At 33.8% G+C, this 72089-nt stretch overlaps 2 protein-coding genes and 1 long non-coding RNA gene across 4 annotated transcripts; 2 read left to right on the top strand and 1 right to left on the bottom strand.

Annotated features, from left to right (window-relative positions):
- The first annotated feature begins 20152 nt into the window (after positions 1–20152).
- LOC115711613 (pentatricopeptide repeat-containing protein At5g02830, chloroplastic) lies at positions 20153–28191 on the top strand. Of its 2 annotated transcripts, none has more exons than XM_030639985.2 (12): positions 20153–20771; positions 22546–22633; positions 22772–22976; positions 23189–23296; positions 23576–23740; positions 23870–24442; positions 24694–24759; positions 24850–24930; positions 25049–25146; positions 25472–25679; positions 25928–25988; positions 26085–28191. In XM_030639985.2, exons 1-12 carry the CDS (start codon positions 20222–20224, stop codon positions 26408–26410), a joined length of 2529 nt encoding a protein of 842 aa, XP_030495845.2. In that variant the 5' UTR covers positions 20153–20221; the 3' UTR covers positions 26411–28191. The 2 variants fall into 2 exon arrangements, 1 of the variants encoding a protein (XP_030495845.2); XR_009686846.1 differs by having other exon boundaries at positions 20170–20771; positions 25472–25740; positions 26085–26211.
- Positions 25719–28140, bottom strand: LOC115711614 (DNA topoisomerase 6 subunit A). The gene is made up of 2 exons (XM_030639987.2): positions 26798–28140; positions 25719–26330 (listed from the first exon to the last, which is right to left on the bottom strand). The coding sequence occupies exon 1, from the start codon at positions 28138–28140 to the stop codon at positions 26863–26865; it is 1278 nt and encodes a 425-aa protein (XP_030495847.1). The 3' UTR covers positions 25719–26330; positions 26798–26862.
- Positions 28192–60521: 32330 nt separating the features above from the next.
- LOC133035715 (uncharacterized) lies at positions 60522–64287 on the top strand. The gene is made up of 5 exons (XR_009686845.1): positions 60522–62632; positions 63118–63369; positions 63479–63677; positions 63935–64126; positions 64211–64287. It is a non-coding gene; the product is annotated as an uncharacterized LOC133035715 (long non-coding RNA).
- The last annotated feature ends 7802 nt before the right edge of the window (positions 64288–72089 follow it).

The following is a 72089-nucleotide window of genomic DNA, read 5'->3' as shown; positions in this document are numbered from 1 at the left end:
GACAATGCATCCAAAGCTGTGAAAGAAAAGTATGAGCATTGGCAGAAAGCAAATGACAAAGCTCTATACTTTATGCTTTCCAGCATGGTTGACACCCTGAAAACTCAGTTTTCTAAAACCGAGAAGGCTGCTGAAGTTATGACAAAGTTAAATGAGCTATTCGGTAAGGCATCACTTTAGTCGCGCTTTGACGCGACTAAGAAGTACATTAATGCACGGATGGAACCTCATCAAAACGTGCGTGACCATGTTCTCTTCATGGCAAGTTATTTCCAAGAAGCCCAGGATCATGGTGCTGAAATGGACAGCGCTACTCAAGTAAGCCTTATCTTGAATAGCCTGACTCCAGCATTTCTACCATACACATCAAATTATGTCATGAATAAGAAGGAAATAGACTTTCATGAGTTAGTCAATGACCTTCAAACTTATGAAAATTTGATTGGAGGTGTTGGGTTTTATGCCCTAAATAAAACTCTGTTTCAATGTAATCCAGATTATTCTATATCAATAAAGTAACAGAAGTAATTTTTCATTCACTTGTGTATGTTTTGGTTCACTTAATCAATTGCTTGTCTATTTGATTTATAAATTCATCCAAACCCCTTTCACATACTTGAACATGTTTATTGTGTTGTCAACACAGTGGAAAATAAACATGACTATGTGAATAAAATATTCCTAGATTTATCAGAACACTGGGTTTCACTGATATGACAATCTACAACAGAGTTTACTTACATTTGGAGAAATGTTATGTTCTTTCCAGAACATAGGTTAAAGTAAAGCTCAGGTTGGATGCATGGAGTATGCATTGGAATGGACCGATATTGAACTTTGAATTAGATTTTGAAACTTACCGTAAACATCTATTCAATTCAATATCAGAAGTTGATCCTAGATCACATGATCTAAATCTTGATATGGTTAGGCTTAATTTCAAGAGTGTTATTCGTGTTCTTTGATTTGTTAGTTAAGCCTAAAACTGTAGTCTGGGCAATACATACATTTTGGGAACACGGTAGTGCGATTGAGTGGGAGCGCTAACATAAATATGGAATCTATAGCTTCTATCTGGCGAATAGTAAGCAAAGGGTGATTTCCTTCGAGCTTAACCAAACAAGATAAATGATTGAGTACTCATTTCACTTAGTTGAAATATCATTTATACAGGGTTAAGTGTTTTAAGGATAAAATACATTGTAGGGTGTTACGGTAATCTAAGTCCCTTTACAGTGTAGATCATCCATATAGAGGATCATTGATCACATTAGGATTATAACAATGGATAAATAATAATGTGTCTATATGGTGGAACATATAGAGCATTCTATATACTGAGAGTGCAATTCTGAGTTCTATGTGTGGATTCAACGAAAAATTAATAAGTCAGTGAATTTAAGTGGTAAATTCAAGATCTGCTTATTGGAAGCTCGGATATATAGACCCATGGTCCCCTCACTAGTTGAGATGATATTACTTGTAGGACTCATTTAATTGATTTTAATTAATCAATTAAGAATTCTCAAGATAAACTTATCAGTTTGAGAATTTAGCACTCATTAAGGGCAAAACAGTAAATAGAGATTTTGAAGGGCATATTTATTAATTAGGAAACTTTAATTAGTTTCATTATTAATAAAATAAATGATAATATATTATTTGATAATTATTTTTAATTATTAAGTAATTAGATTTATCATTAATATGGTTGAACAATGGAAATGGCAATATTTCACAAAAAGGGAAACTATCAAGTGTAGGAAAAGGAAAGTTGGAAAAGAGGCAAGCCTTGTTCCACATTGCCTAGGCCGGCCCCCTTTACCTTCCTTTTCCCTTGATTTTCTCAGTTCAAAATGTCAATCATAGCCCTTGGTGGTCTTCTATAAATAGAAGGCAAAGGCTTCAGAGTTTCATACAACTGAAAAGCTTTTCACAGCATTATTCTGAAAGAATTTTCTCTCAGAAAATTCTCTCTGAGCCGCCACCCTCTCTCTCTCTATACCCTCACTGTTTCGAAATATATGAGTGCTAGAGTAGTGCCCACACACATCAAGTAATACCTCAATCATAGTGAGGAAGGCTGTGTAGAATTCAGAAACAACAAAGAAGGACTTTCGGGCTCAGATCTTGATTATACTCGCTACGTAAAGGAATCAAGGGTTAGAGATCTGAGTGGGAGGAGACATATATATTCCGCTGCAATCACTGTAAGATTTCTGATACTCTTATGTGTTTAATTTCATATCGTTTTAGAAGTTCATATTTAGGTTGTTAAATCAACATACTTGTGAGTAGATCTAAGATCCTGGTAAAATAACTTCCAACAGGAGGACCCAAGAAGAAAGGGAGTAAACCTCACAATCCTGGGAATGGTAATGGGACGATGAAACCTGAAGCAAATGTTGCCTTTGCTTCAAAACCCAAATCGAAGAAGAAGTGGAAGAACACCAAAAAGTGTGCAAAAGTCATGAAACACAAAAAGGCTGCAGCTTCTGGTGATGCTACACTTAAAGGAAAATGTTTCTACTGCAATGAGAAAAGTCATTGGAAACCCCAATGTCCTAAACTTCTTGCAAAGAAACAAGGTATTTCTATTTATAAACTTTAAGAGTTTTAGTGAATTATTATCCAACTGGATTTTTGATTCTGGATTAACTTTGTTTATTTGTTTTTCTTCTTCTTATAGGCCAAGCTACTTGAACTCAAATGAGTTGGATCGGAAAGCTGGACCAAGGGTGAAATCGTCCAGATGAAGATGAAGCTCTGCTATTTATTTTTGAAATAATTGTTTTAGTTTAAAGACAATTTGGATTTCGAATTTTAGTTAGGGATATTTATCCCTGTTTTTCTCATATTGTTACAATATTTTTTTTAATAAAATTTATTTAATTTTCGAATTCAAACCATTGCAATTTATGAGATTGAGCTTCATTTACTTTCTCTTCATCAACAATTACCACATTATATTTATATGTTTGTATGTGTAAGTGTTTTTATTATTGATGCAAATTCTATAATATTTACAACTCTTCATTGAGTTATATTAAATAAACACTAGAAATTATTTCTATGTTTATTAATAATTGTTCATTCGAGTACAATTACTAAGAATTTGTTTAATAAAAGGATCTTTTGATCTGATAGGGGTGGAGAAAAGTTAAGAAAACTATGCAGTTCAACGATCTTTTATATCTAATGAACTCTGGATAGTATTCAACTCCACATAAACTCTATCACACTTAGAGAATCATGATCTTTACAACCTTTAGGGGTGGATCATAATCTCTATATACTTAGGGGTGGAGTTTATCCACAATACCCTATATGTATATACTTAGGGGTGGAGTCTATTCCACAATTCCCTACGCAACACATATTTTCTTTAAACATGGAAGTAATATAATGATTCAGCTATTATCAATATAAATCCTTGATCTTGATTGTATGTTCCATTTCTTTTTACTACCGTAACTAAAAGTTTGATACCTATAAAAGTTCTTTGATAAAGTTTCACACTACCTTAATTGAGTGGGAGAATTTTAAAATTCTATACCCATTTTCATCAGGTTGATACTTGTGATAGGTACTTAAGAACACTACTGAAAAGCAAATCTAACCATACACACGGATAGGTATAACTTATCAGAATTATGAGAATAAGATAAAGAACTCTAGTTCAGTCCATTCGAATGACTTCAACCTAGAATTCTTAATCCTCATAAAATTTTATGGTATCTTAATTTTGATTACTTAATCTCTGGCATATATTTTTCACTTCAAATACTAGTCTGCTATGTTGATGACTTAGTCTTAACTTAAAGTTTCAGACTAATACAAAAGTCACAACTAGGTAACTCTCCAAATAATCAGAGGTTAAAAGTATTATTTAACCAGACATCTACTATTGAGTGGGAGCTATCTGAGATGTAATCAAATAGGGAACATTAGAAGATATTCAAGAAAGATTTATGAAAGTGATCTATATGTTAGATATTAAGGAACTGTGTATCAGTTGTCCTTGTATCTCACCATTACATTTCGAAATTCTTGAGATGGTGCTTACTTTGGGGGTGGAGGAGTTATTCTATAATAATTCAAGCTCTACCAGAGAAGAATTATAACTTTGTAAATTCGAAAATACCAAAAAAGTTATATTACTGAAGAAAAGTCTACACTGTATTATCTCAGTTTCATATTTTAAAATATGAGAGATGCGTCTTCTGTTAATTCAGATGTACTTTTAAAACAGTAAAGATTTCAGTATCCCTTGACGAGTAAAGCATATAGTAAAGGATGTTTCATAAGTGTATTCATGAACTAGTTTCCAGAAGTTTGGGTGGATTCAAATATACTACACTTGATCTGAAGATCAAGACATTAGATTGACCTATTTGCATACTTTGTTTTATATTAGTGCAAGTGAGAGTTTGTTGGGTTTTATGCCCTAAATAAAACTCTTTACAATCTGATTAGTAATCAATACAAGAAATTTGAAGTGATTTATGTTTGCATGAATTTTACATGCTAATGGTTTAATATGTTTATTACATTCACACACACAAAATCAGTTAAATCCAGATCATATGTTTATTCACAATTACAGTATCGTCAACACAGTAGAATGTGATTGTGATCATATGAATCAAAAGACTAAGTCCTTGTTTCATCAGTGTTTTGGATTTACACTAATGTGATAATGAGCGATGATGTGTACTTACACTTGGAGTAAGTGTTATGTTCTTTCCAGAACATTATTAAAGTATACTAGTTTCGAATGTATGGAGTATACATTGGACTTGACCGATATTGCAACTAAGTTAAGATCTTACAAACTTACCGTTATATATCTTTCCAAGTCAATATCAGTAGTTGATCTTAAGATTAAAAGAATCTAAATCCTGATATGCTTAGGCTCAACTCAGGAGTACTGTTCATGTTCTTTGATTTATTAGTTAAGCCTACTTTTGGGTCAGGGTGATACGTATATTTTGGGAACATGATAGTATGATTGAGTGGGAATGCTGAACATAAATATGGAATCTATAGCTTCTACTGGTGTATAGAAGTCAAGTGATGATTCCCTTCGAGCTTAGCAAATAGAAGTAAATGGATGAGCTCTTGTTTAACTGACTAATTATTAGATCACTAAACACCATTTACAGGTAGCTAAGTGTTTTAAGGGGCAAAATACATTGAGGGGTGAGAACGGTAAAATTATCCCATCTCGATGTAGATTATCTATATAGAGGATCTTTAAATCACAATAAGATTATAACAATGGTTAAATGAGATAGCATATCTATATCGTGGAACATATAATATGCTCTATATAAGTTTGAGAGTGCAATTCTAAGTTCTAAGAGTGGATTCAACGAAGAATTAATAAGTAGGAATTTACTTAGTAAATTTGGTTCACTTATTGGAAGCTCAGCATATAGATCCATGGTCCCCATTCTAGTTAAGAACATTCTGCTTGTAAGACTCATTAATTGATTCGTGATTGATCAATTATTTCTAAAGTTAGACTATGTCTAATTTATGAATTTTCACTAAGCAGGGGCAAAATTGTAAAGAAAAGAGATTCTAGGTTTATTGATTAATGGACTTTATATGTCTAGTTAATAATTAAATTAAATGACAATATTATTTAATAATCTATTTTAGTTATTAAATAATTAGTTTTGGCATTTAAAAGGTTAGAATTGGAAAATTGGCGTTTTTGAGAAAATAAAAATAAAATTTGTTAAAACTGCAAAATCAAGTGGGGCCCATCTTCACACCATGGTCGGCCACTAATTGTGGAAATTCAAATTGATATTTTTATTATTTTAATGCCAAATAATTCTTAACCTAAACCTAGTAGTTGCCTATAAATAGAAAGTGATGGCTCAGTCAAAATAACACTTTTCATTATTCTTCTGACAGAAATTTCTCTCTTCAGAAAAACTAAGCCTTCCCTATTTTCTACTATTGGCTAAAACCTCTCTCTCTCTCTCTTTTTCTCTTCTATATTTCGAACCTAGTGATAGAGTGAGTGCCCACACACAGCAAGTAGTAACTCAATCATAGATTGGAAGACTGTGAAGGATCAAACTCAAAGAGAAGGACATTCGGGCTCAGATCTTGATAACACTCTGCGACAGAAAGGATACAAGGGTTAGAGATCTGAGTGAAAGGAGACATTAATTTCGCTGCATCAATGTAAGGTTTTCTTAACTTTATATGTGTTTATTTTATCGTTTTAGAAAGTTCATATTTAGGGTGTTAAACAACATACTTGTGAGTAGATCTAAGATCTTGGTAAAATAATTTCCAACAGCTAATATCCATGAGTTGCAGATGGCCTTCCAGGAAGAATCTGGTCGGGCCTTCAACATGCCGTCTAAAGAAGGGAGGATTGACTTACCTTGCAAGAATGTTTCACAAGTAATTGTTGGAAGTTATTTTACCAGGATCTTAGATCTACTCACAAGTATGTTGATTTAACAACCTAAATATGAACTTCTAAAACGATATGAAATTAAACACATAAGAGTATCAGAAATCTTACAGTGATTGCAGCGGAATATATATGTCTCCTCCCACTCAGATCTCTAACCCTTGATTCCTTTCTGTAGCAAAGTATAATCAAGATCTGAGCCCGAAAGTCCTTCTTTGTTGTCTCTGAAATCTACACAGCCTTCCTCACTATGATTGAGGTATTACTTGATGTGTGTGGGCACTACTCTAGCACTCATATATTTCGAAACAGTGATGGTATAGAGAGAGAGAGGGTGGCGGCTCAGAGAGAATTTTACGAGAGAAAATTCTTTCAGAATAATGCTGTGAAAAGCTTATACAGAGATCTGTTAAATTCTGAAGCCTTCGCCTTCTATTTATAGAAGACCACCAAGGGCTATGATTGACATTTTGAACTGAGAAAATCAAGGGAAAAGGAAGGTAAAGGGGGCCGGCCTAAGCAATGTGGAAACAAGGCTTGCCTCTTTTCCAACTTTCCTTTTCCTACACTTGATAGTTTCCCTTTTTGTGAAATGTTGCCAATTCCACTGTTCAACCATATTAATGATAAATCTAATTACTTAATAATTAAAAATAATTATCAAATAATATATTATCATTTATTTTATTAATAATGAAACTAATTAAAGTTTCCTAATTAATAAATATGCCCTTCAAAATCTCTATTTACTGTTTTGCCCTTAATGAGTGCCAAATTCTCAAACTGACAAGTTTATCTTGAGAATTTTTTAATTGATTAATTAAAATCAATTAAATGAGTCCTACAAGTAATATCATCTCAACTAGTGAGGGGACCATGGGTCTATATATCCGAGCTTCCAATAAGCAGATCTTGAATTTACCACTTAAATTCACTGACTTATTAATTCTTCGTTGAATCCACACATAGAACTCAGAATCGCACTCTCAGTATATAGAATGCTCTATATGTTCCACCATATAGACACATTATTAGTTATCCATTGTTATAATCCTAATGTGATCAATGATCCTCTATATGGATGATCTACACTGTAAAGGGACTTAGATTACCGTAACACCCTACAATGTATTTTATCCTTAAAACACTTAACCCTGTATAAATGATATTTCAACTAAGTGAAATGAGTACTCAATCATTTATCTCGTTTGGTTAAGCTCGAAGGAGATCACCCTTTGCTTACTATTCACCAGATAGAAGCTATAGATTCCATATTTATGTTAGCGCTCCCACTCAATCGCACTACCGTGTTCCCAAAATGTATGTATTGCCCAAACTACAGTTTTAGGCTTAACTAACAAATCAAAGAACACGAATAACACTCTTGAAATTAAGCTTAACCATATCAGGATTTAGATCATGTGATCTAGGATCAACTTCTGATATTGAATTGAATAGATGTTTACGGTAAGTTTCAAAATCTAATTCAAAGTTCAATATCGGTCCATTCCAATGCATACTCCATGCATCCAACCTGAGCTTTACTTTAACCTATGTTCTGGAAAGAACATAACATTTCTCCAAATGTAAGTAAACTCTGTTGTAGATTGTCATATCAGTGAAACCCAGTGTTCTGATAAATCTAGGAATACTTTATTCACATAGTCATGTTTATTTTCCACTGTGTTGACAACACAATAAACATGTTCAAGTATGTGAAAGGGGTTTGGATGAATTTATAAATCAAATAGACAAGCAATTGATTAAGTGAACCAAAACATACACAAGTGAGTGAAAAATTACTTCTGTTACTTTATTGATATAGAATAATCTGGATTACATTGAAACAGAGTTTTATATAGGGCATAAAACCCAACAGTAATCCCACAAGAAAGATAAGTTCTAAAAAGGACCTGGTCGGGTAGTCAGTATGCCGACCAGGAGAAACGAAGTCAGGAAAGTTAGGCAAAGCTATACAAGTCTTAATTTCTTCTTCAACAACATCCACAAATATCTCTAATTGAATCCTACAAATGTGAATTCGACTGGTCTACTCAAGATTGTAGGAGCTTTAAAAGATCGTAACTGCACCCAAGAATATAAGAATATTTACTCTTTGATCACTCTTTTTACAGAGTTAATTGTAATACCCTTCCCCCTATAAATAGTGAATGAATTCACAAGGAGAAGGGACCTAAAATCATAATCTCGCACTAAGAGCACTTTGCTGAATATTCTTTGTAAACATCCTGAGAGTTGTAGCTAGAATTCATTTTATCTTTCTTAGTGATCTGCACAGCATTATCTCACAATCAATACAACTAAAAGGGGAGTATGTCATTCACCATATATAAGTGGGTTGAACCTATACAATCTTGTGTGTTCTTTCTATTTATTTATTATTCTTAACTCTTTATTGGTGATTACTCAACGTTTATTGGTCTTTAAGTTAGTTGGCTATTTTTTCAGCCAACAATTGTGATGTTGTAATCTTTTTCATCTCATATTATTTTTGTTTTTTTGCCAAATGATCTGAGAATCAGGCGCTGATTATTTGGCTCATTTTTCTAATTATAATCCTGGTCGTGTCTCCAATAAGTGAAATGTTCAAATTGGATTGCCGACTATTATTTTGAGTGACTGCTATTAATAAAATTTTATGATTTATTCAAAAAAAATTAATATAAAATCTCCTTACAAAAAAAAAGAAGTTTTATTTTCACCCAAAAACTTATAAATGTACTGTAATATCCTAACATTAAGAAAATAAATTAGCGAACCCTGACTAGTTCAATGTGTATTAATGTGGAATTATATTATTATATAATTTAATATGTGTAAATTATGCTGATTAATGACATGTTAAGACCCCATTGGTGAGACAAAGGCATTTTTCGTATTTTGACCCGAAAAGGGTAAAATTGTAATTTTAATATTATTGCATTCTTATTGGACTATATTATATAGTATACTTTTTGTGTCCTTTTACAAGTGTATTCTGACAAGTGGGCGCGGTATAGTCACAATCGGGTATTTTGGGCCAAACCAGGTTCGGGGCCGAAATACATTTTTGAGATTTTATTTTGATATTTTATAATTGATTAATTAATCTAAAATTTATTTGAGTTATGTGTGTGTGGTTAAATGAAAATTTTGCCCTTAATTGAGGTATATGTTGTGTAATGGCCCTAGAGGCATTTTGATCTTTTCAACAATTTGTTTTATTTTCAACAAATAGAATTTTCGGTAGAAATTGAAAAGGATTTTTTTGGTTTTATCCAGTCCATACCGACTCTCTCTCCCTCCCTATTTCTCATTTTCTTCCAAAATTTGATTCTTGAAATTTAACCTTGATTCAAGCTTAAATTGGTGGAGATTTCGGTGCTTGGGTTGTGAGGAGCTTGAGGTAGTATTTCCACCATTTTAATTTTGAATTTGTTGCTGAAGTTGATGATTGAAAAAGAATGTTTCTAAGTTGTGGGTGTTCTTGAATGCATGTTGTAGTGGATTGGAGTGAATTGATGGTTATTATGTTGTTCGAACTTGTAAGATTTTGAGCTATGCATCTCTACTTTTTTAGTGAGTTTTTAAGGTTGTATATTGAGTAAGAAATCTGATTGTTAACTCTGTTTATTGTTGTTTGTAAGTTGAAAAATATGATTTAGGTATTTAAGCTCTTGAATATGAAATTGTGATGAATTTGCTTAAGTGTTGAGCTTATTTTGAATATTGTTAAATCTGATTTTGGGATGCATATTTAGATGAGGATTAAGTTTGATTTATGTGTTCTAATGCTCTGATTTGATATCTATTAATCTTTGGGGTAAGAATTTGAGTGTATGCATGTTTTGGTTGGGATCCTTGTGCATGTTGGGCTAAAATTCGAAGCTGGAAATGGAATTTCTGGGTTTAAAACCCAGACGCTGCGGCCCCTCTCACTGGGTGCCGCGACCCACCCCTTGTAAATCCTGGGTTTTCAACCCAGGTGCTACGGCCCCATGTGGGGAGTGCCACGACCCGCCTTGTATTTCTGGGCAGATTCAAATGCAATATTCGAATATTCATAACTTTGTGATTTGAACTCCGATTTAGGTGTTTCGAGTATCATTGGAAAGCTCGTTCTGAGCTTTAAATGTTTATTTAGATTTGAATGCCAATTTTATAATTTGGTGGAAGTGGATTTAGGGAATAATCCTATTTGTGAATCTCAGAAATTGTGACTACGATTACCGACACTTGGTTAGGAGCACTCGGGGATTTGGAATCTACACGTACACGGGACATCAGTTAAGGAAGTAGTTAGCATGTATAAGCGCAGTGGCGCTCATGTTGAATATTATAATTGTGATTAATTAAAAATCGAGATTATGGTTATTACCCTAAAATGAGTGGTTATATGGTCTAGGGTTATTATCCTAGTGATTATTGATGTTTAAATGCCATGTCATGCTATATATGTTGAGATTAAGAATTATGCATTCAAGGCATAATTTGATTGGACTCGGTAACTAGAACCGAGATGAACCATTCTAAGGCCTTATTGTATTTAGACGTGTGAGCGTAACACGTGGGTCTATGCCACATAGACGTAAATGGATATGTGAGCATAACACGCATGTCTATATTAAATAGACAATAAGTAAATTGGCATTATTATATATGTGGTATGTTATTTGTAATTATTGATATCTTTACTGTCTTGCTGAGCTTGGCTCACGGGTACAGTATTGTGCAGGAAATGGTAAATCAGTCTGTGATCAGCTATGAGTACGAGAGCTTGGCAGTGCTTGTACATGTTCAGGCCACACTAGACCAAGTTAATTGGGGTCTACCAATGATTATATATTTTTTTTTTTTTGAAATTTTTTATTTGCCGCTTAGGTCGGCACATGAAGTAAACTTGTAATATTTTGTAAAAATATTTATGGGATCCCGAAACTTGTATCTTTTGGTTCATTGTAAAGTTTTAAAAAACTATTATTACAAGTTACATTTTCATTCCGTTGTTAATAAAGTTTATACTTACGCGTGCTTATCTTTCTAGTAATCCCGGATTAGTGGGATTAAGGTTTCATATCGGTTGTCGTAGCATGCCTAATTGTTAGGGCGTTACATGCACCCCATTTCTATAATTTTTACTTTATATAAGATATATCTTTAATTTATAATAATTTTTTTAAAAAAAAATTACTTCATTATCAAATTCTTACAAAAATATACCTTTTAAATAAAAAAAATTATATATTAAATATTATGACAAAAAAATTGTATGAAATTTTATTAAAAAATTATACGTAATTTTTTTTAATAAAATTAAAATAACTATTGAAATTACATAAAATAATATTAAAAAGAGAATTTTTGAAAAAAAAATCTTTTTAGTGGTTTTTTTAAAATTATTATAAGTTTATTTATTTTTAATATTAAGGTGCTCAACCGTCACAATATTTGAAACAAACTCGAGCGTCTGCCATATTTTGCTCTGTGGCAGTTTATAATCCTCTTATGGTTTTTAACTGTTTCCTTCAGTTGTCTTCTGGTTTTGCCAGTTTCATCTCTTTCATTTCTTCAATCCTCCTGTTGCAACTGCTCCCTTTATTCATAACCTCCATTGTTTTCAAATTATGAATAATTTTAATCTCTACAATGGATCTTATTAATGATAAAATGAAGGCTAAAATGACTCTCACTGAGGAAGAGGAATCAATTTTTGAGTTTGACAATGGAGAGGATGTTGATTACGAATATGCACTGGATTGTGTACTGTATACACAAATTCTTACCACTAAGAAGGTTTGGCTTACTACCTTGCAAAGGCAAATGGCAAAGCATTGGAATGGAAGATTTCCTATCAAAATCTCTAAAGATGAAGACATGTTCACACTCACATTGGATGCTAGGGTGATAAGCAACGTTCCTGCTACGAGAACCTCTCCATTTTTAAAATCACCACATTTTACTTTACACACCAATTGTTCGTTAGAATGTCACCCCTTCAAACCTTATATATTCACCTTTCTGGGTTCAAATATATTGATTTCCATTCATGAGTAAAATGGCCCAATTGGTTGAGGCACTTGGTAATATAATAGGTGAATTTATAGAAGTCTTTGAAGACTCTTTGTCTGAAGGTTGGGGTCCTTTCTTGTGTATTTGGGTTAAAATCGATGTTACCAAGCCTTTACTTAGGGGACAAATGATCACATTATCAAAAGCAAGGGATAAGTTTTGGGTTAAATTTTACTATAAAAGAGACTGCCTGAATATTGCACAGATTGTGGTAAACTTGGCCATCCTTTTAACAAATGTGTGGTTTTCCTTAAGAAATTTTATAATGGTGAGAAACCGGAACTTGAATATAGGCCTACCATCAAGGGATAAGCTCTCCCTACATCTGGTTACGACAGATACAGGACAAATTTTGCAAAAGGAAACGCTTGGCCTTTGCTCAGTCGTTTAGCAAAAACTTCTGTGATTTCGACAGTCCCATCTTTAAGCACCCGAAGTTAGCCTCAACCAAGGAAATTATTTCAAGGAGAGTCTTTTCACCAACATCAAGTTGTTGATCCATCCTTCATTGCATCTGGTTTACAAGAAAGACAAATGGTTTTGAGACAACACCAAGGAAGAAATTCAGTAACTAACATGGGTGATACTCCATCAAACCAAGGAGGTAAAGGTTTAAATGATCCAGTGACATTTGTAAACAATGGATCATGAACACCACAATTCTCAACAGTTAATTTTACTCCAACAACCTTTACAAGTCTTCCAATCTATGACAAGATCAATCATTCTCCAAAGATTAACAAACCACAGGCTGAACTTGTTGGTGAGAATGATAAGAACAATGAGGATGCTACTATTTTAGACTTAATAGGGATTTACATGCCTATCTCAAGACTTGTAACATGCTCTAACATAATTTCCACATATCCTTTTTATCCTCATTTGGTTATGATGCAACAAAAGAAAATTTGAATATGTCACACTCTACCATAATTAACTCTTCATCAATTATACCTCTACTCGAAAAGGATAGCAAGGGAAGGAAAATAAATCTCCAAATCGTAATTTCAAAAGAAAATCTGATGGAATTTCACTCAGAGATACACTTAAAAGATGCAGAGGTACTCAACAACCAGAGATCACTTCTACTTTATCAGTAGATGACGAGAAAAACTAGAATGTTTCTGCAACACCTATGGATTCTTCTAGTGACTTTGACAATGCAGTGGTGGATGGATTTCAGCCCTGTCCTCAGCCATGAAAATCATTAGCTGAAATGCGTGTGGACTGGAGAATCCAAGCACATTTCGTCATCTCTGTTTGCTCGTCAAAGAGCAATCCCCACGTGTTCTTTTCTTAATGGAAAATAAGTTAGATCCTAATGATATTTCCCTTTTTTGTCATGTTTTATATTTCAATAATGGACTTGAAGTCCCTAGAATAAGTTTGGGAGGTGTTTTGATGTTATTATGGAAAGATGATGTAGGTGTAACTCTTTTAAATCTTACCTACTATATAAATGCATATTTAACAGATTTTGTTGTGCTTTAGCAGATTGTTGTATTTTAACATAATCTTTTTTAGTTTTGAAATAGTTAGATTTAGCATATACCGTTAACTTCTCAACAGATTTTTTTAAAGTAAAACAATATATTCATTAAAAAAAAAAGAAAAAGAATTGAAATGATACATTCTAATACTATAAAACTAATGGCGGCTTTTTAAATCATTGCATTACTTTAAAATTATAAAATTATGTCTCATTTTTATTATAACATCTAAGAAATTAACAAATTTCAAATTCCAACTCTAAAGATAAAGATTTTCGATCAGTGAGTACATAGAGTACCAACATATACCTGTATATATAAGTATACCATGAATATTATGCATCTATTTGCTATCGAGTTATAATTTTTATTGTCAGAATTATAATTATGAAAAATTGCTTCAACACCAATGTTTCATATTGTTATGGAATTCATTCTATGGTGTTGGAGATTATACAAAAATTGATGGTAGAAGAACAGAGGGAAGAGATGATGTCGTCTTGTTCTTCCTTGGAGATCAACAAAGTCGACAACTTGAAGCAATGTATGTACTGCCTTTTTGGAAGTTTGACTGTTCGAGTAAGATTTTAACCACTCAAAAATATGAAAGAAGGAAAGAGACGATGTTGTCTTGTTCTTCCTCAGAGACCAACAAAATTGATGAATTGAAGCAATGTATGTACTGCCTTTGGAAGTTCGAGTAAGGTTTAACCACTAAAAAACACGAAAGAGAAATGATTTGGTTCATAACTTATATATATGACGATGACATTTATTCCTCATATATCTATATATAATATATATAGTAGATCCCATATATGTTGAGTCACTGACCCATATATTCCTTTAATTATTTTTTAAAGAAAATAAAATATCATTAAAAAGTATCTACCAAAATGTACAATTTTAAAGTTTTGGCAAAGCTACTATTGCAACCAAATCATATCATCATAGAGAGAAAAAAACCAATTTATTCAACATATTAGAGGGAATTATTATTATTTTGAGATAAGGGAGGAAATTATTATGTGAGACTATTAATTAGTTTGTGATTAATTTGTGGTGTTCAAAATTTTCACGCTAATGTAAATAGTTTGCTGATGATACTTTTTTTTTATTGAGGTGTTTATTGGATCAAATCAAATAGATTTAGACTCAATCTATCTATTCCAATTATTTATTGGATTTCAAATTTTGTCAACCGAATCAATGAATGTGTTGGATTTAATCTGTTCTAACTATTGGATGCATTAACCGATTGTCTATTGAATTATATTTTTAACTATTATTGAGGCTAATTTTCCCTAAGAGAAAAGATAAAATAACACAATTTAAAATTTATTTTTCATAATTAGTAATAAAATACACATCTAACATGTATAATAAATATTAGTCCAACACAATTTTCATGGTCACATAATCAACATATAACAATATAATTCAAAAATCCAATCCAACTTACATAATGCTATTATAATTCATATACGCCTTAGTATATGCACATATATATAAATGAAGATATCAATTTATTTATAAACACATATAACCTTAAGAATAAAATTAATAAAAATATTTTAAAAATATATATAATTATAATTAGAAGACAACTTGATGAGAATTGGATCGATTTGGTCAATTATCTATTGGACCAAACGTCTCATTCAACAATCGATCCGATTTAATTAGATTTTAAAAATTTACATGCAATGATCCAATTAAAATTGGATGTCCGATAGTTGGATCGAATGACTTTCTGAACAAACTCTTCCCAGTTTAGTAGCTTAATACGTGAAATTCGATTTAGATTCTAGAAATTATTCATGCCATAAAATTTGTGCTCAAATGTAATATTAACCATAAAAGTTAACAAAAATTTTAAATTTTTAATTAACATAAATAAAATACAAAAACAACTAATTGTATTAATAAGTGCTAAAAGAATAAATAAAAATATAATATTTATTATGGTGTTCATATTATATTTTATGTCTAATGTAATACAACTTTTACTGTGTGCACAATTTAGCCAACATTATACACTACATTGGAGTTTAACTATATAAACAAGTGATAAAAAATATTTACATACCACATTTATAAGAAATGCTCTTAAAACTAACAAGTTGTCATTGATAACATCTTATAACGTTGGTTGCTAATTAGTTATAATATAAACATGTTTGACTGTTACATTGCCTTTGGAAATGAACCAAGATAGCATTTTACTGCATTTTATGGAACCCCATCTGCTCAACAAAGAGTTCAAACCTGGACACTTTTGCAAAAACTTAAAGATGTGGCACCCTTGTCTCCTTGGCTTGTTATTGGAGACTTAAATGAAATTTTATCCAATTAAAACAAACTAGGGAGAGCCTTGCAAAATGAATCTCAGATGGAACTCTTGACAATTGCAATTTAAATGAGCAATCTTTTAAAAGGGATCCTTTCACTTGGATTAAGAGTCGACACGCGGTGGTTTCTATAAAAAAAAAAAAGAAAAGACTAGATTGGTGTTTTATTAATGATCTATGGGGTTTAACTTTTAATCATATCATTACTCACCATCTAGATTACTATAGTTTGGATCATAGAGTAATTGTTTTCAATGTGTGCTCTTTTAATGCCCAAAACCAACAGCTAAAAAGACAAACCAGATTTAGATTTGAAAAGATTTGGCTGCAACATGAGGAAGCAACCTCCATTATTCAACAACAATGGATTTCTCCACAAACAGGGGCTGCTATGGATTGTTTTTCGGACAATTTGAAAGCATGCTCTATATCCTTGCAATAGTGGCACAACTCTAAGTTCAAAAATTTTAGGAAAGAAATCACTAAGGTACAAAAGCGAGTTTCTACTCTCAATAACGAAAAAAAAAACAGAACCGATTCTGCTATGGTAGAATTAAAAAACTCTGAGAATATTCTTGACGAACTTTTGGCTCAAGAAGAAATGTATTGGCAACAAAAATCTAGAGTAGATTGGTTACAAAGTGGTGATCAAAATACTAAGTTCTTTCATGCTCATGCATCCTCTAGAAGAGCCAACAACAAGATTAAAATTATCAAGGACTGCAATGGTACAGTGATCACATCAAAAGAAGGTATGACTACCATTATTTCAGAGTATTTTGTTGAATTATTCACAACATCTTCAGTGGACAATGAGGCTTTGGAATCTATCACAACAACTATTCGTACGACGATTTCTACTGAATTAAATGAGTCACTTCTTCTTCCCTTTACGAAAAAGGAGGTTTTTGATGCCTTGAAATCCATGAGTCCAAATAGAATCCCAGGGAGTGATGGTATGTTAGCAATATTTTTATCAAAATTATTGGAATATTGTGGGTCTTGTCAATAAAGTGGTTTTAGGAGTGTTGAATGAAGGTCACAATATGGAGTTGATCAACACGTCAATAATCACTCTAATTCTGAAGATAAAATCTCATCAAAGCATGGGTGTTTTTTGTCCAATAAGTTTGTGCAATGTCATATAAAAACTCATATCAAAGATGGTGGTTATGAGATTTAAAGAAGCACTTCCTTTTGTAGTCTCTAAAACACAAAGTGATTTCCCCTCCAATATGCTTATCACAAACAACATCCTGGTTGCTTTTGAACCAATTCATCACATCCAACATAAGATAAGAGGAGCAAAAAAAATTTTTACAATCAAGTTGGATATGAGTAAAGATTTTGATCGTGTGGAATGGGCGTATTTATGGGCAGTAATGCAAATAATGGGTTTCAACTGTAAGTGATTGCCTTGATTCAAAACTACATGTCTTCTGCAAGTTTCTCTTTCTCGCTCAATGGTGAAGTAATGTGTCATGTTAAACCCACTAGAGACATAAGATAGGAGGATCCTTTATCTCCATATCTCTTTTTGATATGTTCTGAAGGGCTTTCAAGACTATTACAATATGAAGAAGCTATTGGGAACCTCCAAGGACTTCGGTTCACAAGAAGAGCACCTCAGTTTCTCACATTCTCTTTGCCGATGATAGCTTGTTGTTTTGTGAGACCAATAAAACTTTTATTTTGGCAATTAAAAGAATGTTGAATATCTATCACCGTGCTTCAGGATAAATACTCAACAATCAAAAATTAGTTATGTCTTTTTCACCCAACACTCCGATTGCAGCACAAATGTTTTTCAATCAAGCTTTGTAAATGTCGATTAATGAATACCATGAACAATATCTTGGTTTGCCTTCTTACTCTAGACGTGACAAAAAGGAGCTATTCAGTAATATAAAGGAGCAAGTTTGGAAATTAATGCATGCTTGGAATGATAAACTGTTCTCGGTGGGAGGAAAAGAAGTTTTACTAAAAGTAGTTGTTCAGTCCATTCCAACACATGCTATGAGTTATTTTTGTTTAACCAAAACTTTTTATCAACAACTTGAAAGCATGATGAAAAACTTTTAGTGGGGTTCTAATAAAGATGGAACCAAAATTCATCGGAAAAGATAGAATCTACTATGTAAATCTAAAGTGGAGGGAGGTATAGGATTCCGATCTTTTGTGTATTACAATCAAGCTTTCTTAGCCAAACAAGCATGGAGGATCCTTAAAATGTCAAATTCTTTAGTCGTCTATTGAAGTGTAGGTATTTTTTAAACAACTCTTTTCTGGAAGAAAAATTGGGACACTCGTGTTCCTTAACACGACAAAGTATACATTGGGGTAGAGAGTTGCTTTCTCAAGGACTTCGATATAAAATAGGTAATGGTTTTAGTATTCAGTGTGTTTAAGGATAAAGGGATACCAGGTTACACAGAATATAAACCACTAGCATTCAATGGGCCGCCTCACTCCCGATTGCTCATTTGATCACTACTGAAAGGCAGTAGAACTTGGAGCTGCTTCAAAAATTTTTTGGGCAGTTGGATATTGACAGAATAACTACTACCCCATTAAGTTTTTTCCCATCTAGTGATAGATTAATTTGGTACTAGACATCTACAGGCATATATACGGTGAAATTAAGTTTTCATTTGGCAACAAGTATAGATGAACAACAATGTTCTTCATCTTCATATTCACAAAAAAACTAGTGGAAAACATTTTGGAACCTGAATCTTCCAACGAAAATAAATTTTTTTGCTTAGAAAGCTCTGCACAACACCCTTCCAACTGTTGCTGCTCTTCAAAAGAGAAAGATCATTCATTCACTAACTTGCTCTTTATGTACAAACACATGGGAATCAATTGGGCATGCTTTTTTCTCATGTCCACACGCAAAATCAGTTTGAAAAAAATACAAAGAACACCATAGATTTTCAAAAAGCTCAGCATATGTATAGTGGTGACTATTTTATTCATCTTTCAACTTTGCATTTCCAAACTGAGTTTGAACTTATTGTTTGCATCATGTGGGCTATTTGGACAGAGAGAAATAAGGTAGTCCACGGAGGAAAGAGAACAGATAGTACACGGACTACTGCCTTCCCCATGAACTACATCGAAAAATTTTATTCCTCTCGAAAGCGTCAAAAGTAGGAGACTACTGTGATTGCATCAGGTCCGTTACAAAACTCGAGTTCTACTAGCAACCCAACTGAAGGGATACCATGGAAGCCTCCAAATGAAACGAGAATGAAACTTAATATTGATGCTGCTCTGAATTCGACTTTAAAAACTCTGGGTGTAGGTGCGATTGTTCGAGATCATCAAGGTCGTGTGATTGCTGCTCTCTCAAAGCTAGTACAAGATTATTTTCGTTTAGATAAAATGGAAGTTAAGGCCCTTTTTCATAGCCTTAATTAGGCGATGCAAGAGCAAATACATATTACTCATATGGAAACGAATGCACTTAGAGTCTCTAATGCTTTGAATTCTAGATCGACCAATTTATCGTGTTTCTCGAATTTAATTATGGATATTCGTTGTCTTTTATCCTTTATTCCCTAAGCTGTTGTTTCTTATATTAGGAGAAATGTTAACTAATCTGTTCATGATTTAGCTAAATATAATTTAGAGTTGGATCAAGACTTTTATTAGATAAGAGAAATTTTTTTTCTTATTTTCACTATTTACAAAATGTTAATTTATAATAATAATGATAATTTGTTAAAAAGAAAATATTATGGTGGTCTTATAATTTTGTGAGAAAAAAAAAAAGAAAAAAGAAAAAGACATAAATAAAACTAATATAAAACCTCAAAAAAGTTCCCTACGGCCCAAACCAAAAAAGAAAAAACGGTTGGCTTAGAATGAGAGTGATCGTCATCCTTGTCCCATCTTCTTCCTCCATTGTCACTCCTCCAAATCCTTCCCGCCATAACCACCATTATCCCCACCTTCTCAAAGCTTCCAAATCTCAAATCCCAAACCTTTCTCCCTCTAACTTACCTCCTCCACCTTGGTCGTCTTCTCGCTCTCCTCCCCTCTCCACCGCCCTCCGATGGGACCCCACCAAAACCCACCCACGAAGCTTGGCCGACTTCGCAAACAACCTCGCTCGAGATGGGAAGCTTGTAGACTTCGCAATGGTGGTCGAGACTGTTGCGGACTCAGGCGTTGAGGCCTCGCAGTTTAAGTCTGCGCTGAGAGCAGATTTTGTGGAGAAGGGCCTTTCGGGATTTCTTCGAGACGGGAAAGTTCAGAGCTTTGTAAATGTTTTGAACAAGTTGGATGAGTTTGGGTTTCCTCCTTTGGAGATCTTTGCTGGGTCGGCCATGGACTTGCTTAGGAAGGAGTGTCGAGGGATTTTGAAATGCCGTGAAGTGGATGAACTAGTTGAACTCGTTGAGGTTCTTGCAGGTAATTTTTTTATGTTCCATTTTGTAGTCTAAACATTTTTCATTTTCAATTACCCAAAAGAACAGTTTTTATTTCAAATCGGTAAAGGTATGGTGTAAGAGGTTTGAGGCTGTTTTGGGATGTACTTTAGTTATTGTTTGCTAGTGCTGGTTGGTTAGCGAAAATTCTGGTTTTTTTTTTTTTTTTTTTTTTTTTTTTTTTTTTTTTTTTTATGCTAAAGGCAACTCTCTTATTTTACTCCACTTCTTGGCCCGCTATTATGTTAATGCATGTATTATATGGATATTTTTTTTTTTTTTTTAAAAAAAGGATATATTATATGGATATTATTTAGCTATTTTATATATTAAAAATATTGTATGTTGGTAGTTGAAAACATATGTTAAATAATGAGATAAGAAAGTGTAATATAGAATTTAGCTATTTTATATTTTAAAAATATTGTATGTAAATAGTTGAAAACATACGTTAAGTAATGAGATAAGAAAGTGTAATATAGAATTTTCTTGCCTTACATTGGCGTCTAAATATGTCTTTATTTTTTCTATCTAAGAGCAAATTTTCTTTTAAAATACTCCGTATTTTGGATTGCCCATATTGGTAATGTTGGAAAACTTTATAACATTGTATAAAGGCATTCCATTCATCACCAATTATTTTCAATATGCAACCTCATACTTTTTACAATACACTCACCCTATTCTAGATTCTCAAACATATTTGTGTTTCGGGTTATTTGACAATGTACGTTTATAATTGTTAGCTGCATTAGTACTGGTAGTGGTTACTGGTCTAAAGGGTTCTGAAGTGTTAAGGAAGAAGTCTCTTTTAAGCCCATTATTTTGGCTTATAGAAAAAGGGAGTTATTTGTAACTATTGAAAACTTACAAATGCAAATATATATATATATATATATATATATATATATATATATATTGAAAGAAGGAGTGAAATAATCTTTATGGTCATTAAGGCGATCTACAAGTTACATACACTTGAGCGACCATATGGTTAGCGATCACAAATTTACAATGCGTTATCATTATTAGTTTAGCATATTTCTCTACATGGTGGTAAAATATTGATAAACTCTTGAGTCCAAGGAAGATTGTCAATAACTCAATTGTAGTCATGAGAAATGGTACATACATTCTGGACTTTCTTTTACACTCTTCTATTTGAATTTGGTATGTGGATTTCAATTATTACTTTTAACATTACATGTTAAGACATTCAAATTGAGTGACTTTTAACGTTATATGTTTAAACATTCAAATGGAGTGTTGTTATTAGCACTCAGCGTACTTAATAGTAACCGTAATTTTGTTCTATATGGATTAGAAGTTTAGTCTCTTTTAAACAGTTTATTTTGGCAGTAATGAAAACATAGGAATAGGAATAGAAATGAAAATAGGAATAAGAATAGAATGGAATAAAATTTAAAATGCATAAAAAAAAAAATAATAAAAAATTGTTCAACTTTTTTTCATCATCTATTGGAATGGTCTTTCTTTCCATTTCAAAATAAAATAGTCATTCCACTAAAATGGTGGAAAAGTCATTCCATTAGAATGACATTCTATTACTTTAATACGCAAACAAATAAAAAAATGAAATGAAGATTGTTTCCTTTTATTCCATTCTATTTCATTACCTCCAACCAAACGCCACCTAAGTTCAATCTTCAAATTCTAGTGGAGAGACTGATAATCCCCAACTTGTTGAAAACATAGCAGATTGCTTTTCAATGGTAACAGATGATTACCTGTTTCAGGTTTCGGTTTCTCAATCAAAGAATTAATGAAACCTTCCGATGTTATCAAGGTATGCGTTCAAAAGAGAAAGCCCAAGATGGCTATAAGGTATTACTGACTGTTCTTTAATGAGTAGGACATGTTATTTGGTGACCTGACCTGATCTAGACTTCAATTTTCTCTGGGGGATAATTCTTTATTTGTTTACTCTTCCCTTGTTGATGCTCTATTGACCCCATTTTACAGGTATGCTTGTACTTTACCACATGCACATATGGTATTTTGTGACACAATATATGAATTCGGAAAGAAAGGTGACTTGGAGTCTGCTTTGACCGCATTTGAATTTGCGAAGAAAAACTCGAATTCTATCAATATGTATCTCTACCGCACGATAATTGATATTTGCGGTCGCTGTCATGCCTACCAGAAATCTAGGCAGATTTATGAGGTATTTCTACCATATTGGCTTACTTAGTAAGTGTTTCAAATGATACTATGTTAGGTTTGACTGTACATTATTAAATTCCCACTTAGAAAGTATTATGTGAAATGTTTTTACCTCCATAGGAAAACCTATATTGATAACCAAGATGCAATGATCTTGATTGATAAACTGAGAGATGACTTTCAACTTTCTTTCTTTTTTGTTTTCAAATACAGGACTTGCTCAGTCAGAAAGTCACCCCAAATGTTTATGTCGTGAACAGCATTATGAATGTCAATGCTCATGATTTGAGCTACACATTCAATGTATACAGGAATCTGCAAGTAATTCTTTTCTCTCTCTCTCTCTCTCTCTCTCTCTCTCTCTCTCTCTCTCTCTCTCTCTCTCTCTCTCTCTCTCTCTCTCTTCTAATAGAGGACAGGACTGCTTAATCTGAACTGGTTTTGGAATTATCATACTGCTTTCTTGATCATGATGTTTACCAACTCATAAATATTTGTCTTATTGAACTTCTCTTGCAGCATCAAGAATATGCTTATATTTTTCTTCTAATTTATCCAGTCAATTATATTTTGCGTGTTCTCTATCTCTTACATGTCTAGAACCTTGGTGTTGAACCCGATATGGCATCATATAACATCCTTTTGAAGGCATGCTGTCTTGCTGGAAGAGTTGATTGGGCTCAGGACATCTACAAGGAAGTTCAACATTTAGAATCAACTGGATTGTTGAAGTTGGATGTTTTCACATACAGCACTATTGTAAAGGTATATATATAATATATATATATATATAAATTTATATAAACACATGTTTGCAAGTGATATCTGCTGGTGTAATGAAATCACAAGCTTCTATGTTTGTCATTATTAGTTAACAAAGCACCAACATCCCAGGTTCTTGCAGATGCAAAACTATGGCAAATGGCTTTAAAAGTGAAAGATGACATGCTATCAGCTGGTGTAACTCCTAATACTGTTACATGGTCATCGTTGATCAGTGCCTGTGCAAATGCCGGCCTTGTGGAGAAGGCAATCCAATTATTTGAAGAGATGCTTCTGGACGGCTGCGAACCCAATTCACAGTGCTGCAATATCCTTCTACATGCGTGTGTTGAGGCTTCACAGTATGACAGAGCATTTCGCCTTTTTGAATCTTGGAAGAGAAATAGAGTCCAGGAGATGCCTGAAGATGACAAAGAAAATAGAGCTAGCAATGCAAGTTCAGGAATTACTACCTCCAGGTCTCGATCATCTCATTTATACGGTTTAAACTTTGCTAAAGAGCTTTCATTTATGCCCACAGTTGCAACATACAATATTTTGATGAAGGCTTGTGGATCTGATTACTACCATGCGAAAGCATTGATGGATGAGATGAACACAATGGGTCTCTCTCCTAATCAAATAACTTGGTCTATATTGATTGATATATGTGGAAGCTCAGGCAATATAGAGGGTGCTTTGAAGGTAATATAAAGATTAAATTTTGTGCATCTCAACTCAAATATCCTCTTCTGCATGTTCTTTATTACTCTTTTCTAATTCCTATATGTTGGGACTGGTAGTTTGAAAATAGAGATAAAAAAAAATGGAAAAAAAAAAAAAGAAAAAGAAAAATCTTCATATCTAAGAGTTCACATATGCCTTACTATTTATCATGGTTGAGTTTCTTTGCCATAAAGTTCGTTATGATGATTTTACTTATATTTTCAATGCAGATTTTGAGAACCATGCGTGAAGCTGGAATTGAACCCGATGTAGTTGCATATACAACAGTTATAAAGGTTTTTAAGCCATCTATTATAATAGTTGCAGTGAATACTAGAGGTTAAATTTCCCCTTTTACTGATGTACTATATGCCTTTTTGGTGCAGGTTTGCGTGGAAAATAAATATATGAAACAAGCATTTTCGTTGTTCGCTGAAATGAAAAGATATCAGATACAGCCAAATCTGGTGGGAACCATTTTAAATGTTTTTTTTTCCTTTCTCAACACTATAATATTCCCGTATGAAGGTGACAAATCAATAAGCAGAAATTCTGAATTTAAACATCAGTCTGTTTGTCTTTTAGGTGACCTATAATACACTTCTCAGGGCTCGTAGCAGATATGGTTCTTCACTTGAAGTTAAGCAGTGCCTGGTGGTATATCAAGATATGCGGAGAGCAGGGTATGTTGTCACGTTGTGAATTTCTGCATAAAGATTATCTTTGTTTCACCTATTATCTTCAATTTTAAGTTTAAATAGTTCAAATGATTGGGCATGTGATTTGCTCCCACAAAATCTGAGGTTCAAGTGGACTGCCTGTCTAACACTTGTATGGGAACAGAGAATTATAGCAATTATTGCTATGTGGGTACTTACGAGGGACTCGGACCGCAAATATTGTGGGAGCAACCACAAGACCCTTCCTAGCTCTCCAATATTGTAGGATTAGGCATGAAGCATAGTTGAAACTTGAAAATTATCTTGAAGTTTAAGCTTTCTATCACAGGTATAGGTCCAATGATTTTTATCTCAAACAACTAATCGAGGAGTGGTGTGAAGGTGTTATACAATGCGACAATCAGAACCAGGAAGAGTTTAGTTCCTCCATGACTGACACAGAGAGACCTCAAAGTTTACTGCTTGAAAAAGTTGCTGAACATTTGCAAAAGAATATTGCTGAAAGCCTAACAATTGATCTTCAAGGGCTTACAAAAGTATGTGTGGTTTTGGTCAGTGAGCTTTGAAGTCATAGCTTAAAAAAAAAAATGTCAAAAGGTGTCTATGATTGACCTCCTCCGAAATTTATTATTTGTGTCTTCACTTGTGGCATACAAAAACCAACCGCAGTTACAACACCATCACAAGTACATAATATAATTTTGAAATCATAGTTGGCACATATCATGAAATGGAGCTGTTGATTATTAATGTCAAGGCTTATGAGAAATTTGTTGTATGGCAGGTTGAAGCTCGTATTGTTGTTCTTGCAGTTCTCCAAGTGGTCAAAGAGAAATACTCCAGGGGTATGAAACTATGAATGTAAATGTAATAATTGAACATGATGTTGCTACTACCTTGTATTTTCATAAAGCTGACGTAAAAAAGATGTTTGGTTACAGGACACATAATAAGCGATGACATGCTTATCACCTTAGGAATCGGTAAGGTCGATACGATTCCAGATGAACTAGAACTGGGGGTGAAAGATGCAATAACTAAACTTCTACAAGACGAATTGGGGCTTGAGGTTCTTTCAAAAGGTCTTGAAATCGCATCTAATACACAAATGTATTTAGAGAGTACCAACCACTCAACCTCAAATTCGGAGTACTTGGGAAGTAATGAATTACCCACTGAGAGAAGACCTGTGGTGATGCAGAGATTAATGGTCACAAGAAAATCACTGAGACAATGGCTATATAAAAGAAGCTCCCTAAGAAGATGATGTATTTTACGTTTAATGTATGAATATTTGTACTCACTATTAATTACTACATCAATTTATAATGTATCATATGGTAGTCCATTTGAACTATCTAATGTAAATGAAAGAATAAAAAAGCAATAAAATTGATACTCGATTCAATGTTAATCTTACACTGACTCAGTCTTTTAATAAACAAACAAACAATAAGCAATAGAAAAAAACTCTAGGATTTTGGTAGGTTATTCCTTAATTAAAACAAAGACACATGAAAAGTTCTACATTGTCATTGTTTAAGATTGTCATTGTTAAGACAACATGAAAGTACCCAACATGGAGGTGGCTCAAATGGTCAGGCACATACATAGATTGCTCCCACAGAGTCTAAGATTGAGTTCTGGTACTTACATAGCAATTGATATAATTTTGTGGGATCCACCAATTCAACACCACCACACAAGTGAAAGCTTCATTCATAGCCAATCTTGCTGCTGTAACTTCAATGGCAGGTAAACCTCAGACAAGTACTGGAAACCAAACGTGCTGAGAGCCTGAATTTCAGCCTTCTGCTTAGTCTTCACCATCAAAGTCAGCTCCTCAACCCAGCCGGGATTCTTCTTCACAAAATCCTCCTCCAACAAATCCTTCCCAGTCTTAATATCCTGCTCAGTCATCGGCAGCCTACATTGCTCCGGTATCTTATACTTGTCCAAATCGCTAGGCCTAATCCCCAACCACTTAATATCCGGTGTGGTCAAATTCGCACTGTCATAAGACATGTTCTTGGAGCCACACCCATAAACTGACAATATCTTCAAACCATATGGATCACTATCCACAAGAGCAAGCACAGGTAGCTTCAACTCCATCTTCATCTTCCTCAAGAAGAGCCTTGTCGCCACATCAGGTTGCCCTTTCGCAGTCACAATGATACATGGAAACCGATTATAAAACCTATCCTCAGCCAATCTAATGTAAGCAGCATCCTTCTCAACCAAGAGAATGAACAATGCATCACTCTGCATATCCCCAACTCTGTCTATATTCGGCGGAATCGCTTTCCCGCCCATACCCATTTTAGTACAGTCGATCATATCTCCATTGTCACTGAAAATGAGCCGACCCACCACCACACCTTTCTCCGCAGCGATCACGTTGAGACTAGACCGAGTACAGCCCAACATACAACTCACATCGTCGAGAACCGAGTCGGACTGAGTCTGGTCCGTAAACAGCTTTACATCGGTGTAGAACAAATCTCTCTTTGTGACATGGATGCTCTTGAGGCAGAGCTGGTGAATGAGCTGAAGAATCCGAGCAGTAATGGTGGCTTTCCGTACGGTGGAGATGCTGGCGTAGGGACGAAGCGAGGTTTTGTCTCTCAACACGATTCGATCGAGCTCCGGAACATAGAGCTGGTTCGCGGCGGACCGAGAGGGGACGTCGAAGGCGAAGCCGTTGCCGGAGAGGATGGAGTGGGCGATCTTTAGGGTTAGGGATTCGATGGTGGACTGGACGGAGGATAGAGAGAGGTCGGCGACTTCGCGGCAGGACTCGGAGAGAGCTAGGTCGGCGAGGGTTAGGGCTTTGGATGAGGAGGATGAGGCTTCTGTGGCTGCGCGGACTGAATCGGTGAGTTTCTGAAGGATTTGGAGGATGACTGGGTCGGGTTTGATTTGGTTCTTGAAGGGTTGGTGGCTTTCATCGTCAGAACTCGGGTCAGGCCGTCGGCGCTTCTTCTTGTCCGCCATTTCAGTATCAGTAGAGAGAGAGTGTGTGAGTAGGCGGGAAGAAAATGAAGCAAGAAAATTGGAGCCAAGGAAAGGTCTTTATTTTATGGTAACTGATGATTAGGAAAACACCATCTTTTCTCAGAGAATCAAAAAATACCATCTGTTTGCTGTAATTTAGTGAAATACCAAAACATTTTAATTCTATGTTTAAAAGATTCTAATGAAATTAATATTATATATTTTTTTTAGTTTAGCGTAATCACCTATTTACTAATAATAACCCTAAATTACATGAAATATGAAAAAAATTTAGAAAAATTATAGTAAATCTTAAATTATAAGATTATGTTAGTAAATATTCTCGTTTTAAAATTTGTAATAAAATGATCATTTTAAATTATTTATTATTTATATTATTTTTTATCACATAAAAAAATTAATAATTTTTTATATATATTTTTTTAGGGTTGGAAGCAAATTACTTAAAGATTATAGTATGTTTATATTAGTTTTGATAAAAAAAATTATTTGAAAGTTATGTTATTTTTTTTAATTTTTATGAGTTATTATGGATTGTTGGTATATAAATTTTGTTGTACAGTATATTTTTGTTTTGCTGTATAGTGTAATTAGGAAATAGCCCGCGCTTTGCTGCGGTTGTTTATAATTTTTTTGAATTATATAAGAGAAAAATATGTTTTTGATATTACTAAAATTGAAATTATATATCTAGAATTATAATTTAAAATTGGTATATTTTAAAATATATGATAAAAAATTATTTAATAATAATTGAACATCATACAATGCATATATGTTATGTATAATTGTACATATATACATAGTTCGCTAAAATTATTCATTAAATAATAATAAAAAATTTATATGTATCGTACACTCTTGCATATATTTTCTCGTAATACATTATTTTTATATCCTAATCATTCAAAGTGTTTGTCATCACCAAAATGTAATAATAATTAGAACATAATTATTCAACTCTTCAAGTTTGAAATTAAATAAATATGAAAGAGATTAGAGTTTTTTTTTTCTAAGAAAAATATATATATATTTTGAATAAAAATAATAAAATCTATTAATTAATAAATTCGTTCAAAATAATATAACACACTTCAGAGGAACAGTCCTCCAACTGAAGCACACGACCTGTAGAGAAACAAGAGTCTCTTGCCAAACAATGAGCCAACTTATTTACAGATTGTTTTACAAAACACAAATTGTGAAGGCATAAAGTACCGCTCTGAATCGCTTGGACACACACCAAGCTATATGTTTCCAACATGACTCTATCTCACGAATGAGTTGCAATCCAACTCAATGCTTCTTTAATGCCTATTATCTCAGCAATTTCGGGTTGAACACATCCAATCTTCCCCTTCTTGAATGCTTCTACCATAGCACCATGATGATTCTGAGCTACACAACCCATGCCAAAAGACAAGACTCGAACTAGAAAAAACTACAAGGAAAAGACTAAAAAATCATGTCAAAAGACAAGGCTAAAGAACCATGTCAAAAGATAAGACTAATGGAAAAACTAAATTAGTTTCAACACATAAACACGATCACAACATTAAAATTAATTAAGGAATGAACTCCTTATAATTCTAACCCCATAAAAATATTAATTGGAATTAAACTAATAATAGTAAATTAATAAATGAAAACAAAAATCTGAAACAGAGGGCGTCGTTGAGCCAACCGAACCACTCTCAGACCACTGTTCTTGAACCCCTCACTAAAGAAGACGTTGATGTGGGAATGAGAAAAACTTGGGCATCAATCAAGAAGATCAATACAATAGTCTTCTCCTTCGATAATATCTTGTCCTCAAGTTTATTGTCTATACAATTGCCTAAGGCTTGCCGAAAAACTCTGTGCATGAATTCTTGAATGGGAGAGATGGTGGACAGCCGATAAAATAAGAGAGAGGGAGGGAGGCGATTCAAATCTGTTAGGGCTCTTCAGTTGAAAGCCTTTGCTGTTCCATTTAATTATTATCTTTTGCCACTTATAATATCATACTCATAATTTTAATCAAAGGCAAACTCACCTTCCAGAGAATTATTCTCACCATGTATATTATTGGTAATGATGATGTCGTTTGTAGAAGACTAGAGTCTTCCTCATACAAATCCTTTTGGAGTTGCTGTAAATCACCAAATAAAATAATACTTCAGAGGCGAAAATAAAGGAGGAGAAGAGACGATATGAAAACTAGGTTTTGTGTGTGATAAATTTATATTAGAATTATTTAATTTAGGATAAATACTTATTTGGTACCTTGTATTTTATTAAAATACAAACTTAATACCTTATGTTTCTAATAATAATCACTTGGTACCCCTTATTTACAAATCATACACACTTGATACCCTCTCTTTAAATTTAGTGGATATAAATTTATAGTATGACTAAATTACCCCTTGTTTTAATATTTTTATTTAGATTTAAATTGTTTTAAAATATTATCTGATTTTATTAAAATCAAAAATCAAAAATAAAATTCTATACGATTCAACTTTTACAACAACAGCAATCTACATTTTTTCAACTACAAATACAACACTTTCCCACTAAACCTAGAGATTCTCAACACTTCTCTTTTTTCTTCTTCACAACTTAATAACAAAATATATAAGTAATAATAATAAAGAAAAGAAGCGTGACTTTTATCAAAGTTCACAAAACCAAGCATCAATGGCGAAAAATACCCAACAAAGTTTACAGCTAACAAATGATTCTAAGTGCTCGGCATATGCATTAGTTTCCAGGAGCAAAGTTTCTTAAAGTTACGTAATAATTTATATATATGCTGCAAACAGAATATACAAAAAAATAAAGAAGAATATGGAAGAAAGAACAGACCATTATTCACATCTAAAAAGGCAGTAGAGATAATAATAAAAGCTTTTCATTTTTTTTCTTCATTTTGAATAAAGATAAATATGAAATTTTAATCGTATTGAGTTTTATTTTAATAAAATATAGTATTTTAAAATAATTTAAATTCAAATAAAATATTAAAATGTGGGGGTAATCTAGTCATACTAAAAATTTATGTCTACTTAATTTTAAAGAAAGGGTACCAAGTCGGTAGGATTTCTAAATAAAAGGTACCAAGTAATAATTATTAGAAACATAAGTATTTACCCTTTAATTTAACCATAATATAAAAAAATAATGATAATAATTAAAAAAATTATCCTCCCACAAATTTAGTTAAATCGTTTTGTCATTTCACTTTTTGACACTAATAAAACCCCTAATATCAAATTTTAGACCATCCACTAATTTGTACAAATTACTTACATTGATTACATGAACTTCCTATTTTACCCTTTTTTTAAAAAAAAAATTGGTAAAAACTGAAAAAATCTCCCTCTCTCTTCCCTCTCGTGCACCTCTCTCTCTCTCTCTAGAAAAAACTGAAAAAACTTCCCTCTCTGTCGTCCATCTCTCTCGTCCCTCTCTCTCTTCCTTGTCGAATGGTTGTTTCTCGGTGGGCGGTGGTGGAAAATTGGAGCACACCCCAATCTCACTCAAGAATCTTACACCATTATAATGGGTAAGTTGCGTTTTAAATATTTTGTTAGACTTTATGTAGTTTGCTTTCGTTATATGTGTCGTATTTGTTGGAAGTGGTGGTTTTTGGTCTAAAATGGTAGAGATCTTGCAGATCTAGTTTTCTGTCGAAATCTGAGTTTCCTAGATATTCTCGACAGTTTATCGATAGCATATCGATGCTATGTCGATACCTTGCTAAAAAAGGCCAGGGATGACCATTATCGACATGTTGTCGACAGTTTGTCGATATCATGTCGATTAGAAAAGCAAAATAAAATTTAGAAGTTATTTCAGAATTTATCGACATGTTGTCGATAGTATGTCGACATTTAGTCGACCAACAGTGTCGACAATATATCGATGGAATGTCGATGTATTGTCGACTTTAAGATAAAAAATTGAAAAAAAAAACATAACAAACATAACCTAACAAACATAATATAACATTGAAAAAAGAAACATAACAAACATAGTATTAAAGAGTTCATTAAAAAAAAAAAACAAACATTAAAACTCTCCACAAAACAACCATAAAATAACAAATTAAAATTGTTTGGCTTGTGGGTGAGACTTGCAATACTTGCATAAAGATCCAGGCTTTACCGGTTTACCATTAAAGATGCCTAATTTGCAACGACGACACCTTTCGGGGAACCCTGGTGGTGGAGCCGGCCATACACCAGTTTTGCTAAATTGTGCTTCAAGTTGTATCAGCCTTAACTCGTTCCGATTTTGTTCTTTTTCAAAACGTCTATAGTCGTCTAGAACTTTTTGCATTTGAGGAGTAACTATGCCAACATCAGGCTCCTGCTTGAGCTCTTCAGGAGTTAGAATTGGGAATTCGCCCTTGTTCTTTCTAGTAGACATATTTAGAAGTTAGGAGAAGTATAAGAGAAATTTGCCTTTAATTTTTAAGTATAAGAGAAGTAGAAGAGAAGAGCACTTATAAATTAGAAAGGAATTTGCTTTTATATAGCAGTATACATGATGGGAATGTAAGAAAAATTAATGGCCATTAAATGTGTAACTGTACAAGTGCAACGCATGAAGTGTAATTATCGACAGAATATCGATACTATGTCGATAATTTGTCGATTACACACAAAACGAAAAAACCGGCAAGCATATTATCGATATGATGTCGACGTTATGTCGATGGCTTATCGATAGTACACGTGTCTGACATGCAAATTGGTGGTTGGGAATAGTTGTTGGGAATGTAGAAAAAATTAATTAACATTAAATGTGTAACTGTACTAGTGAAACGCATGCAATGTGTATTTATCGAGTGAATATCGATACAATGTCGATAGCTTGTCGATGGTTGAAAAGATTAATTACCATTGTACACGTGTCTGGCATGCAAAGTGCATTGTGGAGTCTATATCGATACTATGTCGATAATTTGTCGATAGTTTATCGATGAGAACTGCAAAATGAAGTGTTGCTATTTTTATCGACATAATGTCAATGGGGTATCGATAGAATGTCAATATTTGTTATTTTTTTGGTATTTTTTCCTGTACTCACCTTTTTTTGTTTGAAATTGCAGGATCGACAGTGTTTCTTGTTGTATTGTACGATGGTGTTTGGTGTGTTGAGGGTTATAATTGAGTTTACAAAGCAGAAGGCAGCTTGACGTTGACAGTTAAAACTGACACAACCCTACAACAAATGCGCCAAATTTTATATGAAGAGTTGGAGGTTGATCCTTTGGCGTATGATTTAAAATTGGAGATTTGTTCCTTGTACATGAAGGGACAAATGGTTCCGCCAGAGGTTATTAAGAAAGAACGCCAACTTAGAACGTTCTTAGAGATGAGGGCAACAATGTCAAACATAGAGTTTATGCCATTATTCGTGACCAAGGTGAGAAAAGTTGGGAATTCGGAGACTACGCCGCCTACTAATCCTCTCCCTCGGAGTGTGGTAGGGTCTTTCGTTCCCGAAACAGATGTTGGGATTGGTGTGAATGAGGAGGTTCCGACCAATGTAGAGGTTCCGACCAATGTAGATCAACAGCAAGAAGCGACAGGATTTGATAGTTTGAGGAGTTCGATACTACCTTCTACAATAACGATCCTATTATAGATTTGAATATGGATGATGAACATGATTTGGCCTTCGCTGAAGCCTGAAAGTACAACTTGTTGATTTTGATGATCCAAATTACCAAGTTGATTATCTTTAGATTGATTGATTTCAAGATATGAATTATAGACATGAATTAATAGTCAAGCAGTAAATCACACAACAATTTACAAGCTTCATCTGCACTGAGAACACATCTCAGCCGACTAGTGCTTGGGTTCCCCGAACCAGGGTAAATTCATCTACTAATTCTCAAAGGTTCATATTACAATTTCCAATTCTCTCTAAAGGAATCAAATACAACCTTAACAGCAATTAGTAATGAATTACCAACAACAATCAAGAACACTGATTGTTAATGCACAATCCCTTGTGCAGCAACTGAGCTCTTCTTCAACATGCCTTCAACCTGAAATCCCTTCAGATCTGATGATGAAGATGACACTGAACTCCCTTCAGTTTGAACTCAGCAATTCCAAATTCAGATCATTCCGCCATTGATGATCATCCTCAAGCTCCACGATCTGACCTGTAATCACAACAACAAGAAACAAGATACGACTCTATCTCCACACACAACCGAAATAACTACCTGAACGATTTTATGGATAATTCATTTACTAACAGAAACCGACTATTTATATATCCACAAAATAAGTCCACCTGGCACTAACTAATACTTAACTGAAACTCACGTAACAGAACGCTAGTGTAGATATAATAGACTAAAAACATAGATACGACTAGACATTGAACAGAACAAAAACTGTCACAAAATAATGACACTAACATTCTCCCCCTTGACAGGTTATGTTCAATGACAAACAAACAAAACTAAAGACCACAAAAAAAAAAAAAAAACAGAGTTAATAATCCAGATATATATGTCTTTAGGAATATAAACAAAGCTACTACAAAACAAAAATGAAACACAAATATCTCCCTCTTCATTGAATATGATCTGTGGGTTCCTGTGCTGTGCCAGACTCCCCCTGGGAAGGTGGCCCAGTCGACACCAAGGGTGTTGTAGAGTCAACTGGAGGATCCAGATCAGGTTGTGCTGAACTGGTGACAGGATCAAATGCTGAAGGCTCCCCCTGCATATGTGCATTACTTCTAGACGTGTCAGATGATGCACCAAACGAATCACGATGAAACTCAGGCAAAGAGATGTCAGGCAGAGAATCCCTAGGAAAATGGTGCAAAAGAGTTGACTTGATAGAGCGAACCATTTGATACATGGAGGCCTCAAAGGCAAGCTGACGCTTTTGATCCTTCTTATAACGTTTGGCAAAAGATTGAAACTCAGAAAACATTTGTACCTGCCAGCTGGAATCCGAAAGTCCTTTGAACATAGGAGACTTACCTTTACTCACTTTGGTTCCAGAGGGAGTGGTTGAGGAAGGCTTCCTATTGACCACAGAGAGAAAGCTCTTACTGAGAACCGGATTCTGAACTTGATAATCATGCGTTGTAAGAGGAGTGTGAGCATCCATAAGAACTCGTTGAACTAGACTTGGAAATGGTAGCTTGTTACGAGTGCCAGTAGTTTCTGAGGCTTCAAGTATCCTTTCAAAGATGAGCGAGGGTAGATCAATGGACACATTAGTGCCTACAGCATACAAGAACTTGCCAATCTCAAGTGTAACAATGGAAAAATGAGAATTAGGAAACCAATTGTACAAGGCTATCCGATGAAGAACCCTATAGAATGGAGTCAGATGAGTGACCAGGATTTCCTGTTTCTCCCAAATATAGTCATCCCTGCCAGTTCGCACTCTACCCATCAAAGTTTGATCTGGATTGAAGTGTTTCCCATATGTTGGTTTCCTAATGGACTCAACTTTCAATAAAGATGCAATAGTGGATGGACCAAAAGGAACTCTATGACCCCTAACAAAGGCACTCACACACCCTGGATGACCCTCAGCAATAACAGTCCTATCTAGGTTGGCATAGAATTCTCGAACTAAGATGGGATGAGGAGCAGACAAGTTGGTGACTGTGTTTACCCATTTCCTAAGTTTTAAAAACTCATGCAGTTCAGGAAAATCATCTAAGATAACCACTTGTTCGAACCAAAGCTCACGACTACCAAACCACCGTTGATAAACAGAGACTTTAGAGGCATCAACAAAACATTGTACTGTTGCTGGGTCGACAGTTGATATAGGTGCTTTGGGAAGTTTGGACTTTTTAGAACATCTAGACGACCGTTTGGGAGATGAATCTGTAGAGGCAACTGGAGTGGGTTTTTTCTTGGATTTCTTTTCAGGTGGTTGATATGTGGTGTCACTTGAGGATTTTTGTTTGGTTTGAACACGTTCACTGGTTGGGGTAGGAATAGAAACCTTAGATGGAGGACGAGGAAGGCCTACGGGTTTCGAGGGAGACTGGTGACTCGACGAAGAACGAGTGACTCGTTTTGACACAGGTGGGGAAGGAGACGACAGTGAAGGTCGAACCTTTTTAGAGAGAGGAGGAGCCTTACTTAGAAATGTACGAGGTTTCTGACTGACCGGAGGTGAGGGTGGAGACGGAGTCGACTCAGGACTTGGGGGATGTGCAGAACCACCAACCTCCGACTGATAGAGGACAATGTCACGACAGGGATTAGGCAGTGCAGTCTCGACTGTAGGAGCCACTGTAGGATCACCAGTCGATGCCATGGATGGAACAAACATAGCAACAGGGGGTACTGCAATGGGTGTGGTATTCTCCATGATAGAGAGAAAAAAATTTGAATGGTGCAGAGCTTAGGGTTTCTGAGAGGAAAGTGAAGGAGTGAGACTGATCACTTTCCGTAGGCCTTAAGTATAGGCACCCTAACACAACTGACCAAGCAAGAATAATGATGATTTTTTTTAAAATTTGATTTTTGCCAAGGAAAACGTACGCGCCTAAATTGATTATTTGCCACCACATAATATGGCACACTAAACGAAACAAACCAATGTCATCAGGAAATGAGAGTAATATAGAAACCAGAAATGTGACAAATATACCAACAATATTTGCACTCAGCCCACACTAAGACAAAACAGATAATAATAAAAAAACTTAGAGATACTCAAATTTTAGGAAAAAATTGGTATCAACTGATCAATGAATACAGTTTCTGAGTACACACATATTGCACACCTTGAGCAACAGATCATTACCCCATCCCCAGCCACAATGATACTCATGAGAGCACTAAACCTTGAATCTCCATACGTGTGTGAACAGTGATCTCATGTGGTCCAAGAAGAGTGAATATCAGCTGGACCACTCTCTCAACTAAGCAACAACTGATAATAGAAAAATGACGATTTTTTTTATATATATATAAAGCCCTTTTTTTATATATATATCACTCTGGCTCTTGCTTTAGTACCCAGACATCGCTTTCACTCTCTTCCAGAGATGTAGTCGTCCTCTTTGAGTACCAAGAACTAATAGAGAAGGAGCATACTACTTATTAGAGAAAGGTTTAAGAGAGCTCTTCCCATTGCATCTGGAAGAGGTAGCCTTTTTGTCTGGGGAAGATTCAAGCGTAGTATCAATCAAAGTAGCATATAGTAGATGGGGAAAGACATAACAACCCATTGCTCAAGAACTTTGAAATACAAGCATACTCATAGGCGAAATTGATTGATCAGATGACACTAAGAACAATTTAGATAGTACAGAGACCAATACATGTTCTTAAGTGAGTAAAAGTTTGAGTATCTAAAGCTTTAGTGAACAAATCTGCTAATTGATTCGTTGTGGGCACATGAGATATTGACAGCATATTTGACTCAACTAGTTCTCGGATAAAGTGATACCTGATGTCGATGTGTTTAGTCCGAGAGTGCTGCACAGAGTTCTTAGAGATGTTTATGGCGCTTGTACTGTCACAAAAAATGGTCAGTGTATGTTGAGGATATCCATAATCAGTGAGCATTTTATTCAGCCATATTAATTGAGTGCAGCAGCTACCAGCTGCAATATATTCTGCTTCTGCAGTGGAAAGGGAGATGGACTGCTGTTTTTTGCTATACCACGAGACTAGGTTATTTCCAATGTAAAAGCAACCCCCTGAAGTGCTTTTCCTATCATCTATACACCCTGCCCAACCAGAGTCACTATATCCTACCAAAGAGGTATTTGTGTCACAACTATACCAAAGACCATAGTTAACTGTCCCAGCTAGATATTTGAAAATTCTTTTGACTGCAGAGAGATGAGACTGTTTAGGATTGGCTTGATACCTGGCACATAAACCTACACTGAAGGATATATCAGGACGACTCGCTGTGAGATACAGTAAGCCACCTATCATACTTCTGTATAGAGTGGGGTCTACAGGGTCACCAGACTCATCTCGTGACAATTTGGATGTGGTGCCTATTGGTGTATGTGCATGCTTGACCTGTGAGAATCCAAACTTATCTAACATAGACTTGACATATTTGGATGTGATATGAATGTGCCATGATCTAGTTGTTTTATTTGGAGTCCTAGAATGAAATTAAGGCCACCTATTAAGCTCATTTCAAACTCACTAGTCATTAAGGTGACAAATGTATGGACTTCACTATCACAAGTTGAGCCAAAAATGATGTCATCAACATATATTTGGGCGACAAAAATTCCTTTGTTAATATGTTTAATGAATAGAGTGCTATCTGCAGTACCTCGGGTGAAGCCATGAGAGATGAGAAATGAGGTGAGTCTATCATACCACGCACGTGGAGCCTATTGCAGTCCATATAAGGCTTTATTGAGCTTGTACACATGGTGTGGATAATGTGGATCTTCAAATCCCTGTGGTTGTTTGACATAGACTTCCTCTTGAATTACCCCATTGAGAAACGCACTCTTGACGTCCATTTGGAAGAGTTTGATCTTCAGAAAGCATGCAATGATGAGAAGTAGGCGTATGGATTCTAAGCGTGCCACTGGTGCAAAGGTTTCATCAAAGTCGATGCCTTCTACCTGACTATATCCTTGAGCCACAAGCCGAGCTTTATTTTGAGTCACTGTCCCAAATTCATTAGACTTGTTTTTAAAAAGCCATTTTGTCCCTATAACATTCGCACCATCTGGCCGAGGGACCATTATTTATACACCAAGTCTCTTAAAATTTCCCATTTCATCCTGCATTGCAGCCAACCAGAACTCATCCAACAGAGCATCTCGGACACTTTTGGGCTCAATTTGTGACAGATAGCAAGCAAAGGCTAACAAATTCTGCAGTTTTCGTCTAGTGACCATGGTATCATTCGGATTTCCTATGATAGTGGCCTGAGGATGAGCTTTCTCAACCCAGGATGGGGGTCCGTTTTTATATAATTTAGCTTGTTGGGGTTCTTTGGTCAGGGCACTATCAACTTCATTTCCCCTTCCTGGATCACTGGCAATTGCTTGATTGTCACCTGATACACCTGGTGCTGTATTTAGAGACTCTGTAGGTGTGTCAGGATACACTTGAGGTGATCTAGTGAGGACTGGTCTAGGGCCAGAGAGGACAGGCGCATCATCTTCGACCCACACTTCTTCATGTCCTTCTAAGTCATCAAATTTTACGTTCATTGATTTGACTACAGAGAGAGTCCTTTTGTTGAATACTCTGTAAGAACGACTGTTGGTGGAGTACCCCTGAAATGTCCCTTCATCACTCCTGGGATCAAACTTGGCCAAGTGATCACGATCATTCAGAACATAACACGTACATCCAAAAATGTGCATGTGGCTCACGTTTGGAGGTCTTCCTTTCCATAGCTCATAAGCAGTTTGAGAGGTACCAGTGTGAAGATGAACTCTATTGCACACGTAGCAGGCAGTATTGACAGCTTCAGCCCAAAATCGTTTTGAAATATCCTTGGCCTGCATCATGACCCGAGCCATTTCTTGTAGAGTTCTGGTTTTTCGCTCAACAACTCCATTCTGCTGAGGAGTTTTTGGGGCTGAAAATTCATGATGAATTCCCATTCCATTACAGAACTCTGAGAATATGGAATTTTCGAACTCTTTTCCATGGTCACTTCTCAGTCTAAATACTTTTCCAACTTTGGAGTCTTTCTCAATTTGTAGTCTCAGTATCAAGGCAGAGAATGATCCGAATGTGTCAGACTTGTCTCTAAGAAATTCAACCCAGGTAAACCGAGAGTAGTCATCCATCAAGACCATTACATATCTTTTCCCACTGATACTTTCATTCTGCATTGGCCCCATTAAGTCAACATGCATTAGTTCCAACACACGAGAGGTGAGAAGTCTATTAATTGGGGGATGAGGTGTCTTATGTTGTTTTCCAAGCTGACATGGACCACATACTCTCTCCTTGGATACTTTCATGTCAGGAATTCCCCTTACAGCTTGAAGCTTCACCAAGCTTCGGAGATCTCTGTAGTTCAAATGTCCTAGCCTGTAGTGCCATAAGTCAGGTTTGTCCAAGAAGGTCCTGTTGCACACTATGGTATTGCATACAGCGTAGCACTGGTCTACTGTTCTGTTTCCTGTTAAGACAACACACCCATCAGATGAAACTAAACATTGAGTTTTAGTGAAACTTACAGAGAGGTTGTCGTCACACAATTGGTCGATGCTGATGAGATTGGCTTTGAGTCCTCTCACATATAGGACATTAGTCAGCTGAGCTACCCCATTCACATTCACATCACCTCTCTCAGCAATCTGCCCTTTGTTACCATCCCCAAAAGTGGCAGATCCCCCTTTTTCATCTTTGTAGTTAGCTAGCAATTTCTTATTTCCAGTCATTTGACGTGAACATCCACTGTCGAAGTACCACTGACCTTCAACAAAGGCAGACAGGGATAGCTTTGCAACCAGACCAACATCAGGATTTGGTTTGGACTTTATTTTCCATTCTCGACGAGGTTTGCGTCCATGTGACTTATTTGGTTGAGGGAAACTATTTGAATGATTGATCATGGCTTTCAAGTAGTTCTGCAATTTGTAACACTTGGGACGAATGTGGCCTCTCCTATTACAGAAATGACATGTAGGAATGAAATTTTCATTCTGTAGTAGATTGTCTGCATCAGTCCTCCTTCCTTCAAACTTGAGTTTAATGGGTCCAGTTGGAACCTGTCTCTTCTCAGATGAGTCAGATTCATTAATGGTGGTTAAGGTGTCAGGTAACTCATCTTCCTTCTTTGATGAATCGACATTAGAGGGCAGAGAATGCTCAACAGACAGATCATTCCCTTATTTATAAAGCATCTTATATCCTAAGGAAGTTCAATCACCATAGGGCTTCTGAAGCTGTAAGGTTTGATTGATAGCAGCAGTGCGTGGAATGAATTTTAAAGCTTGCTTGGTTCGAATTAGATCAGCTGTGAGTTTATAGATCTCATTCTCCTTTTCATCAAGAAGTCTTTTGAGGTTTTTGACAGTGTCTTTTAACTTTCCTTTTTCAGTCTCCACTTGCTCTAGTGAGTTCTTTAGAGCAAGGATCTGTTTAGTCATGTACTCCCATTGTGCAAACATTTCTTCATAAGCATTTTGTCGACCTGTGCAATCAGCTTCTGATAAGGTGGAGACTGCATCATCTTCAGACTCAACTGGATTATAGCTTTGGGACATCTGCTTATCCTCATATGATCCTTCACTGGCTGTGGAGTTCTTTTCCTCATCACTATCACTCCAGGTTGCTGCAAGGGCCTTTTTCTTTTTTAGTGTGTTGGCGCACTCAGCCTGAATGTGACCATATCCATCACATTCTCTGCACTTAATTCCTCGACCCTTTTGATCAGTAGAGGCTTGTCCTGGTTTGAAGTTTACACCTTTGTTTCTCTTGAAAAGATTTTCTTTGTCAGCTGGTGAATTTTTTCTGTAGTTCTTTTTCAAGAATTTTGCATAGTTTCTCGTTAACAAGGCAACCGTTTCATCTGTAATGCCATTCAAATCTTCCAGAACAGGTTTCTTGTTTTCTTGGTGAATAAGTGCAATGCTGACATTTGAATTTTCTTTCACTACCTCCTTTTGTTTCTTGGTTTTCTTCCACCTGGACAGTGATTGATAGCTCATAATTTTGCAAAGACCCGATGAGTTCGTCAAGATCGAGTTCCTCAATGTTTCTCATTTCTTCGATTGAGGTAACTTTGGACATGAATCTTCTGGGGAGGACACCAAGCACCTTTCGAACCAATTTTGAATTAGAGTAAGTTTTCCCCAGAGCATACGATTCATTCGAAATGTCACACAATTTTGCATGGAATTCAACTACGGACTCATCCTCCTCCATGGTAAGATTTTCAAAGGCCTTTGCCAAGGCACGCAATCTTGATTTCTTGACAGCATCAGTTCCCTCGTTCTTAATTTTCAGCTCCTCCCATGCTTCCTTAGCAATTTCACAATTGGCTATGACCTTCAACTGATTAGTGGAGACAACATTAACCAAGGCATGAAGTGCCTTTGAGTTGAAATTCGCTCTTTCCATTTCAACAGTGGTCCATTGACTCATAGGTTTGGGTATAACGATTTCATTCTCCATCATCGTTGGTTTCCACCACCCTTCTTCTATGGACATCCAAACTCTTTCATCTATAGCTCTCAAGAAAGCACACATCATGGTTTTCCAGTATGGATAGTTGGCTCCTTTCAGCATCGGAGGTCTCGAGGTGGAACCTCCTTCTCTAAACATTTCCATCCTGCACAAAGAAGTGGAAAACAGACACACAAATGTTCTGTAGTTCTTTGAGAGAGAACTCAGAGGAGGTTAGTGACGACAGAATCAATCTTTAAGATTGAATCAAGAATCAAGGATCAAGAATCAGACAGGAGTAGGATCTAACACAAATTTTTAGAAAATTTCAGGCTCTGATACTAATTGAAAGTACAACTTGTTGATTTTGATGATCCAAATTACCAAGTTGATTATCTTTAAATTGATTGATTGCAAGATATGAATTATAGACATGAATTAATAGTCAAGCAGTAAATCACACAACAATTTACAAGCTTCATCTGCACTGAGAACACATCTCAGCCGACTAGTGCTTGGGTTCCCCGAACCAGGGTAAATTCATCTACTAATTCTCAAAGGTTCATATTACAATTTCCAATTCTCTCTAAAGGAATCAAATACAACCTTAACAGCAATTAGTAATGAATTACCAGCAACAATCAAGAACACTGATTGTTAATGCACAATCCATTGTGCAGCAACTGAGCTCTTCTTCAACATGTCTTCAACCTGAAATCCCTTCAGATCTGATGATGAAGATGACACTGAACTCCCTTCAGTTTGAACTCAGCAATTCCAGATTCAGATCATTCCACCATTGATGATCATCCTCAAGCTCCACGATCTGACCTGTAATCACAACAACAAGAAACAAGATACGACTCTATCTCCACACACAACCGAAATAACTACCTGAACGATTTTATGGATAATTCATTTACTAACAGAAACCGACTATTTATATATCCACAAAATAAGTCCACCTGGCACTAACTAATACTTAACTGAAACTCACGTAACAGAACGCTAGTGCAGATATAACAGACTAAAAACCCAGATACGACTAGACATTGAACAGAACAAAACCTGTCACAAAATAATGACACTAACAAAGCCGTAGCGGGACCTTCCTTGAGGTTAGAGTGTGCACCGAGCAACCATGGTACGCAGCGAGAACGACAACCTGTTGGGTTTTGTGCCCTAAGTAAAACCCATTTCAATATTATTAATCTTTTTCCCACAATTTCGAAATTGCATTTCTTTAATGCAGAAATTTTGAATTTTATTTGAAAAATAGATTAAAGTTGAAAATTATTTATTTTGGACCAACTTAAATCAATGATTTTTTTCATTTAATGATTAATTAAAATAAATGAACTAAAATATATTATAATTAGAAATTGAATTAATTAGTCAATGAAAGTCTAGATAGATATTATCTGTTTTGCTTGAAGTATTTTTCTAGTGTATTTAATTAAATAGAAAATTAATATTTAAGTTGATTTTCATCATGATACTTAAATATTTGAAATTTTCCTTTAGTATTTAATTAAATAAGAAAATTATATTTTTTGTTGTAAATTAATTTTTATTAATTTTTGGGCCAACATAAAATTAAGATAATTTTTCCAGGATTTATTTTATTTTATTTTAAAGCATTTTCGAAAGTAGTATTCTTATACACTTCATTTTTGGAAATGCAATATATATATTTATAGAAAATTAAATTTAAGTTGTAAATTAATTTAAATTAATTTCGAAACAACTTAAATTGCATATTTTTCTAAATATTTATGGAAATTATTACTAAGATGGAAATAATTCACGTTATTTTCATATCCATCTAAGTATAATTTATAAATATTACATTAAACTTTATATTTAGAATTTTTCATTCTAAATTGGAAATTTTAATTAAATAAATGTATATATTTAAAATAAATAAATTAAAATAAGTTTCAGAAGAAAATACAACTTTCATTAAATAATGAGCTTTATTATTAGGATATTCGATCTCCATTGTTGGTTTTACATAGCTATTGTTTTAGTGAGTAATCCTCCCTAATGGAGGAATGTTCATTAGCAAGTTAGCACCGTTTAATCTCGAAAGATAAGTAATCTTGTAAGTTTTTTATATAGTATTGATCACCTTAATGGTGGCGACTGTATAAGACTTGCAAGAATATGAAACAATGGTGGAATCTCATAAGATAGAATAGCCTTGAATCTCGCCTAAACGGGACAACGCGGATTCCAATCTTGATCGAATAAAAGGTTGCTAGAATGTTTATCATTTTAGATGAGCTGACAACTCTATTCAATGGATGGTATCACTGACTCTCGCCTAAACGGGACACTGATATCAGTTTGTTGAAAACCTTGGAAATTATTTAGGATTGTATGTTTTAGTATTTTCACTTGTCATTCCTACTTGCTATATGTTTAATAATTTCTGAATTGTGTATGAATTTATATTGAACCATGTTATTTTCTGTTATTAAATTGTAGTTTAATTTCAAATCTTCATTGTTGGTCTAACTTGGTTTGTTTTTCTAATGAGATAAATCCCTAATGGATTTTCACCATTAGACTAACATAATAGTGTTAGATCTCGAAAGATAAATATTGTAAATGCGACATCTAGCTGTTCATCAATTGATGACACCTTAGACTAGTATTTACAATATGAAACAAGAAGATTGTATAAATAAGATTACTTTGACTCTCGCTAATCGGAGCATCGTTGGATTCTTATTTAAATACGAAATTATCCTAATTCCTCTTAGCTTATTCATTTAGAATTAGCTCAATAACATATCATTGGATGAATGGTCTATAAATCATATAGTGTCATTTTATTTTCTCTTAAGAAATTAAATGACGCATATGATTATATTCTCGAAATTCTATCCCAAAATGATATAAATCCTCAATCTTAGAAATCTCCTACTTGTATGGGCAAATCAACTTAGAGTTAAATTAGTAGTGGTGGTCCAAGAAAGAATTACTCATCATACAGTTACACTTTCACAAGTCTTTGATAACCATTTTCAATCAATGGATTCAAACTGTATGAGTTGAGTATTCTGTGACCAGAATCCACTTGCACTATTCTAAGAACTCTTTGATGTAACTAAACCTAAGTCATAAAAAGATACAACCACATATTTTTTAAATCTATGGCATTTGTATCTTGTTCATAGTGGTTTTGACAAGATCATTCTCTGCAAAGAGTTAATATGCCTATATCCACTGAAAGTAAGTTCATCGCATTCGCAGATGGATGTACATTCAGGGGTGGATATGAGTTTTCGTTGTATTCTTAAAACGTTCACTCTAGATTTTACCTTATGCAAAAAAATTTGAAATGTTTGAAAAATTTCATGAATTTGTAGCAATGGTGAAAAACCATTAAGGTAAGTGGTTAAAGATCTTGCGAACTGATAGGGGTGGAGAGATTGTTAGTAGATATGCAGTTCAAAGATCATTAACTTGATTTTTTGAATTATATCCAAACTTACCTCCCCAGAAATTCGATTTGCATATTGATGATTTGTTACTAATCGTTGCCTAAATCCTTCTATGGTAATACAATTTTAGAATGATGCAATGGGTGTATACTTAATGTAAATCATTACTAAATTCATGGATGACCTAATCGAAATCTTAAGAAAAGCTAGACCTGTTAACCTTGGTTTGCATGTTTGTTAGCTATTCTAAGTGATTAGGGGTGGACCATCCCATAGTCATTAGATGAGAAAGTGTTTGATTAAACAAATACTACTTTTCTAAGAAAATGACTAAGTCTGAAAATAAAGTAGCAAATAAAGGAGATATATTTTTTTCTTGATTCCATAAGTGTTCTATCATCTTATTCGTTACAAGATGATCCCACTGCCTCTGTTGTCTTAACACAACCTAAGAGGTCAATACCATTTAGTTTTCTTAGACATAATTCACGGTAACTTGTCGCAGTGGGAGGGTTTCTAGGAATCCACCTTATTGTGACTTGGAAGACACTAGTGATTAAAATCCATTGTGAGTTTAAACAAGTAATGGATTGTCAAGATAAGAAACTAAGAAGAAAAGCCAAGAGAACTATAGTTTGATCCATTCACATGGAGTAACCTAAAGTTTTCTATTACAAGGACATAAAAGGAAATTTTCGTTAATAAGTCTATTCAATGGACTTCACAAAACTTCTTGTTCCTAGTATTATAGGTTAGAGTTTATCTAAACCTATGGCTTGTGGTATACCTGGTAATTACTTACTCTAATGCAAGCAACTTACTTTAATAAGATGCTGAAGCATTTTCTTTCCAATGGCAATCTATAGAAGCTTCACAACTTCTAAGCATAGATTTTATTTATCTAAGGAAAAGTCTCAACTATTCCAAAAAAAATAAAGCCATGAAAGAATTTCTTAAATCAAAAGTGAGAGGTCTCAGATATGCTTTTGTATGCCTTCGACCAGACACCTGCTGTTGAGTGGGAGTAATGAGTAGGTATCAGATTAATCTAGGAGAGGAACATTGGAAGACAATCAAGTAAATCTTAAGATTAAGAAGAGGAACTATATGTTAGTCAATAAGGGTGTGTTTAAAACTTTTAGACTACACCACATCAGATTTCAAGACTTGCCTTTGTGCTAGAAAGTCTGCTGATAAAATGGTGATTACTGTAGGGGTGGAATAGTGATTTTGGAGAAGTGTAAAAACCTATCTGAAGTCTCTTAGTCTACCAGAAAGAGACTGAATGTTAACGTTGCAGGAAAGGTACTTATTCAGTCTAAGGAAAGTTCTATACATTTATGGCACTGTTCCAACTTGCCTTAACTACTAGTGTTACTTCCTGAATAACCAAGAAGTAGTTGCCAAAAGTATAGAATCCAATATCCCAAGAGAGTAGACATATAGAGAGGAATTTCACATTATCAAGGATTTTGTGATTAAGGAAGAGTAATGGTGGAGAAGAGGTTGTGTTTAATTCAACCTGTCAGATCCTATTACGAGGAGTTTACTACTATTACACTTGATTTGTATATCAAGGTGTTGAGCTTATTTGAAATGCACATTTTGTTTTATATTAGTGCAAGTGGGAGTTTGTTGAGTTTTGTGCCCTAAATAAAACCCATTTCAATATAATCAGATTTACTTATTAATAAAGATCAGAAATAACATTTTATGTTGCATGGTTCACATGATTTATTTCATGATTATATATATAATGTATGAATTCCATTTAAGTCTAAAACATATGAATTTGTTAATGATTATAGTGTTGTCAGCACAGTGGAATATAATCTTAATTATATGTTCGAAAGTTTATTCCCTGATTTGTCAGAACACTGGATTTAGACTAACATGGTATAATCAGCGATACATATTCTAACACCTTGGAAAAGTGTTATGTCCTTTCCAGGACATTGGCAAAGTTTACCAGTATCGGATGTATGGAGTATACATCGGAAGGGACCGATATTGAACTTTGATTAGATATATTAGAATTTACCGTAATATCTATTCAATTCAATATCACCTGTTGATCCTAGATCAAATGATCTTAATCCTGATATGAGTAGGTTCAATCTCAAGAGTGTTATTCGTGTTCTTTGATTTGTTAGTTAAGCCTACTTTTGGGTCAGGGTGATACGTACATTTTAGGAACACGGTAGTGCAATTGAGTGGGAGCGCTAACATAAATATGGAATCTATAGCTTCTATCTGGCGAATAGAAAGTAAAGGATGATTTCCTTCGAGCTTAACCAAACGAAAATAAATGGTGGAGTACTCATTTCACTTAGCTGAAATATCATTTATACAGGGTTAAGTGTTTTAAGGATAAAATACATTGTAGGGTGTAACGGTAATTTAATCTATTTACAGTGTAAATCATCTATATAAAGGATCATTGATCATATTAGGATTATAACAATGGATAACTAATAACGTATCTATATCGTGGAACATATAGAGCGTTCTATATGACTGAGAGTGCAATTCCAAGTTCTTAGAGTTGATTCAATAAGGAATTAATAAGTTAGCGAATTTACTTGGTAAATTTGGTTCGACTTATTGGAAGCTCAGTTATATAGACCCATGGTCCCCATACTAGTTGAGACCATACTGCTTGTAAGACACAGTTAATTGATTTTAATTAATCAATTATAATTCTAATAGTTAGACTATGTCTACTTTATGAATTTTCACTAAGCAAGGGCGAAATTGTAAAGAAAAGAGATTCTAAGTTTATTTATTAATTAAGATACTTTATATGTCTAAATTAATAAATATATTAAATGGCAATATTATTTAATAATTATTTTTAAGTTATTAAATAATTAAAATTGGCATTTGAATGGTTAAATTGAAAAATTGGCATTTTTGAGAAAATGGGAATGGAAAATAACAAAATGGGAAAGTTGCAAAGTGAGGCCCAATTTCCTTATATGGGCCGCCCACTATGCATAGGCTTTTACCATTTTATTTTTCCATAATTTTAATGCCACACAATTCTAACCTAAACCTAGAGGGCATTCTATAAATAGAAAGTAATGGCTTCAGGAAACAACAGACAATTGCATCTCATTCTTTTTAGAGAGAATTCCTGAGCGCCACTTTCCTCTCTCTTTTCTTCTCTAAATTTCGAAATCCCTTGAGTGAATGAGTAGTGCCCACACACATCAAGTGGTATCTCAATCATAGTGTGTAAGACTGTAGGAGAATCCAAACAACAAGAAGGAGATTCACCACCAAAGGAAGGAGAGAAAGAGATTCTTGATTATGCTCTGCTACAGAAAGGAATCAAGGGCTAGAGATCTGAATGGAAGGAGTCATAATATTCCGTTGCACCCAATGTAAGGTTTTCTGAAACTCTTATGTGTTTAATTTCATTGTTTTAGAATTCATAGTAGGATGTTAATAAAACATACTTGGTAGTAAATCTAGATCCTTGTAAAATATTTCCAACACAACCCTGTAATGAATATCGCACTACACCTAGAACTAGCAGTAGTCGACGAGGCAGAACCGAAGAACATGCTCCTTCTCGTCATGCAACCTTCTCAACGTTCTCCTCTTTTGAAGTTTGTACCAAGTTCAAAGCTCCTATGTGGACAAAAGAAGATATAATGGAAAATCATGAGCTAACTACTTGTTTACAAAGTAAGGAAGCAGGGATGATAGAGCTTGGTAATTTTTATGAAAACAAGGAAGAACTGAGACAAGTAGTGGGTAGGTTTGCACTTAATAACAATTTTGAGTGGATGGTGAAGAAGTCATCCCCTGATATGTTGTACGTTACATGCAAGGCTCCAGATTGTAAATGGAGATTGAGGGGGAGAAAGAAGATGCATTCTGACAACTTCGAGGTCACTGTATTTCACAATGAACACACATGTAACCTGAATGTGAGACGTTCAGATCACCGTCAAGTAGCACCATGGGTGGTTGGCCACCTTACTAAGGGGAAGTACACCCAAGATGGAACTAAGTACAAGGCTAAAGACATACAGAGGGACATGTTTGACAACTATGGTATCCAAATGAGTTATGTGAAGGCGTGGAGGTGCAGGGAGATGGGACTTACGTATACTAGGGGTATGCCTGAGTTTTCATACATGAAGCTTCCTAGATACTTGTACATGCTGGAGTAGAAGAATCCAGGTACCATTACTGACTTGTATTTAGAGGATGAGCAGTTTAAGTACTGTTTTATATCACTCGGTGCATGTAGAAGGGGATTTACTTTGTGTCGTCCTGTTTTGAGTATCGATGGCACCTTCTTGAAGACGAAGTATGGCGGTATAATGTTAGTTGCTGTGGCATACGATGCGAACAACCAATTGTTGCCAGTTGCTTATGGTATCGTTGACAGTGAGAATAACGACTCTTGGACGTATTTCTTACAGAAGTTGAGGGTAGCAATTGGCGTGGTTGAGAACTTAGTGTTTGTGTCAGATAGGCATCAAAGCATTGATCATGTTGTTGAACTCGTTTTCCCCGAAGCAGTCCCCTGTGCATGCTATCACCACATTGTTATGAACGTGAACTCCAAGTTCAAGACTGATGCTTTTCACAACCAAATATATAGTGTTGCTTACTCATGGTCGAAAACTGAATGTAATAGAGTTTGAGAAGCTTAGAAAGATGAATCTGGCCATTGCTGCATATGTGGAGAGTATAGGGTTTGAGAAGTGGGCTCACCCTTATTGTTTGGGCAATAGATACAACACCATGACCAACAACGTTGCCGAAAGCTTCAACAGTGTTACAGAAGAGTTCAAAAAATATCCAATAACTATTTTGGTTGAATTTATCAGGTTCACACTGTACTCTTGGTTCGCTGATCGCCTCGAAAATGCAGACAAATGTACAACCCCTTTGGCCACGCTCTTTGAAAAAACTTGGCGAAAATTCATGAAAAAGCAAGGTACAGGCGCGTCCAATGAAATGGAGCCAATTTGTATAACGTTGGTAGGGGACCTAACGGTGAAAGAGGTGGTGATGTGAACCTAGTTGAAAGAACATGCACCTGCGGCGTGTTTACGTTATTGAAACTCACTTGCCTTCATGCATGTAACTGTATTTTTAATTACACAAAATATACAATGTATCCATCATTACACATATATTCAACTGACATTCTGGAAAAACAAATCAACGCACCACCGTTCACGAAACATCTTCATCCGGCCCTACGTGACATCTGCTAATCCACGTCGCATCATGAGATGCTCCACATACTCAAGCAATAAACACCACAATCACCACTAAATGCAACATAAAATATAAAGTTAGTACAATGTAAAATATGTTTTAATACTATAGTACTTTTTTATCGCTATGTACCTTATTGTTGCCTTCGGAACTAAGTCGTGAGTGGCTCGACTCGCATGCATATTCGGAAGCACGTTGATCTCCTTCGTAGTTAATCCCAAGATCTGGTTATTATGTGGAAAATCCCCGGTTGCATGGATTAGTGAGGGCAACAGTTCTTCCCAAGTCTTCAAGATGGGTGCCATGGCGGTCTAATGATAAATGCTTGAATCACAGTCGTACACGTTAATTTTCCACAGCTCTATGTCAACTTCAACAGTCACCCAGTGCCTATGGTCGGGAAGATGTAAAATGAAGTAAATGAACTCATTACCCCACATCTCGCAAAGAATTGGGCCTGTAATTATGGAGAAAAGCTAAACAATTAACAAACCATAATAAACTTGTAATCATAGTTCAACATTTAAAATCTTACTAAAACAATACCTGATGAACACCTCTGCAGTACTCCAGGATATAATCCTCCCAAACAAAGTTTCTCTTGGGACCCTTGTGATTTGTCCATGCACTGCTGATCATGCTCGTAACAAATGTAGAGAGAATGATACCCTTCTGCGGAAATGTCAATGGATAGTCGAAGCGTCGCCTCCTCAGCATATGGACTGCTGCATCTATATGCTGCATATAAAGGTTAGAGAAAGAAGTTAGACAACAAAATATATTAATTGTAGATTAGTTGACTTATAAAGTATAGTAAAATTATAACTTAGTTTACTTACGTCATCTGTAAGCCATTCCTGTAGTGCCAACAACTTCCAAAAGAACGATGGACCGTAATCACCACTTTTCAAATCCCGAAGCCGGTGGTTGAGAATGAGTCCAGAACACCACTATCAAAAAGTATCCAACAATCGCTCATCCAGTGGCACCAGGGGATCAAATGTCAAAGAAGGCCTCTGTTTCTTCTTCATCTCCGTGTAGTCATGAAACCATACAGGGGGATTTCTCTTCCTCTTCCCACACTTAACCCCTGCAGGTTGTGCCTCTATCGCCAAAATTTCACCCTGGGACTCGCTGTCATCTATACAAATAACACCTGCACCGATAGGAGTAGCTGGAGTTCCCTCATAAGGATCATACCCTTTAGGAAAGACCTCCTCATCTTGTAGTGGGGGTGATGCAGGTGGTAGTGGGGTAGATGCATCTGTTGGGGCCTTCGGTGCTGAAGCTGTCGTTGCCGTACGATGTAACATTCTCAATATATTTCTGAGCTGCTCCGTAATTAGGTTCTGACCAGCCTTCAGCTCTACATGGCTAATCTCATACGACATCTTCAACTCGGCATGACAAGCGTGTTGGGTTTTATGCCCTAAATAAAACTCATTTCAATATAATCAGATTTACTTATTAATATAGATCAGAAATAACATTTAATGTTGCATGGTTCACATGATTTATTTCATGATTATTTACATAATGTATGAATTCTATTTAAGTCCAGAACATATCAATTTGTTAATGATTATAGTGTTGTCAACATAGTGGAATATAATCTTAATTATATGTTCGAAAGTTTATTCCCTGATTTGTCAATTCACTGGATTTAGGCTGACATGATAATCAGCGATAGGTATTCTTACACCTTGGATAAGTGTTATGTCCTTTCCAGGGCATTGGCAAAGTTTACCAGCATCGGATGTATGGAGTATACATCGGAAGGGACCGATATTGAACTTTGATTAGATATGTTAAAATTTACCGTAATATCTATTCAATTCAATATCACTTGTTGATCCTAGATCAAATGATCTTAATCCTGATATGTTTAGGTTCAATCTCAAGAGTATTATACATGTTCTTTGATTTGTTAGTTAAGCCTACTTTTGGGTCAGGGTGATACGTACATTTTGGGAACATGGTAGTATAATTGAGTGGGAGTGCTAACATAAATATGGAATCTATAACTTCTATAGGAATTTAGAAGTGAAACGATGATATCGTTCGAGCTTGGCTAAACAGAGATAAATGGTGGAGATCTCATTTCACTTCGCTGAAATATCATTTATACGGAGCTAAGTGTTTTAAGGATAAAATACATTGAAGGTGTAACGGTAACTTAGTGCCTATTCAATGTAGATAATCTATTAGAGGGTCATTGATCAAATTAGGATTATAACAATGGATAACTAATGACGTATCTATATCGTGGAACCGTTGGAAATTATTTTACCAGGATCTTAGATCTACTCACAAGTATGTTTATTAACACCCTAAATATGAACTTTCTAAAACGATGAAATAAACACATATAAAGTTTAAGAAACCTTACATTGGGTGCAGCGGAATAATATGACTCCTTCCGTTCAGATATCTAGCCCTTGATTCCTTTCTGTAGCAGAGCATTATCAATATCTGAACCTGGATCTCTTTCTCTGAATCTTTGATGGTGAAACTCCTTCTTGCTGAAAGTCTTTCTTCACGATCTTCCTCACTATGGTTGAGGTATCACTTGCTGTGTGTGGGCACTACTCATACACTAAGAATTTCGAAATCTCAATGAGGAAGAGAGAGAGAGTGGGTTCGGCCAAAGATAGGGAGAGAGAAGGCTCAGGTTTTTCTCTGAAGGAAAAATAGAAAATTTAAGTGTTATTTTCCTGAAGCCTTCACTATCTATTTATAGCATTCCACTAGGGTTAGGTTTGAATTATTTGGCATTAAAATAATGAAAATATCAGTTTAAATTTCCTACAAAAGTGGCTGGCCCTATACTAGTGGAATTGGGCCTCACTTTTTGCAATTTTGCAGTTTTACCTTTTCTGCATCTGATTTTCTCAAAAACGCCAATTTTCTAATTCAACCATTTAAATGCCAATTCTAACTATTTAATAACTATAAATAATTATTAAATAATATTGTCATTTATCATGTTTATTAATTGAACCATACAAAGTATCATAATTAACAAATATGCCCCTAAAACTCTTTCCTTACAATTTCGCCCTTACTTAGTGAAAAATTCACAAATAGACATAGTCTAATTTGAGAATTATAATTGATTAATCAAAACCAATTACATGAGTCTTACAAGCAATATTATCTCAACTAGTGCGGGGACCATGGGTCTATATAACCGAGCTTCCAATAAGTAGATCAAGAATTTATTACTAAAATTCACTAACTTATTAATTCTTCGTTGAATCCACGCATAGAACTTAGAATTGCACTCTCAGTATAATAGAATGCTATATATGTTCCACCATATAGACGCCTCATTCATTATCCATTCTTATAATTCTAATGTGATCAATGATCCTCTATATGAATGATCTACACTGTAAAGGGATTAGATTACCGTAACACCCTACTATGTATTTTATCCTTAAAACACTTGACCCCGTATAAATGATATTTCAGCTTATGTGAAATGAGTACTCCACCATTTATGTTCGTTTGTTCAAGCTTGAAGGAGATAACCCTTTGCTTACTATTCGCCAGATAGAAGCTATAGATTCCATGTTTATGCTAGCGCTCCTACTCAATTGCACTACCATGTTCCCAAAATGTACGTATCACTCTGACCTAAAAGTAGGCTTAACTAACAAATTAAAGAACACGAATAGCCTCTCGAGATTGAGCCTAATCATATCAGGATTAAGATCATTTGATCTAGGATCAACTAGGCGATATTGACTTGAATAGATATTACGGTAAGTTTAATAAATCTAAGTCAAAGTTCAATATCGGTCCCTTCCGATGCATACTCCATGCATCCAACCTGAGCTTTACTTTAACCAATGCTCTGGAAAGAACATAGCATTTCTCCAAATGCAAGTAAACTCTGTTGTAGATTATCATATCAGTAAAACCCTATGTCTGATAAATCTAGTAAACTTTATTCACATAGTCATGTTTACTTTCCAATGTGTTGACGTCACAATAAACAGGATCAAGTATGTGAAAAGGGTTTCAGATGAATTTATACATTTTATAATCATGAAATAAATCATGTGAACCATGCAACATTAAATGTTATTTCTGATCTATATTAATAAGTAAATCTGATTATATTGAAATGAGTTTTATTTAGGGCATAAAACCCAACAAACTCCCACTTGCACTAATATAAAACAAAAAGTGCGTTTCAAATAATCTCAACACCTCGATATACAAATCAAGTGTAGTAGTAGTAAACTCCTCGTAATAGGATCTGAAAGGTTGAATTAAAGACAACCTTTTTTCTCCACCATCACTCTTCCTTTAATCACAAAATCATTGATAATGTGAAATTCCTCTCTATATGTCTACTCTCTTGGGATACTGGATTCTATACCTTTGGCAACTACTTTTGGTTAATCAGGAAATAACACTAGTAGTTTAAGGCAATTTAGAATGGTGCCAAAAACGTATAGAACTTTCCTTAGACTGAATAAGTACCTTTCCTGCAACTTTAACATTCAGTCCCTTTCTGGTAGACCTAGAGACTTCAGATAGGTTTTTACACTTCTCCAAAATCACTATTCCACCCCCAGAGTAACCACCATCTTATCAGAAAGATTTTCTAGCACAGAGGTAAATTTCGAAATCTGATGTGGTGTAGTCTAAGAGTTTTAAAACACACCCTTATAGACTAACATATAGTTCCTCTTCTTAATCTTAAGATTTACTTGATTGTCTTCCAATGTTCTTCTCCTGGATTAATCTGATACCTACTCATTACTCCTACTCAACAGCAGGTGTCTTGTCTAAGGCATACAAAAGCATATCTAAGACCTCTCACTGTTGATTTAAGAAATTCTTTCATGGCTTTATCTTTTCTGGAATAGTTGAGACTTTTCCTTAGATAAATAAAATCTATGTCTAAGAAGTTGTGAAGCTTCTATAGATTGCCATTAGAAAGAAAATGCTTCAGCATCTTACTAAAGTAAGTTGCTTGCATTAGAGTAAGTAATTACTAGGTATACCACAAGCCATAGGTTTAGATAAACTCAAATCTATAATACTAGGAACAGGAAGTTTGTTAAGTCCATAGAATAGACTTATTAACTAAAATTTCCTTTTATGTCCTTGTAATAGAAATTTTTAGGTTATTCCATGTGAATGGATTAAACCATAGTTCTATTGGCTTTTCTTCTTAGTTTCTTATCTTGATAGTCCATTACTTGTTTAAACTCATAATGGATTTTAATCACTAGTGTCTCCTAAGTTATAAGAAGGTGAGTTCCTAGAAACTCTCCTACTACGACAAGGTACCGTGAATTATGTCGAAGAAAACTAAATGGTATTGATCTCTTCGGTTGTGACAAGACAACAGAGGCAGTGGGATCATCATATGTTATATAAGATGATATAACACTTTTGGAATCAAGAAAAATATCTCCTTTATTCGCTACTTGTTTTCAGACTTAGTCATTATCTTAGAAAAGTAGTATTTGTTTGAACAAACACTTTCTTATCTATTGACAATGGGATGGTCCACCCCTAATCACTTAGAATAGCTAACAAACCATGGTTAACAGTTCTAGCTTTTCTTAAGATTTTGATTAGGTCATCCATGAATCTAGTAATGATTTACATTAAGTATACAACCATTACATCATTCTGAAATTGTATTACCATAGAAGGAATTAGGCAACGACTAGTAACTAATCATCAACATGCAACTCGAAATTTCTGGGGAGGTAAGTTTGGATATAATTCAAAAATCAAATTAATGATCTTTGAACTGCATATCTACTAACTATTTCTCCACCCCTATCAGTTCGCAAGATCTTTAACCACTTACCTTAATGGTTTTAACCATTGCTAGAAATTAATGAAATTTTTCAAACATTTCAAATTTCTTGCTAAAAGGTATAATATAGAGTTATCGTTTTAAGAATACAACGAAAAACTCATATCCACCCCTGAATGTACATCCATCTGCGAATGAGATGAACTACTTTCAGTAGAGATAGGCATATTAACTCTTTGCAGAGATTGATCTTGTCAAATCAACTATGAACAAGATACAAATGCCATAGATTAAAAAAAATGTGGTAGTGTCTTTTGATGACTTAGGTTTAGTTACATCAAAGAATTCTTAGAATAGTGCAAGTGAATCCTGGTCACAGAATACCTAACTCATATTCCATACAGTTTGAATCCATTAATAGAAGATGGATATTAAACACTTGAAAGTGTAACTGTATTGCTTCCTGGAAATAGAAATATAAGAAAATTTCTGTTTGGATTCTAAAATTAAAGTCAAAGACTTAAATTCAACCAAATATAATGAGTAATTCTATCTTGGACCACCACTACTAATTTAACTCTAAGTCAGATTTGCCCATACAAGTAGGAGATTTCTAAGATTGAGGATTTATATCAACTGGGAATAGAATTTCGGGATTATAATCATATGCGTCATTTAATTTCTTAAGAGAAAATATAGAATGACATGAAATGATTTATAGATCATTCATCCAATGATATGTTATTGAGCTAATTCGAAATGAATAAGCTAAGAGGAATTAGGATAATTTCGTTTATAAATAAGAATCCAACGATGCTTCGATTAGCGAAAGTCAAAGTAATCTTATTTATACAATCTTCTTGTTTCATATCGTAAAAATACTAGTCTAAGGTGTCATCAATTGATGAACAGCTAGATGTCGCATATACAATATTTATCTTTCGAGATCTAACATTATTATGTATGTCTAATGGTGAAAATCCACTAGGGATTTATCTCATTAGATAAACAAGCCAAGTTAGACCAACAATGAAGATTCGAAATTAAACTACAATTTAATAACAGAAAATAACATTGTTCAATATAAATTCATACACAATTCAGAAATTATAAGCATATAGCAAGTAGGAATGACAAGTGAAAATACTAAAACATACAATCCTAAATAATTTCCAAGGTTTTCAACAAACTGATATCAGTGTCCCGTTTAGGCGAGAGTCAAAGCTACCATTCATTGAATAGAGTTGTCAGCTCGTCTAAAATGTTAAACATTCTAGCAACCTTTTATTCGATCAAGATTGGAATTCAGTGTTGTCCCGTTTAGGCGAGAGTCAAGGCAATTCTATCTTATGAGCTTCCACCATTGTTTCATAATTTGCAAGTCAAGTATGGTCGCCACCATTAGGGTGATCCATACCATACAAAACACTTACAAACTACTTATCATTCGAGATTAAACGGTGTGAAATTGCTAATGAACGTTCCTCCATTAGGGAGGATTACTCACTAAAATAAACGCGGTGTAAAACCCACAATGGAGATCGAATATCTTAATAATAAAGCTCATTATTTAAAGAGAGCTGTATTTTCTTTGAATCTCATTATTTAATCTATTTATTTTAAATATATATTTATTAAAATTTCCAATTTAGAATGAAAAATTCTAAATATAAATTTTAATTTAATATTTATAAATTTTACTTAGATGGATATGAAAATAACATGAATTATTTCCATCTTAGTAATAATTTCCAATAAATATTTAGAAAAATATTCAATTTAAGTTGTTACAAAATTAATTTAAATTAATTTACAACTCAAATTTAATTTTCTATAAATATACATTACATTTCAAAAAATTAAAGTATTCAAGGATACAATTTTCGAAAATACATGTTAAAATAAAAAGTTAATCGTGGAAAAATTATTCTAATTTAATGTTTGCACAAAATTAATTTACAACAAAAAATATAATTTTCCTATTTAATTAAATATATAAGAAAATTTTCAAATATTTAAGTATAATGATGAAAATCAACTTAAATATTAATTTTCTATTTAATTAAATACACTAGAAAAATACTTCAAGCAAAAATATCATCTATCTAGATTTTCCTTTGACTAATTAATTCAATTTCTAATAATATACTTTAATTCAATTTATTTTAAATTAATCAATAAATGAAAAAAATCATTGATTTAAGTTGATCCAAGAATTAATTAAAATAAATAATTAATTTACAACTTAATCTATTTACAACTTAATCTAGGCGATATTGACTTGAATAGATATTACGGTAAGTTTAATAAATCTAAGTCAAAGTTCAATATCGGTCCCTTCCGATGCATACTCCATGCATCCAACCTGAGCTTTACTTTAACCAATGCTCTGGAAAGAACATAGCACTTCTCCAAATGCAAGTAAACTTTGTTGTAGATTATCATATCAGTAAAACCCTATGTCTGATAAATCTAGGAAACTTTATTCACATAGTCATGTTTACTTTCCAATGTTTTGACGACACAATAAACAGGATCAAGTATGTGAAAAGGGTTTCAGATAAATTTATACATTATGTACATATAATCATGAAATAAATCATGTGAACCATGCAACATTAAATGTTATTTCTGATCTATATTAATAAGTAAATCTGATTATATTGAAATGAGTTTTATTTAGGGCATAAAACCCAACATGAGGCCCATTATCCAAGGCCCATGGCCGGCCACACTTATAGGCTTTTATCATTTATTTTTTCATTATTTTAATGGCAAATAATTCTAACCTAAACCTAGGTGGTTACCTATAAATAGATAGTGATGGCTCTCATTCAGACTTAATTCTGTCAGATGAAAACTGAGCCTCCTATTCTTTTCTCTATAGGCCGAACCACTTCTCTCTTCTTTTCTTCTCTAAATTTTGAATTCCTTGAGTGAATGAGTGAGTGCCCACACACATCAAGTGGTATCTCAATCATAGTGTGTAAGACTGTGGAAAATCAACCAACAAGAAGGAGAATCAGCGTCAAAGGAAGGAGAGAAAGAGATCCAGGTTTAGATATTGATAATGCTCTGCTACAGAAAGGAATCAAGGGCTAGATATCTAAACGGAATGAGTCATTATATTCTGCTGCACCCAATGTAAGGTTTTCTTAAACTCTTATGTGTTTATTTCATTGTTTTAGAATTCATATTAGGGTGTTAATGAAACATACTTGTTAGTAAATCTAGATCCTGGTAAAATATTTCCAACAAAGCATACATACCCTTCTGGTCAGCCTCGATCCTGTCCAACCTCCCCACTAATTCACTGTACTCGGCACCACCAAGCCTTGATGAAGATGGAACACTCGGCTAAGGGTCTGAACCAGTGGCCTAAAAAAATATATACCAAAAAAATACGGTGAGCATACGGTAATACCACAATGTAAAAAATATAACAGAACAAAAAGAAAAAAAACAATCAAGTTATACAATCATAAAAAAAAATTCTAAAAATTGGAACCTGAGTCTGTGGTACCTGAGTATCTGCCTCAGCCTTTGTGTCATCCACACCATCATCAACCAGGTTTTCCACACCATCGTAAGAGATGGTCCTCACATATGCCTCCTCTTCTGTCTGTGGAAGTAGCCCTTTCACCACTTCAAGATGCTGTTTAAGGTTCAAAAAAATATAGAGTAAAACGATTTAGCATTTATTACAAGCATTTATGTTAAATAATTACTCTAAACATAAGTGAAACTCATACCCGTCTAGAAACACTACAAGAAAGGGGACCTTTTATCCCACTTTTTTAGTTAACAAAAATAAAAAAATGGGATAAAAGATATATTGAGACTTTTTATCCCACTTTTAGATTTGGCTCCTCAAATATGCAACAAATATTTTTTTAGACAAGGGCTCTGTTTGGTAGAAAGTTAAAAAAAAAATATTAAAGGCAAAAAAATAATTTCAAGATTTGATTTTTATGAGTTTGCCAAACAGGGGATAAATTTTTTTAGGGAAACCTTTTATCCCAGTTATTAGTTAAAAACCGGGATAAAAGGGTTTAGTGTGAAACCCTTTTATCCCGGTTTTAACTAAATAACCGGGATAAAAAGTCATCCCTAAAATCCCAAACGTCAACCTATCGATCGACATAACAGCTAGCTCGACGTACAACCCCCAAGTCCCAACCCAGAAACCCTCTCGCCCAAACCCAGAAACCCTCGCCCAAACCCTCACGCAAACCCTCTCGCCCAAACCCTCTCGTCTAAATCCTCGCCCAAACCCAGAAATTAACCCTCGCCCAAACCGACATTGGCGGCGCCGTAGAAGATAACGCCTCCCGTTTGGTCTTTATTCCCAGGTTTGCTCTTTCTTTTTATTTCTTTCTATTTTCTTACTTTATTTTATCTGTTGTTGTTGTTGCTGTTTCTTTTCATATATTGGGCCTGCTGTTTCTATTTTCTTTCTTTTTCATTTGTTTCAAAACTCCATTAACAACACATTTTCTCCTACTCTTAACCCCATACTAAAGACTATTCTCATTCCAACATAAAACATTTCACCAGTTGGGAAGCTTGGAGAGAAGTTACTGAATTGTTTTAAGGTATTGACATATCTCAGGGCCTTCAAATTCTTGAGTTGTTTATTAGTAAAGGTTTACTTACTTTCTCTTTTGTGTTTTATGGCTCTTAATAATTATATCATATGATAATAGAAGAATTAATTTATGTGTTGCCTTGCTGTTTATTTTTTTTTTTTTTGTCTAGAGAGTAGAGACTCTACTATAATGTGATTACTACTACTTTATCTCTGATAGATTTTTTACTTTTGACAATAAACTGATATGAACACTAACATTATAATTTGCAAAGTATGCACTTGAGAAAAGTCTGTTCTGTTGTTGTTGGGGTTCCTTAGAAATTTCTTATTGCATTAGTGAATACTGAATAGTCAACTTTAGCAGTCCTTTTTAATTTTATTACTGTGATTAATTGGGTGAAACCATAAAAATGAGTGATCTTTATCTTTTGATTGTGTATGGAGGAAGATGTTGTATCAAAATAAGAGATTATTATGTGTTTGGTGCTGCTAATAGTAAGTTATATTGAGCTAAATTATTCTTTTTCTTCTATCTATCTATGTTTTGCAAATAAATTTTGGACTTCAAAACTAGCATCTTTGATAACAGAGTGGAGGACTGAAACATTTTTAGAGTCTTCAATGTGAATGCCATCAGTATTGGGACTTAGAGCAGGAGAGTTTATAGAAACAGAGTCAACTTGACTTGACAACTTGTATATGCCATCAATATATTGTTTTGTATATGTTAGTGTTTGTTACAGTAAAACCATTATAAATTAAGAACTTTATGACTTGACAACTTGACAAAATTATAATTTGATCGAGGCTATTAATTTATCAAGGCTATTTTGTATAATTATTTGTGTTGTAATGGTGTTGATGATGATGATGATTATTATTTTGTATAATAAATTACAGATGTAATTAACATTATTATTAAATCATTTTTATTTACAAAAGTGGTAATATAGGTTTTAGAAATAATTTTAGTGATCAAGTCTAACTATCAAAAATTAACATTTATTTTTCTTATGGCACTCATTGTTTTGTTAACAACAATTTATTTACTTAGCTAACATTGGTTTATGTAATAGTTAGTAATCAATAGTCCTTGAAAAAGTCATTTTGAATGTGATGCAGCAGAAACTAATAAAATAAAATTAATAAAATTACAATTAGCTTATTATAAATATATATATATTTATTAGTAGATTAATTTAATTTAATTTAATTACAACAGATGATGAGAGAAAGGTGAAGTTTCTGAAAAGCTTTCGAGGAGCTAAGACGAGGTTGGTTCTGTTCGCTGATATTTACACCTTATTTTACTAATTATAAAGCTATTAGAGGAGTTTGAATATGTTAGATATTCATCCATAGTGAAGTAGATTATGCGATATAAATGTACTGCGGTCGGATGGGTGACAATTATTATATTGTTAAATGCTATTTTGATTATTTTTTCTTGTTATCTCATTTACTTGCGTGCATTGTTAGACAGTTATTAAATTGGGAAATGTTGTAGAAATAGGAGAAACTATGGCCAATTTTTTTTAGGATTCTTAAATGAACATGTGTTTTAATATTTAATTACTAAGTGTGCTTAGGATTTTTCTAGCAACTTGTAAATTTTTTATTTCAATCTTGTTTGTTAGGAATTTTTATTTTTAGTTTACTAATAATGTGTTAATATAAATGATGTTTAGTGAGTAAGTATTATGTTTTCAGTATGATGTTTCCTACTAAATGATTTGATTAATTTGTGTATCTCTTGTAGATGACAAAGCAAAAGGATGCAAATAAGCCAAAAGGACGAGGCAGGACAAAAAAGAATGACATCAACAATCTGAAAGCTCAAGGACGCAAGACAAAACTAGAGTGGAATGAGAAATGAGAACCTATAGGAACAGCATATGCAGATATGCAATCATGGATTGGGGTTAAAGCAAGATCTACAGTCCCTCTAAATTATGATGATTGGAGACATGTAGATTCGAAACTCAAGGGGAAAATATGGAAAGACACATACGTAAGACTTAAATTTTGTATGTATATATTTCAACACATTTAATTCAACACTGTTAATGGGTACTAATCAATTCTTGATTCCACTAAATCTTATGAGAAATTCATTGCAGAGGTTCTTGACAAGACTCATATTTCTCTTCAGGCCATGTTCTTGGAATATATGAGAGTAAAAGGTAAAAATGAGTTTGTGAGGGTTCCTGTCAACCCATCCTTATTCTACCGAGTTCACATCTACATAACTTCCGAAGATGTCATACAAGTGGCCACCCAAGATGAACTTACGGGTTCAGCTATGTTATTTGGACTAAGGTATCTCATTAACTTTGATTAATATATCATATAGTCATATATTATGTTAGTGGAGTTTGAATATCTTAGATATTCATCCTTCATCCGTAGTGAATTAGGTTACGGGTTTGATTGATCGTGTGGAGATATAAGGAAAAACTCTACCCATTTGTTGTATTGCTATGCACTTAAAAAAATTTCGGGAATGTTATGGAAATAAGCGAAACTCGCCTATTTTTTTTAGGACTCTATTTGATTTTTTTTTCTTTTTTAAACAGATGCATTTGGGAAAATTTAAATCAAAGACAAATATTAGTTCAAATGCTATTGTATTTGGCAAAAATGGACCGGAGATATGGACCTTTGCTTGTCCAAAGCAACCATACAATTACGAATGTGGTTACTATGTACTAACTTACATTCGTGATATGCTTCAACATTCAAATCCTATTACAGCCATAAAAGCAAAAGTAAGTATATCCTCATTTTTACTATAAATACAAACATATAAAAGTACTATCTTCTTAATTAGTTTTATTTTTTTAATTTGACAGTTTGGCGGTCTATCCCAATATTTTGAGGACGATCATCTCTTACCGCTTCGACAACAGTGGTTAAGTCAATTGCTTCCTTTGATATATAAAAATTAACTAGTAGTCTTTTATTGTATTTTTTTAGACAATGTGTTGTATTTAATTTAGAGATTTATGCATAATATGTAACGTGTTATTTAGAATTGAACTTACAAATTATTATTGTTGTTATTAAAAATGATATTAATCATTTATTTTTAATTAAGTTTTTTTTATATATAATTATAAAAATAAAAATTATATTTATTATTATTGAAAAAAAATAAATGAAATGACATGTAATAAAATTAAAAGAAAAAAATAAAAAACCTATACATTTCAAATTAAAGGTGACTTTTTATAAAAAAAAAATGGGATAAAAGGGTACTTTTTATCCCACTTTTTTCATCAAAAGTGGGATAAAAAGTACCCTTTTATCCCACTTTTCTCTAAAAACCGGGATAAAAGGGGTACTTTTTATCCCGGTTTTTTAAATACCTTTTATCCCACTGGCATATATCCCGGTTTTCATATTAGCGAAAACCGGGATAAAAAGCCTTAAAAACCGGGATAAAAGGCCTTTCCTTGTAGTAGTGAAAATAATGCACTGAGGTCTTTCTTCCCTATATCACCCTTGCTCGTCCAGCTAAGCATCATGGGAAACTAAATCCCATGATTCGTGTCATACCTCTTCCCAACCTCTAAAATGGCCTCATACGCCCAATATTGTACTGCAGGTGCGGAACCATAAGCTGTGTATTTGCACTCATGCTGAACATCCAAACTCAGCTTCTTCTCGTAGTTGGCCTTCTGTTTCAACATGTCCTTTTGAAGCAAGTGCATAAGTCTGGAGAATGACTGCTTCCCGAAGGAATCTAGAAGAAGAACTCGAGATCTTCGACATATCTAAGTATGTCAGGCGTAATCAACGCGTTAGCCTCACGACCCAGAAGCACTGCCTCAACAAATAAGCACAAGCCAAGCTTGTACAAGTCTTCTGGGTTCTGACAGTTTGTGAACCTATCTTGGAGTGCTTCTGTCTTCACACTATCAGACTGGTTGAAATATCTGTTGATCAATTGGTCTGACCCTAAGCGAGCAACCTGTGCAGCCTTCTCCTCTTCTGTTGGCCCCGAGGAGAAGTCCAGGCCTGTAATGAGGGCAAACTCAACAACTCCGAACCTGAGCTCCTTCTGACCAATGTAAAACTGCATTTTCAACTCCTCTTGAGCATCAACCTTCATCTTGTGCAACATCAGTTGCTGAAATAACACCCAGGAGAATGTCAGGGGTTGTGCATTCCAAAAGTTGCCGAAACGGCTTTCTTTCGCCGTGTTATTCAAATTGTACTCCTCAAACCGAGACTTGATTTTTGGAAAATTTCTCGTGCCTCTATATGTCACACGACCAGTAAAATGTTTGGGTGCTGGAATTATGAGTCTGGGAGCCATCTGAAAAAATAAATTACAAAGCAATAGTACTGTCAAAAATTAAAAAAAGGTCGACACAACATCGACATCATGTCGATATTCTGTCGACATTATCAAACAGTAAGAAACTACATAATTTTGTTGACAAAATATCGACATACCGTCGACAACCTATCAATATTATCACACAGCAAACACAGAAGCAATTAAATTAAATTGTCAACAACATGTTGACATACTGTCGACATGCTGTCGATATTCCAAGTGAATGATCACACCAATTAAGCAATACAAAATTGTGGACAATATGTCGACATACTGTCAATATTCTAAGTGAATGGTCACACTAATTAAGCAATACAAAATTGTCGACATCATGTTGACATGAGGTCGATATTATGAAACAGAAAGTAATTAAGTCATATTGTCGACAACATATCGACATAATGTTGACAAATTATCGACATTTTAGGTCAAAATTTTTAATCTAATTAAGTCGACATCCTATCCATACACCTACGACATCCTATCGATATACATTAACAACACAGACAATTCTAATGGTTAAACTACTTTCAATTTTTGTCGACATTATATCGATAACCTATCGATATCTCATCGTTAACTTTGTTTGAACAAATAGACACCATTGATGAACACGCAGAAAAACATCCAGATTTGCATACACAATCTAAAACAATCTAATCTAAAGAACATACACAAATTCGCATCCAAATCTATGAAAATTATAATTTTTAATAAGAAAAAAACTTACCTTTGACTGTTCGTGGTTGTGGTGGTGACGACCTCTGTTCAGTTTCGACGAACACGGGTCGTGGTGGTGGCGACGATTCGTCGTGGTTTCGACCGGTCTGGTTGGGTTCCAATGTCGGTCGTGGTGGTTTGGGTCAAACTCGAGAGCGAGAGAGAGAGAGAGAGAGAGAGAGAGAGAGAGAGAGAGAGAGAGAGAGAGAGAGAAAGAGACAGGTAGATAGAGAGAGGGTTGGGTCGGGGTCTTGGGTGGATGGCCGGAGTGGGTTGTTGGGTCGTGGGGTCGTGGTCGTGGAGTGGGTTGTTGGGTACTCGTGGGTAGCGTCTTTGTCGAAGAGGGAACGACAGAGAGAGAGAGGGAAAGAGACGGAAAGACAGGGAGAGAGAGGGAAAATTAAACGTGAGGGGTATTTTGGGTAGAAATGAGTAATAGTAGAATTGTTTTGTACATTTAGTAAAGTGTCTAAAATTTGATATGTGGTATTTGTTGGGTTTTGCGCCCTAAATAAAACCCTTTACAATCTGATTAGTTATCAATATAAGAAATTTGAAGTGATTTATGTTTGCATGAATTTTACATGCTAATGGTTTAATATGTTTATTACATTTACACACAAAATCAGTTAAGTCCAGATCATATGTTTATTCACAATTACAGTATCGTCAACACAGTGGAATGTGATTGTGATCATATGAATCAAAAGATTAAGTCCCTGTTTCATCAGTGTTTTGGATTTACACTAATGTGATAATCAGCGATGATGTGTACTTACACTTGGAGTAAGTGTTATGTTCTTTCCAGGACATTAGTAAAGTATACTAGTTTTGAATGTATGGAGTACTATTCATGTTCTTTGATTTATTAGTTAAGCCTACTTTTGGGTAAGGGTGATACGTATATTTTGGGAATATGATAGTATGATTGAGTGGGAGTGCTGAACATAAATATGGAATCTATAGCTTCTACTGGTGTATAGAAGTCAAGTGATGATTCCCTTCGAGCTTAGCTAAATAGAAGTAAATGGATGAGGTCTTGTTTAAGTGACTAATCTTAGATCACTAAACATCATTTACAGGTAGCTAAGTGTTTTAAGGGGCAAAATACATTGAGGGGTGAGAACGGTAAAATTATCCCATCTCGATGTAAATCATCTATATAGAGGATCTTTGATCACAATAAGATTATAACAATGGTTAAATGAGATAGCATATCTATATCGTGGAACATATAATATGCTCTATATAAGTCTGAGAGTGCGATTCTAAGTTCTAAGAGTGGATTCAACGAAGAATTAATAAGTAGAAATTTACTTAGTAAATTCGGTCCACTTATTGGAAGCTCAGCATATAGATCCATGGTCCCCATTCTAGTTGAGACTATACTGCTTGTAAGACTCAATAATTGATTTGTGATTAATCAATTATAATTCCAAAGTTAGACTATGTCTGATTTGTGAATTTTCACTAAGCAGGGGTGAAATTGTAAGGAAAAGAGATTCTTGGTTTATTTATTTATTAATAGACTTTATATGTCTAATTAATAATTAAATTAAATGACAATATTATTTAATAATCTATTTTAGTTATTCAATAATTAGTTTTGGCATTTAAATGGTTAGAATTAGAAAATTGGCGTTTTTGAGAAAACAGAAATAAAATTTGTGAAAACTGCAAAATCCAAGTAAGGCCCATTACACACCATGGCTGGCCACTTAAAGTGGTTTTTCAAATTGATATTTTCATTATTTTAATGCCAAATAATTACTAACCTAAACCTAGTAGTTGCCTATAAATAGAAAGTGATAGCTCAGTCAAAATTACTACTTTTCCAGAAAATCAATTTGTCAGAAAACTGAGCCTTCCCTTTTCTCTCTATAGCCGAAATCATCTCTCTCTTTTCCTCTTCATAAATTTCGAACCTTAGTGATAGAGTAAGTGCCCACACACAGCAAGTGGTACCTCAATCATAGATTGGAAGACTATTAAGGATCACACACAAAGAGAACGATATTCGGGCTCAGATCTTGATAATACTCTGCGACAGAAAGGATACAAGGGTTAGAGATCTGAGTGGAAGGAGACATTGATTCCGCTGCATCAATGTAAGGTTTTCTTAACTTTATATGTGTTTATTTATCGTTTTAGAAAGTTCATATTTAGGGTGTTAAACAACATATTTTTTTTTTATTTAAGCGTTTATATCTTACAACATGTTTAACCTGGGACTCGAACCCAGGACCTCCAATACTCACACACCCATCTATGGCCACTTGAGCTAACCTCAAGTAGTTATGTTAAACAACATACTTGTGAGTATATCTAAGATCCTAGTAAAATAAATTCCAACAGTATTTTATTAGGGTCAAAAAGTAAAATTTTCCTTTCCTTATTATTCTTTTTTTTTTAAAGGTTCTATGCCAAGATTTTCCTAGTTATCATTTCAAGATTTTTTTTTTCTTAAAACAAAAAAACAAATAGATATCAAACTATATGTAAAATAAAAAAAGACATATAAAATAGTTTATTTGAGTTATATATATTTCATATTTATTGTATAAAACATTTTTAATTTTCTTATTAAATGAATTATAAATTGTAATTTTTGATCAATTTTAGTTGTTAAATTTTGTTAAGCGTATTATATAATTGAATATATTTTAGTTTGTTTTAATAAATATTTATAGATTGTAATTTTGCAGAGGAATTTGTTTAGTAAGAAGATATTTTTGTGCATAATATATTCTTATTTGGGTGAATTTTAGAGAAAATTGAAAAAAAAAAGAAAAACAATATGAGAATTGAAATAAAAAAATAGAAAATATATAAATAAATTTGAGCAATTATATAGTGTATGTCACCGCATCAATCCTCAAACTAAAAAAATGGTAATAAATTTATAGCTACATGTCACATGAAGTATTGCCCAATAATTAATAAAATTAATTTAGTTAATAAAAAAAAAGTAATAATATACCCTTAATATTAGCCTAAATACTATTTTTATGTGTGACTAAAAAGTTATCACTAAATATAGCTATTGTTTTACAGTATCACATACACATATTATCGAGATATAATAGTCAAGAACCAAAAAAGAAGAAAAAAAAAAGCATAAATCTTGCTCACAATATATTAGTAACAAATATATATATCACTAAAATATATGACTGACTCTCTGACCATTAAAAGAGATCGGTTGAGAGTGAGATATAATTATTTTTAGTTTTATATATAATTTATAGAGGTATATTTAGGTTTACATATTTTATTTTATTTTTCAAAATTTTATATTACAAAAATTATAAGATACGGCGTGATTAGCTAGGGTTAAATATTAATATTTTTTCTTAATAGTTAATTCATTAATATTTATAAATCTTACTAAAATTTAAAAAATGGGAGAAATAAAAAGAGAATAATTAAAAGTATTTGGAGTAATTATTACAAAAATAAAATAGATCAAATATTTAAATTCAATCTATATTAATGTATAAATTATTCAGATATTTTTAATTAATATTTATTATGAATTTAAATTATATATGTTTTTTTTTAATGAATATTTATTATGGATTTTAATTATATATATTTTTAATTAAAAATCATGATTTGTGGTAAAGTTGTTATTGTCGGATCTCACTTGTAAATTGCCACTATATTCAAAGTCATTATCATCGTTATATCTTACTTGTAATCACTGCTACACTCAAAGTCATTATCATTACCGTAGCTAATTTTTAATTGTATTTGTCACTACATTCAAAGTTATTGTCACCACTACATTTCACTTGTAATCACCATAAAATTCAATACTTGTATTATTGTATTAAAACTTGACCAAACATTACAAAAATCAATAAAAAAAAATCAATATAATTGTTCAAATCAATTTTTTAATTACATAACAATTTAAAATAAATTAGATTTTTGATTTCGAACTATGATTATTGTACTTTCATCCTGTCCCAAATAAAATAATTATATTAAACTCATTATAATTGTTTATTTAGTCATACACATATGATTCATAATACACAAATATACAATATACTAAGAGAAACTATTTTTTAGGTGAAAAAACTGGTTTGATGATGTTCTCTATAGCATTCTAAATCTCTTTTATATATGAAAGCATAATTTCTTTTAGTTAAAAATAATGGAATTGAAATATAATAAAATTGAGATTATTAAAAAGAGAAAGCATAAATATAAATAAAATAAATTTGTACCTGTAGGTAGATTGTTTTTTTTTTTAATTAGGTTGATTTTTATTTTGTTTAATTATTTAAATAATGATATTCAAATTATACGATTAGAGAGTTATAATTAGACTAGCAAAAAGTTACGTGCGAGGCACGTATACTAAATTTTATGCTAGTCTTTTTTATGTTATTTGAAAGTAATACAATTAAAAATTAAAGAAAAAATATTATTAGTTATTAAGTTAGATTATTATTATGTGTATCTAAATATTATAGTTTATAATGTTGTCAATTAAAAGTGAATACCGAATGCAATATATTAGTGTTTAAGAAAGCTTGATGATTTAAATATGTTCTTAAGTTAATCCAAAAATAAATTAAAAATTGATGTTCCAATACTTAAAGAAACATTACTTAAATGTGTGTAAGATAAAAAGAAAATTAAAAATCAATCTCTAAATTGTTGATAATTGAAGATAGCATTTGTCTAAAAATTATAGATAAGAAAACTAATGGTAGTCATTGGTGGATTTCAATCTTCATTTGCTTCGATAGAGACAATAGTGTAATTTTTGTAGCACTTTTCATTCTAGCTGTGTCTGCATATACCTGGATTGTCCATTTTTTCGTTGATAAATTGAATATGGTAGTGTCGACAAAGCGGCGGTGTTCCTGCAAACAGTGATGTATTTTCATTTAAGATGATTAGACATGGTGTGCATGGCTTATTTAATTAAAAACATCAACTTATGAAAGACATGTAAAACTATTTTTTTTTTTTAAAAACTACACCTCTGCAGTATATTTCATTAGTTGGGCAGCAGTACACGAAAATATTTTTTCCACAATATCTGCGAACATGACAACAGATAGGCTCTTTGTATAGTCACAAGTTCAACATATGCTATAACACTGTAAAATGCATAATAAGATTGTTAGTATCTTTTTTTATTTTAACTTAATTTCAATAATATCATATGTTTTTTGTAATATACCGTAGTGTAAGAAATCCTTCCTGGCCGCATGTTGGCTTGTCACATATAATTTTTTCATTGCGATTGTATAAATCTATTTTTTATGACATGCGTCACATGACATGTAATAAAAACTCTGGACAGTATCAGTTATTTTTATTGCCGCCTCAATCCAAAAATATTTTTTCTTCGTCCAAATCAAATAGTGTTAATAATAGTAAGATATTGAAACAAAAGTTTTATAAAGTAAATATTGTAGAAGTGGTGTAACTGTACGGCCAATAAAAAAAATAGAGGGTATCTGATTCTGATATTTTTAAAATTAGAGGGTATCAAAATCAAAATTTGATGGTTTATATTTTAAAATTAATATTTATAGTTAAATTTGTTTAGTAACCATTCATGGGTAATACCCATTAAGAAATGTTCCATATATATTAGGATGGAAAAAGAAGAGATGAGATATAAATGGGTTTTGGTTTAA

The sequence above is a fragment of the Cannabis sativa genome, chromosome 3 (assembly GCF_029168945.1).
Source record: "Cannabis sativa cultivar Pink pepper isolate KNU-18-1 chromosome 3, ASM2916894v1, whole genome shotgun sequence".
NCBI lineage: Eukaryota > Viridiplantae > Streptophyta > Magnoliopsida > Rosales > Cannabaceae > Cannabis > Cannabis sativa.
Note: the sequence above shows the minus strand (reverse complement) of the source record. Positions and strands in the feature narration are given on the sequence as shown.

What these genes read in the sequence shown, in the direction of transcription:
- LOC115711614 (XM_030639987.2), bottom strand. Translation starts at nt 28,140, where the DNA reads ATGGCGGACAAGAAGAAGCGCCGACGGCCTGACCCGAGTTCTGACGAT.
- LOC115711613 (XM_030639985.2), top strand. Translation starts at nt 20,222, where the DNA reads ATGAGAGTGATCGTCATCCTTGTCCCATCTTCTTCCTCCATTGTCACT. An exon ending in CATACAGCACTATTGTAAAG is followed by an intron (nt 23,741 to 23,869) that starts GTATATATATAA and finishes CCAACATCCCAG; the next exon opens with GTTCTTGCAGATGCAAAACT. An exon ending in CATATACAACAGTTATAAAG is followed by an intron (nt 24,760 to 24,849) that starts GTTTTTAAGCCA and finishes TTTTTGGTGCAG; the next exon opens with GTTTGCGTGGAAAATAAATA.